Below are 71,052 nucleotides of genomic sequence, written 5' to 3'. Positions count from 1 at the left end.
AAAAAAAAAAAAAAAAAAGAGTCAAGCTTCCAAAAACATCCAATATGAAATCCAAATGCTTGTTTCTCTGCTCTACCTGACAGAGCAGATGATGTTAGCTAATGCAGGAGGCTTAAACAAAAACAAACAACAACAACAATGAGAAACTCCCTGCAAAAAAGGCAATTCTATAAGCTGTTTAAGCTGTCTGGGGCAGTTCAACTTTTTGCTCTCCATACAGGATCAGCTTGCTGCCAGTGGCTGCTACCCAAAATGTCTTTCCTTTGGGCTGACTTTACTGAAGTTATCAAAGTCAGAGCCTGCGTCCTGGCAGTTCTGATTTTAGGTTTGGCCCCCCATCCTCCAGCTCTCCAGAGAACTCCGTCTCTTGTCCCTGGCCTTCGGCTTCACACAACACCCCTACAATCTACCTGTGCCTGTGCCTTTCCACATACAGCTGCTGTTCCTGTCAAGAGATAAAGGCACTGAAGACCCAGTGGGGCCTAAATCACAGCTCTCTTCCCCCATCCCTACCCATTGCAAGTTAAAGCTTGGGCTGCACAGCGAGTTCTCTAGTTTCCAGACCAGGGCAATGGTACAGTGTGGAGGCCAGAGGCTGGGGACTTTGAAAATGAGTGGTGCAGTAAGGGCACAATAGTGGGGAGGGAACTACTGACCCCAGGAAACTCTGATTCCCATGGGGAGGACTTGAGGAGGAGGAAGCCCTGGTCCTCAGGAGAGTGAGAGGAGGAAATGGGTTTCCAAGCTCTTGGCTCCCACACTTGAAAACAAGGAAGGTGAATTTTATTGTGAGCTAGTCAGTAGGGCTCATTTTGATTCCCAAGTGGTCAAATGCTCAGTGTTGCCCCATCCAACAGTGAATGGTCTACAGCTTAGCAGGGGAGAGCCTACTTATCTCTACCAGCAGAACAATGCCACTTTCCACACTTGCAGGCTCTGCTGGTGACTGCCAGGTCTGTGCCTCTAGCAGCCTGCTCTCATTTGTCACCACAGAGGTACTGTAGAGTGGCTCTGATAAGTTCTTGGGGTCTGGTAGAAGACTTATAGAGTGCAGCTCCTCAAAGCCAACATGTGTGGTTTTTTCCCCCAAGGAAAGACGTAGGAAGTGACAATAACAACTAAGACTGCTTTAAAGGGAAGGATCACAGCCTTGATTAGCAAAGTGAACAGAAAATACACAACCACCCAAATCCACAAAATACCAGCTAAATACAGCAACAAAAGGTATGTGCAGAAGTCCAGACCAAGTTCCAGCTAGAAAATCCAACCAAAAATAAAAACAAATGTGACTGAGGGAAGAGCAGGATGTGGTATAGAAGGACTTTTCAGAGGACATAGTGAGTTAGGACAGCCTAAGGGGACACAACTAGTGCTCAGGCACATCAAACAGTAGTGACCATGAAAGAAACACTGCAGGGCATTGTAGGGAGAATTACAGCCATCGCAGAGATCGCTGAAGTGAATTTATTAGCCTAGGAAGGGAGGTACAGTCAGTCCCAGATGTTGCAGGGAGCTGGGGCCAAGGCCATGGGAGAGGACAAACCAAGTCGGCTGAAGAGAAGTCCCAGGTCTTGGAGATCTCAGCCAAAGAACACCAGGAAGAGCTATTTATCTCATGACTACCACAAGGAGGAAGTTACAAGAAGCCTGTTAGTGAAGGAGAGGTATGGGGCAGGCCCACAATGCTGGAGAGTGGGAGGATACTGCTGGCGAGCTGTGTTTTGACAGGGTGCTCCACAGAAGCCAAGTGAGTAATTCCAAAAAGATGCAATGAAATGAAATTAACACAAACTTCCTAAGCTTTGTAGATGTGATATGTTGGCTTGGGACCAGAGAGATGAGAATATGAGAAGTTCACGGATGAGGAGGAGGTGATGGTCGCACCAGCCTTTGAGGGCACTGTAGGCTGACCCAGTAAGGCGAGCTATCATGAAACTTGTTCCTAGGTAGCTCTGGGCATCCCCTGACCCCTGAAACCAAGTGTCAGGTGGCTAGGATGGACAGACACCCTTGCATTAGAGGTACTCATTTCTTTGAAAGCTGGTGATATTTGAAAGGTTATTAGATTTTACGGAAATACTGGTATGGATCTCCTAATGAAATTAGTGTTTGATGGCATTGAGAGTCCATTTGGCAAATACTTGGACACCAAGGTACTAAAGCAGTGGGTATGGAAAAAGCAGCGTCCATCACTCCTGCCCTGAGCGTGAGGAGAGCTATGCCATCCAGTCAGAACTTGATCAGGGCTGTGAGGGTGCCTGGTAGAAAGACCACAACTGCCTGTGGCAGCTGTGCTTTTGAGCGTCACTGTCCTTCCTTCCTTTGGCTGAAAATGACACGGCTGCTTTCTATTGTAGCCAGGTCCTCTCCTAACCATTTCCACTGTGTGTTGGAAGATTTCTTGTTCCACAGCTTTCTGGGACTCATGGGGTTCAAGATTTTTGCAAGTCCTGTGGTGAACAAGCACTTGGGCAAGAATGGATGTTACAGTAACAGGCAGCTCCATCCTCAGGGCTACTTAAGACCTACAGCTTGACAGGGTGGCCACTCACCATGGACCTCACAGAGATTGTGGCCAAAGGGGTGAATGTGGACGCAGCTTGCTCCAGAAGGAAAATTTAAAGTGCCAGGGAGTAGCCATTGGGAGAGATTTTTAAAAGCTTTTTTTCGTTGTATTTTAATTTTATGTGTATATGTTTTGCTTGCACGTATGTTTGTGCACCAAATGCATGCAGTGTCTGTGGAAGCCAGAAGAGGGTGTCAGATCGCAGGATTGGAGTTGGAGATGGTTGTGGGTCACCATGACAGTTGCAGAAACTTAACCCAGGTCCTTTAGAGAACAGCCAGGGCTCTTAACCACAAGCCACCTCCCAGCCATCTTCAGTTTATTCTTGATGTATACTTTATGTTTTGGAGTTATTAGAATAGTGCTCTAGTATCCAAACAAACCAGGCTTAGTAATGCATCTTCAAAGCAAATTAAAGACAAACTTGATAGTGAAAATAGAAAAAGGTTTATTCAATGTGGCCATATTGGGGAATAGGACAAGGAGACGCAATGCCTTTTTGGGTTCATAACTGGTGTCCTGTCATGAGGTTTAGGTATAAATAAAGGGCTAGAATTATACACAGTTAAGCAGTCCTGGCAGAGGTATGGGTCCACTCACCACTGACCATTCATTGTCTTGGCTGGAGTCTCTTTGCAATGCAATCAGATAAGCTGTCAGAATGGTGGGAAATCCCTCTCCTCTTGGTGGATCCAGGCTTCAACCTCTGCTGAGTGAAATTTCTAGGGAAAGTCCAATTTCTTAGAATAGACTGATGATTAAAAGAGGGGCAGCCACTGTGGAAGTCAGTATGGCAATTTCTCAGAAAATGAGGACTCAATCTACCTCAAGATCCTGCAGCACCACTCTTGGGCATATACACAACAAAAGCACACTCACACCACAAGAACATTTGCTCAACTATGTTCATAGCAGCATTAGTTGTAATAGCCAGAACTTGGTAACAACCTAGATGCCCCTCAACCGAAGAGTGGATAAAGAAAAGTGGTACGTTTACAAATGAAGATCTATCTATTCAGCAGTAAGAAACGATGACATCTTGAAATTTGCAGGCAAATGGACAGAACTAGAAAAAACCATTCTGAGTGAGGTAACCCAGACCCAGAAAGACAAATATAGTATACTCACTCATAAGTAGATACCAGACATAAAGCAAAGTGTAACCAGTCTACAGTCCACAACCCCAAAGAAGCTGGATTCCTCTTCCAGAAACAGATGGAAGCAGATGCGGAAATTCATAACTAACCATTGGACCGAGCTCCTGGAGTACAATCAAAGTGAGGGAGGAGTGATAATATGAACAAAGGAATTAAGACTATGATGGGGAAACCCACAGAATCAGCTGACCTGAGCTGATTCTGAGAGATCACTGACTCGGGACTAGGGAACCTGAATAAGACTGAAGTAGGCCCTGTGAATCCAGGTGACAATGGTGTGGCTTGGGCGTATAGAAGCCCACTGGCAGTGGGACCAAGACTTAACTCTAATACATGAGCTGACTTTGTGAATCCCATTCTCTATGGAGTGATAGCTTGCTCGGTCTAGGCTCCGTGGGTGTGGGGGGTGGGGCTGTGGTGGCCCTGTCTCAAGCAGGTGATAGGACAGACTTAGTTGACTTCCCAGGGGAAGCTTTATCTGCTCTGAGAATAGGATGGGAGGTAGGGTGGGAGGGAGGTAGGGGAAGTAGGAGAAGAGGGAGGGGGAACTGGGACTGGAATACAAAAAAAAATTAATTTAAAGAAAAATAAAGGGGACAAAAAGGAGGGCTGCATGTGTTTCTTTAGAGGTTACACCTCAAGAAACATGAAGAAGTCTTTCAAGTGGTGGTGATCTTCTCCCTTACTGCTGCTCTCCAATAATGTGCTGATCTTACCCTTACAAAACCTTTGCAGCCGTGGGTGTGGCTGATTATAAAGTTTTTATGCATTTGTCTGTTTGCTCATCTTGTCATGGTTGATCAGATTTTTTGGGGGAGAATGGGTTGCATCCTGGAGCTCACTAGGTAGACCAGACTGGCTTCTAACTCAGAGACCTGTGACACCACGCCCACTCTTTCACTCTTTTTTTTTTTTTTTTTTTTTTTTTTTGGTTTGTCGAGACAGGGTTTCTCTGTATTGTTTTGGAGGCTGTCCTGGAACTCATCAGAGATCCACCTGCCTTTGCCTCCCGAGTGCTGGGATTAAAGGCGTGTGCCACCAAAGCCGGGCTTTCTTTTTTTTTTTAAATGAGAATATACTCAACATTGTGCTAAGTAGTTCTAAAAGAAATAGCTATGTTTAACTGTGTTCATATGAACTGTTTAAAAATTTTCAAATGACCTAGTTTTATTTTGTATTTGGTTTGTAGTGGTTTGTTACAAATAATGGTTGTATTTTACCCTTAACACTAATTGCAGATTGAAATTTTTAAATTTTTTTGAGATTATAATTACATCATTTCCCCCTTCCATTAAACGCATCATGTATTTCAGAGCAGGTTTAAAACCTTGTTTTTGGGCTGGAGAGATGGCTCAGAGGTTAAGAGCACTGACTGCTCTTCCAAAGGTCCTGAGTTCAATTCCCAGCAACCACATGGTGGCTCACAGCCATCTATAATGAGATCTCGTGCCCTCTTCGGGCCTACAGACATACATGTAGGCAGAATACTGTGTGTATAATAAATAAATAAATCTTAAAAAAAAAAAAAACCTTGTTTTCATGTTTGCTCCTACCCCCATACCTCCCCTTACTTATGGTGCTCCATCTGCTGGCAGAACAGGAGTACAGCTTCAAGATGGTTAGAAAGCAAGATGGTTCAGGATTTGGCAGTTTTGTCAACAAAATCTGAGTGACTATGGAAGTTGCACACTTGCTTCCACAGAGATGTGAGCTAACAGCCTTCATCTTCTTCCTGCAGGAAATGTGTAAGTGGCAACTGCTGCGCATGGCTTAAGAAGAGACCAGGTTGCTACGGACCTACTATGTACACTGGCATTATAGGTGCGAATTGTAAATCCAAATACGTGTGTCCTAACAACAACAACAACAAAACCCTCAAAACAAAAGTCAGGCACTGGTGGCGCACGCCTTTAATCCCAGCACTTGGGAGGCAGAGGCAGGCGGATCTCTGTGAGTTCGAGTCCAGGCTGGTCTACGGAGTGAGTTCCAAGACAGGCTCTAAAGCAATACAGAGAAACCCTGTCTGGAAAAACACAACAAACAAAACCCAAAATATGTGTGTTCTGCTTGGTTAGAATATTTTTACCCTTTTAAGCCGTGGAATCCAAGGTCTTATCTATTAAAAAAAAAAAACTACTAGCAGTACAGAATAATACTTCTGGGTATTTTGCTTTGACTGAGAATGTCTCCTACAGTCTCAGACATTTGAACACTTAGTCCCCAGGCAGCAGTGCTGTTTGGTGAGCGTTAGGAGGAAGTATGTCACTGAAGGTGGGCTTTGGAAATGAAAGACCCCACAAACTTCCAGCCCACTCTCTCTGATTTGTGCTTGTAGCTGAAGGTGTAAGTTCCAGCTTCCTGCTGCTGCTTGGTGCAGTGATTTTCCACCAGGATGGGTTCTCTCCCCATGACAGTGCAAGCCCAAGTAAACTAACCCCATCCTGAAAAGTTGATGTGGTCATGGTTTATCACAGCAACAGAATAGTAACTAATACAGGAATCACAAATAATTCAGTTCCTTAAAAAACAAACAAAACGACCAGCCAACGAAAACAAACAAAACTGAAGGGAAAAAAAAATGTGTTCTTTAAAATGTCAGGAAGTCTCACCACCATATAAATGGACCTTATTTCTAGCTCTCTGCCTGATCATTTCCTAATGGACACTAACTAGGGTATTTCTTGACTTTTGTCTGCAAACTAGTTTTAGGGCTGGGGAGAGGGCTAAGTAGGTGAAAGTGCTTGCTTCACAAGCTTGCTGCTTGTGAAGTGAGTTTAGTCTTTGTCACTCATGTAAAAAGCCAGATGTGGTAGCATACATCTGTAATCCCAGAACTCCTGCAGAGGGAAGGGAGATAGAGACAGGCAAATCTGTAGATAACTTGCTAATGCCATCTTGTCTTCTGGTCCAGCTATTGGCTTGTGTGCTGATGTGACATTTTTTGTTATCCATGTATGTTTCTGTGAGCCACCTTTAGCTGTGATGTTATAGGAAAATAATGTGACCCCCCACCAAAAAGTTTAATTCAAGTTGGCATATAGGTAAGCAAAACATACATGTAAACTCAGTCCAAATTCTTTCCAATTCCTATGACTTAAAAACAAATCTATTTTAAAATTACAAAATAACCCCAATCTTCTGAACTGATAATACAGTGGCTTGTGTTACTATTAGATACTTAAATAATGTCCATGTCTGAGTTTCAAATACCACCACTTCCTGGGTCTTTATTACAGTACTCTGTGCAAATATCAGTAAATGTAATAGAAGACTAGTATAGCTGAACATTGTTACTCCTTGGGTTGTTCCTTGTTGCAATGTCCAGATTGTGTCACAAAGGGTTCAGCAAGACACATCACTGGGCATCAGGGTTCCCTATTACAGGTTGTTAGTCTTGCTGATAAAAGAATTTAAGGTTTAGAATGAAGCTTGAGTACCATTTTACTAGACTTTGAAAGGAAAACCAGAGGACAGGCAAGCCATAATGTCAGTAAAATGGGGCATAGGAAAAAGGGAGCGCAAAGGAGACTTTCTCATCTCATGTGGGCTTAACTCAGGAGTTAGCGTGTCAGAGGATCAGTCACAGAAAGGTCCCCTGGGTCAGTGACTCTGAGTCCTTGTCTGCAACCTGAAATTCATGGTTGCTAGAGGGAGATGTGTGTTCTTACTGTTTTTGAGACAGAATCTCAGTGTGTGACTCTGGTTGGTCTTGACCTTGAACTCACAGAGATCTGCTTGCCTCTGCCTCTGGAATGCTAGCATTAAGGGCACTCTCAGTCAGTGAAGGTTCTCTAAAAGTTATTTTAGAGGCAGTGGCAGGAGGATCTCTGAGTTCAGGCCAGTCTGGTTTACAGAGAGAGAGAGTTCTAGAACAGCCAGGGCTACATGGAGAAACCCTGTCTTGAAAAACTAAAATAAAAAAAATTATATTTATTGTGTACGTGTGCGTGTGTGTGTTTTATTGTGGAAGTCAGAGAACACTTTGAAATATTGGATCTTTCCTTCTACATAATGGTTCCAGGGATCAAACTCAGGTCAGGCTTTCAAGGCAAGTGCCTTTATCCACTGAATCATCTCATTGGCCTACCCAAGTATGAGTTTTAAAAACAGTTTATTATAGAGAGAAGGTTTAAGAAAAGAAGGATTTCAACTTGCTGAAGACAGCAGAGCATAGGACAGTAGCCAAAGCTCTATGGGGGATCCAAGAAAGGGCTGTGGACAAGGTTAGATTGGTTCTAATATGGGAGAAGGCCCCAAGAAGGCAGGGAAAGCCACAGAGCTACATTGCAGTGGCTTTTACAGTACTTAAGGCAGAATCTTGACCCACACCAAGGGAACTGTCTTGAGATTTGTTAACTCTCTGTGCATCAAGTTCAGCCAATGGAGAGCCCACCCACTCTATACATGTTTCTCTGACCCAAACCAAGGAAACGATTATGGGGTAGTCACTGGTTGTTCATGTGTTGCTCACTTGGGGTGGCTGAAGCTCCCTTCTGTCCGTCTTTGACTTCCCTTGTTAGCAGTTGACGTTGGCCTATCTGCTGGCTAGCTTCTCATTAGTTGCTGATCTTAAAGATATTGCTGGTTTTCGGCCTTTGGAGGGTCCACTAGGCATTAATAAAACTGTATCTTTTTGTTCTCACATTTGGGTGCCAAGCTTGAATTTTATTAAAGATATATCATGTACTTAGTGGGAGCTCTTTTTTTTTTTCTTTTTTTCTTTTTGGTCTTTTGAGACAGGGTTTCTCTGTGGCTTTGGAGGCTGTCTTGAAACTAGCTCTTTTAGACCAGGCTGGTCTTGAACTCACAGAAATCCACCTGTTGCTGCCTCCCAAACTCTGGGATTAAAGACATGCTCCACCACCGCCCAGCAAGGTGGAGGTTTTTAGAAGCCATTCTTAGCCATATTAAGACTGCTACAACTGGCAATTTTAGGGTGAAGCTATGTGAAAGGGTAAGGGTGCTTTGCACAGGCTCCTGGGATGGGATTGTGGAGCCCATGGGAGCCATCCCGAGCCTCTCCCCAGAGCGCTGTGCTTCTCTTGTCTGGTTTTAGCCATCTCATACTCAGTTACAAGGCCTTTTATCCTTCATCCCTGGTATTCCCAACGACTTTAATCTTAATATTGATGCCTCATCTTTAAAAAATTATTTTATATGTGTGTGTGTTTTCTATAGAAGGAAAGTCGGGATAGAGGAGTTGTGTCTTTGAGTAGTGTCAGCAATGAAGGTCTGCAAGCAGCAGGACTGGGATAGTCTTCAGAGAAAAGTGAGAAACCTGAGTGTCAGGGCTTGGGATTTTAGGTATCTAATTTCAGTTATCTAGAGATTTAAAAAGGAAAAATTACATTTTTAAGGCTTAGAAAGATGGCAGGTTTAGCTGTGAAGTCTGTCAGCAACTGCCTCAAGAGGGAGGCTCCTGGGATGATTAAGCATATTTTCTCATTAAGGGAACAATTATTCCTCTCATTTTCTTAGCATGTCTTCAGGCACACTGGCTTTCCTGAGTAGTCTCTTGCTCAATGATTGACAGGTCCAGTTGGACTAACTCTTAAGGGAGGAGATGATAGTATTTACTATTCTAATTTCTGAAAAGATTAAACTGTTATGTCTCCAATTAGGGTCAGAGGTCAAAGTCGGATTCCATTCTTTTGACCAGGGGGAGGTAGCTTCCCCTCAATGGGCCTCAAGGAAGCCCTGATCTGTCTACCCTCCCTTCCTTCTCTTTCTTTCTTCTTCTTTCATGTCAGACTGCTTTATTACACCTTGACTAACGAAAGTTTAATATATAGCATCTATCTCATATCTATCTCATATCTAGTCTCCTTTCAGTACACTAACTTTAATATTAAATATAAGAATTGAGGGGAGCCCTGGGAAGAGGCTCAGTGGGTGAGCAACTGCTTGCTGTCAAAGCATGAGGATCCCGAGTTTACAATAGGTGAGAGTTTAAGCCTCCTGCAAGTCTTCTGATCTGCAACTGCTCTGTGCCGTGAATCCCCTCCTCCACCCCGCAAAAAGGAATAAAAAAATCCATCTGGATTTTCTTTTGACATCTATATGTTAGGACTTGGAAGACAATATACATTGAAACATGAATAGAATTCTGTTTTTTATTTGTTTGTTTGTTCTTTTTTGAGACAGGGTTTGTGCTGCCCTGGCTGTCCTGGACCAGGCTGGCTTTGTATTCGGGTAAGTCTGCCTCTGCCTCCAGAGGGCTGGAATTAAATTCGTGGGTCACCACTGCCCAACGAATAGAATGATTTCTATGCAAAGAAGTCAGAACAAAATCTAGTCAAGTAATGGGCACATCTGCACCCCGAAATGCTCTCAGAAGAAACCATGCAGCATACCTACGTTTAAATTCATTTTCTGCACTTTAGGTAGCTCCTGATGTTCACAGGATAATGAGGGCAAACATTTTGGATGAAGGAAAAAAGAACTACAAAGACATACATACTTATTACTACCGGTAATTCTTCTCAACATGTTGGTGCAAAAAAATAACAAAACACGCATAATATATATGGAAAAGAAATTAATGCCAATCTCCCCCGCCCCGAGGGGGAAGGAGGAAGAAAAACTAATAAAGGAAGGCCCACCACTTTAGAAGTCACTGCTCTAAACCAGCATTGCTGTAGAGATTGGCATACACAGCTTTCTCCCAGCAAGCTGTATCTGTAAACCTCACTGGGCTTAGTGCTTAAATGCGGGCTTTGAACACGGAGCCCAAGCTAGGCTCAAACTCTTTATGCAGCTGAGGGTGACCTTGAACCTTTTCCTGGTTCTCTTGGCTTCACCACCCCGTGCTGGGTATTTTTCCGAGAGCCAACACTTCCAAAGATCCAAACAGACAAGGAGTGTGCCCACTACCACGTGGGGATGAGCTCCGCCAAGAGGCGCAGACTCCACACCACACTACACCATACCACACCACACAGGGGATCACAGGACGGTTTACCTAAAACTCGCCTCTTGCTAGGTAACCGAATCGCCTCGGCGACCGGAAGAGGAAGATGCGGGGCTGCCCGGAACCGCGGAAGGCGGGCGCACGCAGTCTCCCTGGGCTCCGCGGAGACGGGGGTACACAGCGTCCCGGTCTCCATGAAAACAGGCCACACCCCGGCTATCCCGGCCCGTGCCTGCCCAGTGCGCAGACGCACATGCCGTTCCGCGCATGAGCAGTGCGGCTTGGAGCCCGCCAGCCCGTATCTCCGGCGCCAGCTACGCCGCTGTGGCTGTCACTATGGCCCATTACAAAGTGAGGGGGGCGCGGCGTGGCTCGGGGCGTGCGGGCGGCGCCGGGTGGGAGTTGGGGCGCGTGCAGGGCTTGGGGGCGGCGGCGGGGCGCACCGTCTTCCTGCTCCGGCCCGGGCTCGGGTCCCTGACCCGCCGTGTCTCCTCAGGCCGCCGACTCGAAGCGCGAGCAGTTCCGGAGGTACTTGGAGAAGTCGGGGGTGCTGGACACGCTGACGAAAGGTGAGCCGGGCGGGCGGCGGCTGCTGGTGCCCGCGCGCTCCCGGCCAGGTGGGGCCCTCACGGGGACCGGCGAGGCCTTGGGGTCTCGGGGGTCGGGCGCACGCCGGCTGCGGGACGTCGCCTCGCCCCCATGGCCGCTCTCAGCCCGGGACAGAAACTCTTGCAGCTGTTGCAAAGTCTCTCCAACTTCCGTTGCCTTCCCTCGAGCAGCCGCAGTGGACACGTTAGCAGGAGACCTTAAGATCCCAATTGCTCCCGCCTTAGAGTGTGCGGGATCTTACACATTTTCCTTTGGACAAAAGGCAACTAAGAAAATTACTGGGTTTGAAAAAGGGTTATTACTAGTCCTTTAAGCTGGGGAATCATAGACAATTTGATTCGTGGCTTTTCAACTCTTTCAGCCTGTAGTAATTCCTACTTTGTGTAGATCTCATAATTAAAGTAGAATTGGATTTTGAAGAGCGTCAGAGCACATAAAAGTGTCTATATTGTTTACCTTAAAAAATTGAAGCTTACTGTTAAGGTATATCCTTTCCTTTCTGGGTGTAAGGTTAGAAAGTATGGTGACCAAAACCAGAGGGACCCTCAGAGTGATGATAAAGCTGAACTAGCCTGACTGACAGTACGGAATGCCTGCTACTTGTTACTCAACTTAACACTGCCTGGTACTTTTAAGGGGTTAGAATGGAATTGCTGGCAGGGATCGAAACCTTGGCCCTTTTAAGAATGGGAAGTGTCTGGGAAATCATTTGTATCTGCTTTTTAGGGAAACAAAGGCTAGGGTAAGTTATGGGAGAATTTAGCAGAAACCGGTGCTTTTAATCCCCTCACATGGATGAGCTGACAAGGTTGGATTACTACCTACTTTCGACTCAGATATTAATTTCCTATATCTTTGCAAGTCAATGTGAGCAAATTTTAAGAACTACTGTGTGAAGGCACTGTACTCTGTGGCCTCGGAAGTGTCACAGATGATTGGAATTCTAGTTAAAAGAAAAAAACCCCATGTTTGTTTCCTTCAGTTAATGATCTTATTCCAGCCCTGTGTTCTGGGCACCACGTGATACAGCAGTGGAAATGTCCTCACTGTCAGGTGCTTGTAGCTTAGTTAGGGACACACATACTAAAACACATTTCCAGCTAGTGGTAAATGTATTAACTTAAACAATTGCAAGGCTAGGGGATAAAGATGTGACACTTTACATTGAGTGGTAGAGGGAAGACCTTTGAACAGAATTGAAAGTACAGCTAAGTATTCTTAAGCTGAAAATTCAATCTGAATTGCTCCAAAGCCTGTAAATTACTGAGCATTGATATGGAAAATCCCATATCTGACTGCATAAGTTATGTCAGTCAATATTCAAGAGCCGAGGAATATATTTGCTTGTGCAAGGTCATGTACTTATTATGTATTTAAGGTCCATATGGAATGTAAATGAATTTCATGTTTAGGCTTGGATCTCATCTCCAAGATATCTCATTATGTATGTATAGATATTCCAAACTCAGATAAACCCTGAAATACTGCTGGTCCCAGGTATTCTGTGTGTGAGGGTGGGTAGGGGTTGGATGCAGCAAGTGGACAGAAAAGTAGTAAAAGGCAGGTGGGGGATACTTGGGGGTAACTGAATACAGAGAAGATGCGTGGCCTTCAGGCTGTGTAAGAGATTGGAAACCTTTGCGTGCTCCTAACCTCAATCTTTTAAAATTCTAGTCTCCTAGATCATATCTGACAGCATAGTATCTATTGATTTAACTTTAGGGGCTGGGGATTTATTTAGCTCAATGGTTGAGTTCTTGCCTAGCAAGCCCAAGGCTCTGGATTTGGTTCTTAGCTCCGGGGTGGGGGGGGATGGGTGAGGTGGGGGGGTGAGGGTATGTCTTCAAAACAAAACAAACCCTTAATTTTAAAGGCTCAAACATAAGCGATTCATACAAATTTACATTTTCCTATCCAGCAAACATTTCAGAGAGGGTTTAAAATAGTTTTTAATGTCAAAACACTGTAAGAAACCTGGCGTGGTGACTGTTTTTAGTGCTCTAGTGAGGGAAGGCAGATCTTTCATTCACTGCTTGTCTGGGGTACATAACAAGACCTGCCTCAAAAAAGATGCAAACTAGAGCTAGGTTGGAGAGATGGCTCAGAGGTTCAGACCACTTGATGCACAACCATAAGGACCAGAGTTGAGATACCAGCACTCATATAGTAAGCCAGACAGGGTCTCTGTGTAATCCCAGTGCTTGGGAGGAGGCAGGGGAACAGGATGGTTTTCAAGGTTTGTTGGCTGCTAGTTTAGCTAAAAGAATGTAAGCTCCAGGTTCAGTGAGAGACCTTGCCCCAAAATATCTAAGGCACATGCAAAGAGCAAGGCATCTTGTCTTATTTCTAATTGTACTTGATAGACTGACGTAGGGCTCCTGCTTGAGTCTGAGGCCAGCCTGGGTTAGAGCGAGACTATATCTTTAAAACAAAAAAAATCAAACCAACCAACAAACAACCCCTTGAGACAGCCGGGCGGTGGTGGCGCATGCCTTTAATCCCAGCACTCGGGAGACAGAGGCAGTTGGATCTCTGTGAGTTTGAGACCAGCCTGGTCTACAAGAGCTAGTTCCAGGACAGCCTCCAAAACCACAGAGAAACCCTGTCTCGAAAAACCAAAAAAAAAAAAAAAAAAAAAATCCTTGAGGCAAAAACATCCATAAATAAAGTGGATGGGTAGCAAATCATTTGGGGCATCATTTTGTTATTTTGAGCAAGATATCAACCCATAAAATACCTGGCTTTAAATAACCTGGCTACTAGGGGCCAGCAAGGCTCAGCAGGTGAAGGTGCTTGCTACCAAGCCAGATGGACCTGAGTTTGATTTCTGGAACTCACATAGAATGTGTTCTGAAATGTGTCCTCAGACCCCTTCTTCCCCATATGTAACTAATAGAAATAAATCTAGCTGCTAAAGCAAAAGGGAATATGATTTGGTTGAATTCTCTTCAGATAAAAAGTACAATTACCTCATAGAAAAGCACAAGAAACTTAACACTTTGCAGCATCAGCCTTGCATGCATCACCAACAGGAATTTGGAAGCTGAAGGAATAATGGAAGGAAAAGACAAGAGCCTTAATAGTCACACCTATAAAAGTTTAGATTCTAGCCGGGTGGTGGTAGCACATGCCTTTAATCTCAACATCTGGAGGCAGAGGCAGGAGGATCTCTTGAGTTCGAGGCCAGCCTGCTCTTCAGAGTGAGCTTCAGGACAGCCAGGGTTACACAGAAAAACCCTGTCTCCAAAACAAAACAAAACAAAACAAAAGTAGATTCTAGCTGGTCTGGTGGTGCATGTCTTTAATCCCACTACTTGGGAGGCAGCAGTCACAGACACAAGCAATTTCTCTTAGTTCAAGACCACCCTAGTTTACATAGTTCCAGGACAGCTAGGACTTCCTAGAGAGATTCGGTCTTTAAAAAAAAAAAAGTAAATACACCGAGCATTGGTGGCACACGCCTTTAATCCCAGCACTCGGGAGGCAGACGTCTGTGATTTCAAGACCAGCCTGGTCTACGGAGCGAGTTCCAGGACAGCCTCCAAAACAATACAGAGAAATCCTGTCTTGGAAAACAAAACAAAACAAAAAAAGTAAATAAAGGTTAAATTTAGTTCGATCAGTGGAAGTAAATGGAAGAAACAGTTTTGAATATGTAATTTAGGAAAAGTAATAGAGAATTGAGTATTGTAACATACTAAGAGATTATTGGCAGATTGTGATGGTATAAATGTGCAAATTTTCTCAAAAACTTGTGTATTTTAGTGTAAGTTAAAAGTACCCGCTTGCTGTTTTTATACTATATTTAAATTAAAACTCTAAAAACCAGGAGGACATGTAAACTGGTTTAGAACAGGACTTCTTAATTTGGACTCTGAAAGTTACACATACTGAACAACTACATTTTTTGCTTTTGTTAAAGTTGGGTGTGGTGACACACACTCATGGGAGAACTGAGGCAGGAGGATTGCCACGAGTTTGAGGTTGGGCTACACAGTGAATTCTAGGCAAGCTTGGGTTCCCTGTCTTAATTACACACAGGTTCAGGTGTCTACACACTCAGGAGATTTTTTTTAAAGGGTCCTTAGCACTAGAACTTGTCATCTCAATATTGAATTCCAGGAGGATTTGTTTAGTAGATGAGTGACATAGTGTTCACATGAGGCACAAACACATTTTTATTTATTTATTTTTTGGCTTTTTGAGACAGGGTTTCTCTGTGGTTTTGGAGGCTGTCCTGGAACTCGATTGGTAGTCCAGGCTGGTCTCGAACTCACAGAGATCCGCCTGCCTCTGCCTCCCGAGTGCTGGGATTAAAGGTGGCACCAACGCCCGGCCACAAATACATTTTTAAATGCCAATCTGAACATATTGATTACTGGTAACATTTTTGGTTGGTGCCTAGCCTGTTATATATAAGACTTAATTCTTGAGTATCTGAATGGAATGCTTCAGTTAATTACCTAACACTTAAATTCCTTTAGTTAGATTACATTAGAATTTTTTTTTTGTTTGTTTGTTTGTTTTTACGAGACAGGGTTTCTCTGTATTGTTTTGGAGGCTATCGGTCCAGCCCAGCCTCGAACTCACAGAGATCCGCCTGCCTCTGCCTCCCGAGTGCTGGGATTAAAGGCGTGCGCCACCACCGCCCGGCAATTTTTTGTTTTTTTAAGACATGGTTCCTTGTATCATAGGCCTGCAGCTCATTGCTTTTCCATGAATGAATGGCCTCAAACTCCTTATCCCTCTGCCTCACCTCCTCAGTACTGAGATTACAGGCGTGGGCCATTACACCCAACTTTCTTAATTGTTCTGCCATTTTCCATGACCCATTTCAGTTAGTTTTGCATACAGCATTCAGGAATGATCTTGCCACCCCCTTGCTTTGAAACTGTTGAAATATGTTTGTAGCCTTTAGGATCAAAGTTCAACTAAGCTTTTCTCAGTTTTCCATTGTCTGACCCTAGACTACCTTTCTGTTTATTACCCACAAAGTATTTGACACATTAGTTCCCATTTTTATCTGAAACACAGCAAGGGCTCTGATGCTAAGTAATTCTCCAGTCTCACTCCAAAACTCAGTAACCACTATTAGAGTTCAATGCTCTCTGCATTCCTTGTCTTTTGCAATGGACTGTAAATTTGTTGCAAGCAAGAACACTGACTTATTCACCACTGTATCTTAGCAATCCGCTTGCCATATAGCAGGCAGATAGTATTTACTGAGTTTCAGAATATTTCAGCCATCTATACTTAAGACTTCATTGCTTTTCTTTCTCTTTGATTTGCAGTGTTGGTAGCCTTATATGAAGAACCAGAGAAGCCCACCAGTGCTCTGGAGTATCCTTTTCATCTCTGAAGTCAAAAAGGCCATATTTTTGACATTAAGTTTTCAAATATATAATAATCTTTAAATGCTGTTGTTTATTGAAAAGTTCTTTTGAATCTTCACATGACCTTGATAACTACTGGTAGTGTGGTGGGTAATTTCCCCCCCAGCCTCATTCTTCTGTGAGTACATTCTTAACACTGATGTTAGTTTTTTAAAGCATCACTTAGGAGCTGCTACCCCGGAAAACCCAGAAATAGAGCTGCTTCGCCTAGAATTGGCAGAAATGAAAGAGAAATATGAAGCTACTGTAGAAGAAAATAAAAAACTGAAAGCAAAGGTAAATTTAAAAAAGAAATTCAAATTAAAAAACAATCTTGTCTCTAATGATTATCTGACTAGATCCTTACTACAGGCCAGGGATACAGCTCAGTGGTAGAGCATTTGTCTGGCATGTGCAAAGGTCCTGGGTTCCATCTGCAACATGATAAAACGAGAGTAAACAACTAAACCCAAAACTTCACTAAATGGGCAGCAGGGAGGGACAGTGAGTGTCAGTCTGGATCAAATGCACAGCAAACTTAGGCCTCATCTAGTAAAATCCCGAGACTGACAATAAATAGGATAAGCAAAGTGTGGTTAAGAAGAGGGAATTGGAAAATCTATATCAATAAAAAGGCGGGAATGCTGGTTAATATTGCTTAAAATAGATGGATAATTGTAAGGTACTTAGGCAGTTTAGGTCAGTCTAGGCCACTGCTTTGTTAAGGGCACCTAGAAAGGGGCAGTGCACAGTCTGCACTATCTCAAGCATACTGGCTTCAGGTTCACAAGGACAGGAGTAAACTGTACTCAATTTTATCTAGAGCTGAGGTTTTCCCTTTGTTCAAACTTCATAAACTTGAACATCAACTCAAAGTCTTTGAGGCTTATCACATTCTGAACTACATGACACACTTTCTAAGTCTGACAGCTAATTGAAAGAAGTCAAATCTGAAGTTTAGTGTTCTTGTAAGGAATCATAAGTTTTTATAAAAGGAAATGCAGTGTCTTAGATTATTAAAGATACTGAGATATACACTTGGTAGTCTCTATGTAGGTCAGGCTGGCTTTTCAAACTCAGATCTGCCTGCCTCTGCCTCCCCAGTGTTGGGATCCCTGCTGGTACTTTTAAGTCAGACAGACATTAGTTACTTTTCATTGGCTGATTCACATAAGACAGCTCCATATTACACTGCATGGCTTTTTGGAAAGATAGACTGTTATGTACCTAGTATTTGAACAGTTCAGTTATGAATTGAAACTAAAGTTTAGTTCCCCAGCAATGCTAAAGGTGTATACAAAAAAGGATTTTGTTATTTTTAATTGTACTCAATTTAAGTAAGCAAATGGTTTAAGATAAGTTCAGGATTGATTACTGACTCAGTAACTTAAGTTGAATGTAGTATCTAATTTCATTGTGTACTAAGTTTTTTACCCAATTTAAATAAAATTCACCTAAATCCTCTGTCTTTGCCCCATAGCTTGCTCAGTATGAGCCACCTCAGGAGGAGAAGCGTGCTGAATAGGATTCTTCTCAGTTGAAAAGACACTGAAAACTGGTTTTGTATCACTTGAATAGCTTGTATAGTATATAATCTTTCCTGAAAAGATGCTATAAACTTTTAATATGTTAAATCGTTAAATCCACTCATCACACTTTAATGTTATAAACACATATACATAGAATCACCAATAAAAACTCAATATAACTTTCTTTGGGTCTTAAAGCAGGAGAATCCAAAGTAAATCTCGAAGAAAAGCTAAAGAGCCACAAAACTTTTCACTTTCAAAAACATTTTATTTATTATCCAATTAGGAATGATGGTACTGGTTGTATTTTAGCTAGGAGATGTAACATGGAGCTATTCCTTGGTTGAGGACTTGAGCACAGTAGGCACACTCATTCTTGACAGTGTATTCCCAGTAGACAGCTGGACAGATCTGTGATGAATGATGCTTCTGCATGGATTCCCATGCGTCTTGCTCCTTTATATAATATGGAACAAAGAACTCTTCTTTGCCACCACTTTGCCTTAGATAACTTGTGTGTGCCAGTGTGAACTCTGACACCACAGTTTCTTTCTATGCAATCATGCCCATCTGATAATGCTGCCTTGCTGTGTGCTTTAGTGTGTCCTGGTTGCACAGTAGTCTGTGTTGTTTTCAGTTTGCTTAATGCTGCAGCTACCCTGATTGTAATTTACATAGCTTCCAACTTGATGATACACTCTTACCCTGCCTTACTTTACTTAGCTCCTTAGTTGAGCACAGAACAGAAGAGATAAATAAAATTTGGGGTTTACACACCAGCTGTGATGGAAAGGGGGATGAACCGTTATGTCATAGATGATTTATTATTTTTTTTGGTTTTTCAAGGCAGGGTTTCTCTGTGACTTCGGAGGCTGTCCTGGAATTAGCTCTTGTAGGCCAGGCTGGCCTCAAACTCACAGAGATCCGTCTGCCTCTGCCTCCCAAGTGCTGGGATTAAAGTCGTGCACTACTACTGCCTGGCTGTCACAGATGATTATAATATGTAATTATATAGTGCTTTTTTCCCCCCTCAAAGGTATTTTTTGATCCTTGAATTAGTTTTATCTTTATTATCCCTGTGAAGTAGGTAGGGCAAGTATGAAAGGAGGTTGGGTGCTGAATTTTTAGGCCAAAGAGTGATATTTATATGAATTTGTTGATAACTGTAGACCCCCTGGGCAGGTCAGTTACAGCGTGGAGATTCACTTTCTTGTCTGTACCATGAGAACTTGTGCTGCCCACCTCACAGGGTTGTTGTGAGGTCAAATGAGAGTGTACATGAAAGATGTGTAAACGGTAAAGTACCACTTGTTTTGTTAGTTCTCTTCTTTCCTTTTGGGTAGGGGACAGTCTCATTTACCCCCAGGCTGGCCTTGAAGTTCTGATCTTCTTGCTCCAACTTCTGAATGCTGGGATTATAGGTATTCACCACCACATCAGGCTCTTTCTCCTTTCTCTGGGAAGACTCAGTCAGATGTATTGTTGACTAATTACTTTCCTCACACAGACATTGGAGTTCTTGCATTTCATGCCTTCTACTCTTGTTGTTAGGGAGCCTGTCTTTAATTTGGATCACAGCACACATCCCAATTAAAGCTGGTTTAACCAGCTGAGGCACTGGCACCTTCTAGAAACTCTGACCAAGCCATTTACAAGGGCATTGTAATCAGTCATGTTGGCACGACTGTGGCAATTGTCTGCATTTCTTCCAGTCACAAGTTTGTTTCTGGAGGGTGGCCAGCTACGACTGAAATTCTTTCAGCTGGACAGATTCTCTTCTTACGAATTTGAGTGCCTCCTGGATGGATAGCACTGGGCTAAGTGCTGGTTTGGTAAAGATTCATTTATTATGAGACACATGTAAACATCTACAAAGTGGGTTAGGGTGTGCTAAGAACTGTAGGAATAGCAAAACAGCCTCATGAGGAATAGGAAGAGAGAGTACTTAGCTTCTTTAGGCTGGTTATATGGCAGCCATTTTGTTGATACAGACAACTACATTTTGTTTTCTGGCAGTCTTTTTCCCCTCTCATGGTATTATTGTTACTTATTTATCCTAAGACAGGGCTCACTCTATGTAGCTGTGACTGGCATGGAACTTACTATGTAGCAGATGGTAGCCTCAAACTCAAGATTCTCCTGCTTCTGCTTCCCAAGGATTAAAAGGTGTGCAACACCATGCCTGGTCTAATGTTACATTATGTCACTTGGTCTGTGACTTTTTGAACCATCCTTTTGCACATTAGATTACCTCTTGTAGGTAGAACTGACCTGGGCCAGCCATTGATATTTAAGAATTCAAGGTCTGGGACTGGAGCAGTGGTTCGGATAAAGAGCACAGGCTGCTCTTCTAGAGGACCTGAGTTCAATTCCCAGCACCCACATGGTAGCTCACAACCATCTATAGTCCTCTTCTGGCATGCAGATGTACACGCAGACAGACTGCTCAAATTTAAAAAAACAAACAAGCCCATAAATAAGTAAATCCTAAAAAAGAAAAAAGATTTGAAGGTCACGGGGCATGTTAAGCCACCTCACATGGACCCTCTCTATCATTTCTATCAAGGACTTAAATGAAAACTGTATACAAGATGATGCTAAAAGGAATAGAAAATATAATTCATCTCTTCAGTTTCTGCTACACTTCAGCTGCTTCATCTATAAAATAAAAATTATAGGCTCAGTGGATAGAGGTGCTAGGACACAGGCCTGAAGAACTCAGTTCAATCCCTGGATCCTACAGGTGACAGAAAAACCCACTCCCAAGAGTTATCCTTCCAGATGTGCACACCAGCATGCACACATTACATATAAAATGAAGTCTGAACAGACTTGATGGGCCATGCCTGTAATCCTAGCACATGGAAGGAAGAGGGTCGGGAATTGTAAAGTCATCTCTGACTACATAATAAGTTAGAGGCTAGCCTTGGCTACATAAGACCTGTTTCAACACCCCCCCCAAGGTGTGTGTGTGTGTGTGTGTGTGTGTGTGTGTGTGTGTGTGTGTGTGTGTGTACTTTTACATCTTACCTACAAGGTTATTGTCAGGATCAGATTAAATACATTGAGTATAAAAGTACCTTGCAAACTGTAAAGGGCTATCTACAGATCAGTTGTAGTAATGCCACATCTCTAAGTATCACAGAATTGGAAAGGTTGACTGGTAGACTACTTTGAAACAGGGTTTAATGTGGTAATCTGGAGTACCTAAACTGCTGGGCACAAAAAAGCTAATAATATCAACTCATATAGCAGTTAAAAATGTAGTTATATAAGTTTAGTGAGTAGGGTTTCTGACAAAATACTAGTTCTGGTGATCACTAATGTGAATCATTTATATTCCCAGGAAACTTAAACGTCCATCTGGGGAATAGAAATGTCCAGGTGCTAAATAAGTGTCTGAAAGCCCTGCTGGTCACTCTGTAGGTACCATGTATCTGAAGGATGCTGACAAGCATGAATGCATTTTAAGGAAGAATGATCAATAAGGAGAAGGGATGTGAAAGTATGGCTGAGTTGTCTAGTGTGGTTGCCACCAGTTACACAGAGCACTTACTCAAAACAAAAACTCAGTTCCTCAATCACACCAGCAGTTTTTCTAGCATTCATTCATGTGGCCAGCAGGTACTATCCCAAACAGTACAGACATAAAAACGTTTCTACCCTCAGCGTCCTACTGGACAGTAATGTGGAAGCAATGATTGAAGCAACTGAGGATAATGGGGAGCAGAGAAGACTTTGGGGGCCTGGGACTCACTTATATCAGGTTGCATGCGAAGACTTGGTGTGTAATGGGGACTATTTGAATAGTAGAAGGGCTGTTGTGAAGAAGGGACTATTTTGTTCCACTTTCGGATTTGAGGACTATGATTGTGGGCTTGAAACTCTTTTTGAAACTGACTGATAACAGAGAATAACCTTGAGCTGCTTTCTGGTCCTCTTGCTTTTGCTTCCTTGGGCTGTGATTACAGACAAGTGCCCAGGCCTGGGTTATTTCATGAAGACTAGGCAAGCTTTCTGCCAACTGAACTACATTCCAAACCCCTTGTATAAGAAACTATAAAAATGGGTTTTTATTTTATGTGTATGAGTGTTTTGGCTGCTTGTATGTATGTGTACCATGTGTGTGCCCTGGCATCCTTGGAGGCCAGAAGAGGGCATTGGAACCCTGACATTGGAGTTGCAGGTGGTTGTGCTGAATATGGTTCCCTTTTAACTACTGAGCCATTTCTCCAGCCTAGATTAAAATTTTGAGCAGGGCAGAGCTTTGGAGATGGCTCAGTGGGTAAAGCACTTGTCACATAAATGTGAGGACTTAAGTTTGAATCCCCAGAATTCACAGAAAATTGAGCAGATCTGAGTAATTTCTGTAATCCCAGTGCTCCTGTAATGAGATGGGAGGTGGACAGGCATCAGCCCAGAGATTTGCAGGCTAGCTAGCTTTGCATATGCAATGCTAAACAACAACAGTGACTTTCACCAAAACTCAAGGTGAGAGGAAGAAGACCTTTATTCCTATACCCTACCCAAAACTTAAAACTTTTACCAGGGCTACCCTTAAGTTTGATTTCCTCTGGCAAACAGTTGGTTCTCTGAATCCATGGATTCAGTCAACTGGCTCGGAAATTTGGGGGGTTTGTGTTGAGCATGTGTAGACTTGATTCTTGCCCATACTCTATGCAATACAGTGTAACCACTTTACATCCCCCCATGACTCCCTTAAAAAAAGGGTCTCTAGCTCAGGCCATCTAGGAACTTGATGTGTAGAGCTGGCTGACTTCGAACTTATTGGGGGAGCCTGCATCTGTATCTAAAGTACTGAGATTTACAGGTGTGTGCTATCTACGTCATGCTTGTAAAGATACCATGCCATTGTATTGGGCATTATAATTAATGCCGAGCCGATATAAAGTATGTGAGGTGTGTGCATAGGTTCACATGCATTCTTCCAGTCTGTTTGTGGGATTTGGGGTGTCCTTTAAGCAGTCTCCCATAGATAGTGAGGGACATGCCTGCCTATTAGATACTATGGAGTTGGAATTTTTTTAGGTGAGGTTGTGATGATATATCCTGCCTTTAACTTCTAGGATCAGGCATAACCAATGTGCCAGGCCAATATGAGCTTACTTTTTTTCTCCACAGTCAAGTCAGTCTCTCTGAATGGGAGATAAGGCTATGTGGTACAATTTGCCTAGCATACACAAAAGACCCCGAATTCCACCCCCGGCCCTGCAAATAACATAGTCACCTTGTGAAACGAAGACCCATACCCCAACTCCTTTTAAATGTACAGAGCCGTTCTTTAAGGTTTGTCAAAATTCCACTTCTGGAGTCCGAGACAAGAAAATTCTCATATGGCTTTCTGAAGCATACTTTGGCAGCAAGCATTGCCTTCATAATCACAAGGAAGTCAAAGATAATTCGGTACTCAGTGGCTGGATGAGACAGTGGAGGAGCACTTTGACCAGGTTGGCACTAAGAAAGCTAGAGTCCGTTGAATATAAGGACAGCAAGATTCTATCAGCAATCTGCTTGCAGCATGCTTGTATTTGTTTTCTTTATCGGCTCCAGCTACCAGCTAGGGCAAGTTATCACTGGGACTCCTAGCTGACTGCCCTCTGGTTGGCTCCTACTTTATACACTTTTCGCACATCCCAAACGCATCGTCGGTCAGGACTGGCTCACACACGACCTCCTGTGGGCTTCCTTACCCAATTCTGGAGCGGTTCGTCTGTGCTCATGGCCTTCTCACATAAAATCTGTTCTGAGTCTACTTAAACAGATGTCCAATCTCTGTTAACCTTCAAGCAACTCGCAGGGACAATTCGGTTTCAGTTTCGAGTGCCTTCCTGGTGGTACCCAGGATCTGGCAGGCATCATACAAATACTGGCTGGGCAGTTGCAACCGGAGGAGGAGGGGGTGCAATGAATTCTTACCCAGACGCCCAGAAGCATCTTCCCTGCGGTGCTCTCGGAGCCCGGAAGGAGGCGGGGAGCGGTGAGCAGCTCGGCGCGCGCAGGGTAGGCCGAGGTGCGTGAGGGATGCGCCCAGGGCGAAGGCCGGGAGCTCGACTAGAGGCGCGGCCGGGCCGGGCCGATCTCCTCGTGACTCCTCCCCCACCCCCATCAGCCGCTTCCAGTCAGGTGATTCCAGGCACGTGATGCACACCACCTACCCTGCTGCTTCGGAGTGGCAGCCCTCTCAGCCAATAAGGAGCCGGTGCTGGGCGGTAGTCCAATCAGGGTCGGGTTTGGGGGCGGGTCCTGCAGCAGCGGCTGCTGCTGGGGGCGGCGGCAACAGCGGCGGCAGGGGGAGGCGGCGGCCTGGCCTGGCCTGGCCTGTCAGGGCGCGGGCGGCGGCGGTCCAGCACCATGTCCCTGCAGTACGGGGCGGAGGAGACGCCCCTGGCCGGCAGTTACGGAGCAGCCGACTCGTTCCCTAAGGACTTCGGCTACGGCGTGGAGGAGGAGGAAGAGGAGGCAGCGGCGGGCGGCGGCGGTGGCGCGGGGGCCGGTGGTGGCTGCGGCCCCGGCGGCGCTGACAGCTCCAAGCCAAGGATCCTACTGATGGGACTGCGGCGCAGCGGCAAGTCCTCCATCCAGAAGGTGAGCGTCCCTCGCCGGGCCTCCCGCCCTGGGTCTCGCTCGGCCCGCGGCGCTCAGGTGGCGGCCCCCGGGAGGCCCGAGAGGGTGGCGGCCTGGCCCTGCGTCGCGGCGCACGGTCCACGCCTGCGAGCGCAGAACTTGGGCGCGATCCGCCCAGGGTACCCGACTGGGCCTCCACGTCCGACTCTGCCGGCCGAGGGGCGAGCGGGGCGAGGAGGTGACGCTGGCCGGAGGGTGGAGGCAGGTGCCGGGCACCGCCCTAGATCACCGCCCTCTGGGTCGTAGCCCCTGTGGCGTTGAGGAAACCGACTTGCCTTTTCCAGTTCTCACGTGGAGAACTTGGTGAGCGTGCTCTCCCGCAGCATCGCACTTAGGTGACCCGAGTTTTCAGGGATCCCCTCCCAAGCTTCGGGCCACAGCAGCGCCAGAAAAAGTTGTAGCAAAGACACTGAGCATCGAAGTAGCCTTTGTTATGAGTCTGTTGAAGACTTCTGTAACGTTTATTTGGGGGAGGGTCCCATTACTGGGTCTGCTTCATTTAGTTCTGGTCGCCCGGTGATTGCAGTTACAGGTGACAGTCCCTTGTAACTGGTCACAAAGATTTTTGGAGAAGTGTTTTGCAGGAATTCGGACATCAGTGCGTTTGTTTTTATCCTGGGTCTGTCAAGATCTCAATAGGCTTTTTATTTTTAGTGAACAGGGAAATAGAGACAGGGTTGACTTTTTAAAAATTTTTTGTTTGTTTTGTTTTTCGAGACAGGGTTTCTCTGTGTAGCCCTGACTGTACTGGCACTCGCTCTGTAGACCAGGCTGGCCTGGAAATCACAGAGATCCACCTGCCTCTGACTCCCGAGTGCTGGGATTAAAAGCATGCGCCACCACTGCTCCGCGTGGCGGGTTTGACTTAACAAGCACCGAACTTCTGATAAAACTTGTGTCACCAACAGCCGGGCTTTCCCTGTTACCACTCTGACACAAAGGGTTACCCAAATCTCTCTGGTATTTTGTAGATGCGGCATTTTAAAAAGTAGCTGTCCTCTCCCTGATTGTGCTGTACTACTGTTTTATTTACCCTATTTCTCTTGTCTGTGGCAAAAGTTGGGGTTTTGGGGGGAAGGGTGCTGGCAGTACTTAGGCTTGAACATTGGGCCTTACTTCCTAGGTAAGCAACTACCACTGCACAACCTGTGAGGACTTTTTCTCTCTTCTTCCAAGTTAACACTGAGAGGCAAGTTTGCTGTTTGTTAGGGTTGTATCAGGCAAGCTTTAAACATCTCCAGCCCTGCTGGTATTGTCTGTCTTTCTCTCTCTCCTCTCTCTCCCTCCTTCCCTCCCTCCCTCCTCATCTCAGGCTGGCCTTGATTGAATGTTTGATTCTGAGTCTTCCTCCCCAGTGCTGAGATTACAGGTGTGAGCCACCATTGCTTGGTGCTTGGGCTTTTATTCCTGATAGACAAGTGCTCTGACCACAGGGAGCTACATCTCTGACTCCCTGCTGTGATGTTTAACAATTCATTGACTTTACCATTTCTTTTCTCATGTATCTGTCTCTGCCCTCCTCCCTCAGGCCTCCTGACTTTTACTTTCTGTTCCAATTGTTGTTTTGTTTTTCGAGATGGGGTTTCTCTGTATAGCTTCAGAGCCTGTCCTGAAATGTAGACCAGGCTGGCCTTGAACTCACAGAGATCCGCCTGTCTCTGCCTCCCCAGTGCTGGGTGGGATTAAAGACGTTCACCGCCACCGCCCAGCTTCTCTTCAGTGAGAGAACAATCCAGTCTATTTTATTTTCTTTCCTGTTCCTTAGAGCCTGAGGCAGGCATTTGTGTTATTTTTGAATGAGCACACTTTTATTTGTAATAGTTTCATGGTCTTAAAGCAGGTTTTGAGAAAGTTTAAATCTTTGACAAAACACAATAGAGCCTGGCAAGATGACATTGTAATTTCTGTACTGGAGGAGGCAAAGGCAACAGGGTTGCATTTTGAGTCTGGGCTACATAGCTAAGACCCTTTTTGAAAACAAAACCCCCTTTCTCCCCGCCCCCCAAATAGAAAACTACAAACACGGAGAATGAAAAGTCAATATATGGAAACAGCATAATCTACTAGTAATGCAGTTAAAATAGTAGTAGAAGGAAACCTTATCTCCAAAGCGGATGAGGGAAACTAGTGTCTTTTGTTAGAAGTAGAAGAATAGTTCCAGTGAATTAGCATCCAATGACTACCTTATTTATTTTGTATCAAAGTCAAAATTTTACTGTTAGTGCCATGGGATTTTTAATATAAATTCTGTAGTCAAATAGTTATGAAATTGTTTCTGTTTTTCTTAACAGGTGGTGTTTCATAAGATGTCACCCAATGAGACTCTCTTTTTGGAAAGTACAAACAAGATTTATAAGGATGACATTTCCAATAGCTCCTTTGTGAACTTCCAGATTTGGGACTTTCCTGGACAGATGGACTTCTTTGATCCGACCTTTGACTACGAAATGATCTTCAGGGGGACAGGAGCGTTGATATATGTCATTGATGCACAGGTAGTTAGGTAGAAAGTTGTGTGCTTCTCTTCTCTGGTGGCAAAAAGATGTAGAAACAGAGGGGGAATTGTCATTTCCTTTGTCATGTGCTTGAAGCTTTTCTCTCTCTAGTAGATCCCCTGACAGTGTAAGACATGCAGCTGCAGAGGGATTTTTGGTAGCAGACCTGTCATTGTACAATCCCAGGAGATGTCATTTACATTTCTTGAGTCCTAATTAATGAGCAGTTACCATTGGCTTTCTACTTTTATTGGTTAATAGTAAATACTGCTTTGTTAACTATTACAATGGTCATCAGGAGCCACAATATAAGGAAGAATATGAGAATCCATTATACTTTTTCTGATTTGTTTAAGTTGAATTTAACCTAGCAAGATATGCTGAGGGCCCACTGTGTTGTAGGCAGTCAGTGGGATGGACTGTATCTCTATCCTTGAGCTTACCTATTATAAGCTGAGCTTACTTACCATTGTAGGGAATGCTTTTGGAATGATGCCAACTCCATGGTGAGTGCTTTCTCATACATGATCTGATTTACAGAGTATTGTATGGGTAGTTATTCCCATTTACACATATTTGACTTGAGGGCAGCGTTTAAGCAACTTGCTTAGAGCCACACACCTGACAAATGGCAGAGCTGGGATTACTTTAACAGTTCTATTTGGAAGAAATGTGCATTTTACCTTGACTTTATAGTAACAGCATTAAAAATTCAGGCATTGACTTTGTATTTGATTTTCTATCTTAAGAAATTGAAGAGCTATTTACTGATTATATGTCAGCATGTCTGAATATTTATAAGTACTTAGGGTAGCCTACTTTCTGTGGTTGGGGAAAGAGGTGGTTTGGCTTTCTTAACTTGTTACTTGTGTTTTATAAGATTTCTTGTTAAAAAATATTTTGTTCTGACTTTCAGGATGACTACATGGAGGCTTTAACACGACTTCACATTACTGTTTCTAAAGCCTACAAGGTTAACCCAGACATGAATTTTGAGGTTTTTATTCACAAAGTTGATGGTCTGTCTGATGATCACAAAATAGAAACACAGAGGGACATTCATCAGAGGGCCAATGATGACCTTGCAGATGCTGGGCTAGAAAAGCTCCATCTTAGGTAACAACATGCGTGTTTGCTATGAGAGCCTGTCAATGTATTCCCATCTCTGTCATTTCACACACCAGCTTTCTGTGACTGGTGGACCCTTCCCCAATTCTGTACTCCTTTTGATCTCTTCTTTGTTGAATTCCAAGCTGTTTTTCAAGCTTTGTGTTGCTGAGAAATTGCTTTCCTCTTTTTCATTTTCCTGATGATTGAAGTCATGTGAAGTGTTTCCATTGGCACTCTTGCAAATTCATCTCAAGGGACTGGAATCAGGCTGTTTCCTCGTGGCATAAGTCTGCTTTGGGACTTCTCCCCTCTTGATTTCTTCACTTTTTAACCCCGGTTGGCTTTATGCAAGAAATCTGTCATAATTTTTGTGAAAGTTGAGTTTGGGTCTTGTTGATGTCTCAGTAGGAAGAGCCTTTCAAAGGTGCACACTTTCAAGTCTGGGCTGGCTCTAGTGTATCTTAGCTTTTAAAGCAGCTTATACTTCTTAGAAACTCAGAGGTTAGGTAGATTTGCTTTTGCATTTACATAGTGCTGCTATTGAGTTTGAAGGACTGCTGGTTTACAGTTAAATATCAAGAACTTACCCTAAAGAACACAAACTAATTTGGATTGGTAGTCATGTATCTTGTTTATTTGTATTCTAAAAGTATATGAGGAATGTATTGTATATCTTTTGTGATAGTGGGAAGAAATGAGTATTTACAAGTACATAAGCGGATGTCCTTGATCATAAAAACAGCTTAAAGGGGAAGCAGAAAAGAGATGAAAGTGTAATTTCCTTACCCCTGCTCTATTATAAAAACTTCCTTCTGTGCTCAAGCCAATTGTTCTGTCCTAAGATTTGTGGGCCTTAGGCTGTAGACTCTTTCAGGTAGTTTCTAGAAAACATTGTAGGGAAAATCTCATTGATGCTCTTAGACTGGTTTAAAACACAGGTAATTCATTCTTAAAAAAAAATAAAGTTGGGTCTATATAAGGGTTGGGCATGGTGTTGTACCTTTGTAATCCCAGCATTTGGGAAGCAGAGGCAGGAGGATCGTTGGAAATTTGAAGTTAGCCAACCAAGGCTACTTAGAGCCTGTCTTGAAAAGCAAAAGTAAATAAATTTTGTAAGAAAATGTAAAAGTGCCATCCTAGACTGGAGAGATGGCTCAGCGGTTAAGAGATTGTTCTTCCAGAGGTGCTGAGTTCAACTGCCAGCAACCACATGGTGGCTCACAGCCATCTATAGTGAGATCTGGTGCCCTCTTCTGTCATGCAGGGGTACATGCAAACAGAACACTATATACAAAATAATTAAATAAATCTAAAAAAAAGTGCCATCCCATAAAACCCTTCAATGAGGACTCTGTTAATTTTTTTTTTCTTTTTTGTGCTAGAATTTAAAGCATGCTTCCTTGTACTGGTGAGGAACCATTATGATTCCCTCTACTCCCTGTCAACTCCTGTTGAGATCTCCAGGACAGGAGAGTCAGCCTTAGAATTTTGCATCAAGCTTTTACTGCGTATGTGTGTTGGGCATTGAATCCAGGACCTCGTGTATTCTCTTTGCAGCACTCTACCCTTGAGCACACCCCAAGCCTCTGTTTATACCAGCCGCTGTATGGATGAGGTGCAGCTTGCTTTCCATCTCTAGGAACTCATCTTATGAAGTGCTCTGTGCCTCACAGATTTTACCTGTCCCGATCGATCTCCAATCCTCACAGGTCCTGAGAACTCTTGACCTTGCTGAAGTTTTGCCTAAAGGAAACATTGAAATGTCCCTTCCTTGCTAGTGTCAGGAGTCACAGGACCTTACCTGCCATGATACCTCACCTCTAGGGTAGAGCCCCTTCTTGATTAGGTTTTTACTTCCTTGAAGTTTTCTTTAAATCATCTGTAAAGTATAAACACGGTTCCTCATTTCTGATGTGGTAATGAGAATATAAAATATGTCAGGGATACAATTAAATGATAAAAATGTCACTCATGAAAAGCAGGTGGAATTGTCCATAGTGTTTAAGGGCCCCCCTTTCTTAAATTTGTGTTGTGTTAAATTTACATGTGACTTCCTCACTGTAGTCCATTTAGAGTCTAGCTCCTGTATAGGTCTCCGTCCTCCTTAGGCTAATTACCTAATCCTAAGGGCCAGTGTAGTCTTTTATTCAGAAGAGGTTGGGTGTTTCAGGGTGTTATGGCTGCAGACTAATTTGTTTACTCAGCAAATCCTCATGAACACTGTTCAGGCAATGAGCTTGCAACTGTGAGGGAGATGACAGCTGCCTTTCTCCTGGGGTTTACAATTGAAAAGGACACAGCTCATAAGAAATGTATGGTGGAGTTTTAAGTACTTACCAATGCTGTGAAGAACAAATTGTGGCAGAAGGATAGCAGGTGGGGTTTACTGTGTGTGTAGGATGGTGATGGGATGGAGAGGAAATAACAGGATCTAACTGTATAGCCCTGAAGCTCTGCTATGTAGACCAGGCTGGCCTCAAACTCACAGAGATCCACTTGCCTCTTTCCAAGTGCTGGGATTATAGGCTTATACTACCATGGCTGTTGGGAAAGAACTTTTTGAGGTGACATTTTAGTAGAAATTCAAATTGTATTATTTAATAAATACCACATTACTCTGCTGGGTGTGGTGACAAAGCCTGTAATCCCAGCTTTACTCAGGGAGGTGGAAGCAGGAAGAGTAGAGATTCAGGGTCATTCTCAGCTATATAGTGAGTTTGAGTCCAGCCTGTCTCCATGCTACTCTGTCTAAAAAAGCCAAGTTAATAAAAACAAATGGCCCTTGTCTCTACCTTCAGTTTTAGTATTGACTTTTGTCTCAGTTTTGTGCTTGGGAAGTAAGCTTTAAGGAATGGCTTACAAAGCTAATGTGACCCTCTGGGTTTCTCTTTTGATGAGCCTTCTTGGGCTCTCCCTCAGTTGCCCTCTGTGTAATGCAGCAATGGGGGTGATTGGTACAGACAGGTTGGGAAATGGTCTTACTATCAAAAATGATGGGGACAGTAGATAGGATATATTTGATTGCTAAGGAACTTGAAATTTAAGGCATTATGATAGTAGTTACTGAACTTATTTTTTGAAATAACCATCTTGTGTTATATTTTTTAGCTTTTATTTGACTAGCATCTATGACCATTCAATATTTGAAGCCTTCAGTAAGGTGGTTCAGAAACTCATTCCACAACTGCCAACTTTGGAAAACCTATTAAATATCTTTATATCAGTAAGTGAACTATTTACTTTGAAATAATTTCTAATTCTGTCATTGTTAAATGTGTTTACATTTAATTCTCCAAAAAAGTGACACTTGAAATAAAGATCAGTGACTCAGCATGTAAGATAAATAATAGCATGAATTATAGTTTGAGTTGTTTTATTCTGAATTTTTTGTCTTTTAGGTAAAGTTCCCTGTACTCCCTTAATTATAAGCGTCTTCATGATGATTGGGATGTAGCTTTTTGGTAGAGCACTGCTTAGCATGTGGGAAGCCATAGGATCAGTTTCTAGCCCACCCCCAAGTAATGATTAATAATGACTTCTTACTGGATGTGGTGTTGCACACCTGTAATCCCATCACACAAGATAGAGGCAGTAAAATTGTAAGGCTCTGTCTAAAGTCTCCCAACCAAACATCGTTTATTTTTGGTGTTTAATTGTATACTTAAAGGCGATATATGAAGGGTTGGGGGGAAGTTCATTGGTAGAACATTTATTGAATCCTGCATTCAGTATCCCAGAACCATTAAAAAAAAGATAAAAACAAAACCATGGGAAATGTTACTTTTAAAATTAAGATTGTTTTTCAGTAATTTAAGGCCTTTGAAAAATTGTAAATTGTGATTCCTAAAGAAAACTGAACACTTACCCAATTTTGTTTTTTCAAGAATTCAGGTATTGAAAAAGCTTTTCTCTTTGATGTTGTCAGTAAAATCTACATTGCAACAGACAGTTCCCCTGTGGATATGCAGTCTTATGAACTTTGCTGTGACATGATTGATGTTGTAATTGATGTGTCTTGTATATATGGGTAAGTGCTTTACACATCTCTGCAAGATCCCAGATAGATGGAACTCTTACCTAATTCCCACCTCTGGCTTACACTGAATGGAATGAGATTTTTAATTTTTTTTATTTTTATTTTTTTTTGGTTTTTCAAGACAGGGTTTCTCTGTGTAGTTTTGGAGGCTGTCCTGGCACTTGCTCTGTAGACCAGGCTGGCCTCGAACTCACAGAGATCTGCCTGCCTCTGCCTCCCGAGTGCTGGCATTAAAGGTGTGCGCCACCACTGCCCGGCAATAAATGTAATTTTAAAAATTAAAAAATCTCACCGGGCGTTGGTAGCACCTGGGACTTGGCAAGGTTTAAACAAAAGAACCCACTAGAGTAATTAAGTTAAAATGGTCTGGGGACCAGTTGTGGAGGCAGAGACAGGCAGATTTACATAGTAAATTGCAGGTTAGCTAGGGCTACAAAGTGAGACCCTGTCTCAAACTCTTCCCAAGATGGTCGGAACAGCCAGAATCTCAGCACTTGGGAGGATCAGAAGTTGAAGGCAGCCTTATCTAACCAAACAGTAGTAAATAAAGCACGCTGATAAATGCCACTTCCTAATGTAAACTCAGGTTTCATGGAATGAGGGACTTTTGTTTGTTTGTTTGTTTTTTTAATTTGAGATGGTTTCAATATGTAGCCCTGGCTGGCCTAGAACTCACTGTGTAGACCAGGCTGACCTTAAACTCACAGAGATCCTCCTATGCCTTCTGAGTTCTGGGACTAAAATCACATACCACCACCTATGTGCATCACCACATAGGTTTTTGTTTTTGTTTTTGTTTTTTGAGACAGGGTTTCTCTGTATTGCTTTGGAGCCTGTCCTGGAAACTCGATTTGGAGACCAGGCTGGCCTCAAACTCACAGAGATTCACCTGTCTCTGCCCACCAAGTGCTGGGATTAAAGGCATGTGACACCAACGCCTGGCTTTGGCTGGGATTCTTAATAGTGTCTTTTAAAAAAATCAGAATTTTAGTTGGGCATGGATATACACCTGTAATCCCAGCACTTGCGAGGCAGAGGTAGTCAGATCACTGAGTTTGAGGCCAGCCTGGTCTACAGAGCAAGTTCTGGAACAACCAGGGCTACATCATCAATGAGACCCTGTCTCAAAAAAGCAAGCAAAAAAGTCAGCATTCTAGTTGTTAGAAGGACTTGCACAGAATTAGAAATGATCTGTGAATGAAAAATATAACTTAGAATTCAAGGTGTTAAAGTTGCCAAGTTAAAGAAAAATTACCATATTAGTTGAATAATATAGATAAAGATCTTTAGATGAGAAAAAAAAGGACTTACGCATAAAATATTTGATGTGATTTCTGAAATAAGCCTCTCAAATACAGGCACTTACATGCAGACATTCCCTAAACTCTATATAGAGACTTATAAAACACAAAAACCAGACGATTTTGTAGACTAGCCTTCTCTCCTCTGGGTGTTAGCATCAGCATGCCAGGGTGCTTTCAGCATGTGTGCTTTCTAAAGCACCCACCCATCCTGTCTGTGTGCCTGGATTGTCAGTGCCTTCCTTCAGCTGCTTTACCTTGTCTACTTCTGTCTGTTCTCACTAATGATATGCTGTCCTTTGTTGTACTACTTTCTGGAATGAGAATGAGGTAGTCTGTTACTCAATAAACTTTTGTGTTTTCCATTCTTAAAAATAGATGATTAGCACATGTTGCTTTAAAAAAAGAAAATGAGTCAATATTTTATAAGCTAGTTTTGCATTTTTCAAACTTTTATTTATTTTGTGTGTTTGTCTTCCATGGTGCTCATGTGAAGATCAGATGACAACTTTTGGGAGTGGGTTCTCACCTTCTGCTTTGTTGAGATCGGGTCTCACTTGTTTCTCATGTGCAGTGGACTCCAGGCTCAATTGGCCCTCCTGTGCTGAACCTCCTGTCTCTACCTTTCTAATTTCTTCATGCAGCTGTGATGTCAGGGTTGTCTTTTACAAGTTGAGACATCTCTCTGGCGCTGTCACCTGGTTTTTGTACCTTTTTCTTTTAAACTATTATCAGTTTCCATATTTTACATCTTTCATTTGCAAGCTATATAGGTATAGATCAATTTGAGGGAAGGTTTGAAGTCTACTATGTTCCATGCATCCCATGTAAGTGTATAAATGGACATGAATGCACGAGACATTGATGGGTCACAGGAGAACTGTATGTGTTTGATAGTTGGCATTGTTTTATCTGAGGATATTTGCTACAATCTTTTCATTGAGAATTTCAGCACTAGCCAGGTTCCCTTTCCTCTCAACTGAACCCCTTTAGGGTGTGTTGCTTCTGAATCTGCTTCCTCTTGGCTGTGACCTTCCTGCTTTTGCTTGGCTGTATTGTGACTAATTCAGATAAGCATACTTGCTCTAAAGTCTTATTTTTTTTTTTTTTGAGACTGATTCTCAAGTAACCTAGGCTAGCCTCAAACTTGATATATTTAGTAGAGGGTGAGCTTGGACTTCTGGTCCTCCCAAGTGCTAGGATTATAGGTATCCATCACCACGCACACCTGCTTTTTGTAGGGGTGGAAGCCAGCTATATTCCCAAAACAAAAACAAACAAATAACCCCATAAGTTTTGACTCTGCTTTTTAAGGTCATTAGTATATTTTATTTAACCTCTGATTAATCATAATCATCAAAATCTGTCTAATCTAGACATGAGTAGCTGTCCAGGTGTCTCTTGTTCTCCCTGCCCGCATACCCATGCATTTGCTAAGCAAGTAAGTGCTTACAAAGCTTGTCCCCAGCCAAGAATGTGCCTTTAACAGTCAAGTAAAAAGATTTGTGTGTGTGTGTGTGTGTACACATGTGTACTGTGGCACACATGGAAGTCAGAGGACAACTTTGGGGAGTCACTTCCTTGTTTTACTTTAATGTGGATTCTAAGAATTCAACTCAGGTCACCAAGCTTGCATGACATAACTTTCTCATGTTAGTGTGTGACTCGAAATCATGTGGCTGTGGGTTCATACACAGATGTCCATGTATGTCTGTATTGCTTGTTTTCAGCTGGTGCCTGCTCTCACTTCCTGTGTGGCACAGAATAGGATCTCCTTGACCTCTGGCTATCAGCTGACAGTTCAGAGCATTTCCTCTTCTTCCATCAGAAGGAAGCAGTTTCCTTTTATACTCTTAAAGCATGTGGCTCAGACTTCCCTACTGCTTTGATATTGGAAACTGCTTGGGATTGAATTAAAACCCTAGGTTTGAGTCCAGACCTTGCCAGATATAGTCTTACTTTTATAAAGTTTTATGACTTTAAAATGGGCATAATTCTCTTATTTGTATTTGGATTACTATGTCGTGTCCCGTTCCCCCATCACCCCCCCGTTCCCCCCATCCGCCTGTCCCCCCCCGTCCCCGATTAAAGTGGCAATAGTAACAATTCTTCTCTGGGTTTTTGTGGGAATTAATGTATGAAAAGGTAAGCTGTAAGAATTTAGAGCAGTTTAAAAAATAAGCCCTCCTTCATGAACACGATACATGAGATGGTAAAGATGAGAAAATAAGAGGAAAACATTGTTTCCTTCCAGATACCTGTTGGTAACATTTCCTTCTTAGTATGTGTCCTTCACTTTTTTTTTTCCAAAACAATTTTCTTGAATTGCTTTTTCTCTCTCTTTGAAACAATCTCACTGGCTTTTGAATTTTCCATCCTCTTCCCTCAGACTCTTGAGTGCTGGTGCCTTTCATCCTCCTTTGGAAAGCAACAGTAGTTTTTTTTAAGATTTTTGTTGTTGTTGTTGTTGTTGTTGTTGTTTTTTTTTTTGGTTTTACAAGACAGGGTTTCTCTGTATTGTTTTGGAGGCTGTCAGTCCAGCCCGGCCTCGAACTCACAGAGATCCACCTGCCTCTGCCTCCCGAGTGCTGGGATTAAAGGATTTGTTTTGTTTATTATGAGCATGTGTCTATGTGCCTGCATGAGTTTTTGTGCACTATGTATGTGATGTGTGCCCCTCGGATGCCAGAGAGCACATCAGGTTGCTGAGACTGGAATGTTGGGATTCTGAGCTGTCTGATGTGTGTGCTGGGAACCAAACCTGCATCTTCTAGAAGAGCAGTAAGTGCTTTAATCAGTGGCCCATCCTTCCAGTCCTCCAACACCTCTACTAAAGAGTCAGTTTTGTCAACTCTTAGTTCTTAGCAGGTGCATGTATGCTATGGTACCACATGTGGAGGTCAGACTTGGGGAAGTCATGTCTGTGTTTCCATTTGCAGATCAACTCCAGTGGTCAGGCTTGGCAGCAGACTCCTTTACTTGATAAGCTACCTCACCAGCCCTCAAACTCCATTTAAAAGTTGTTGATTTTTAAATAATTCCTACTTCTCTTTGGCTTGGGACTGGTCTTCTGTAGACTTTATTAATTTTCTTGATTTTTGGGGGGCGGGGAGTGGTTTAAGGAAACAAAGATGTCTGAGAAAAGGTATGCTGGGATGCTGGGATTGGCATGTAGAATATATCCTACAGTTCCTGGCTGAGGTGGTGGCAGGTCCTGGGTGGTCATGTAGCTTGAGGGAAGTGGGAGAGAAGTCCCTTAGCTGAGCCTGCAGAGCAGTCTGATCAGGAGAGTGGCCAGCATGATGTTGGAAATGTCAGTGGTTCAGAACTACATCATTATCACCTTTGTCTCCAAATGCTTGATTACAGTGGTGACAGAGGAACATACACAGCTTTGCTATTAACAGAAACTACTGGGTTGTGTTAGGAATTTTACCCTAGGTGATGGCTGTCCCAGTGTATTTAAGTCAGTATTGTTCCTTCTCAAAAAACCTTTGGGGATGGGGTGGAAAGGTTTGCTCCTGTACGTAATATCTAGTTGGGAAACTTGTAATTAATGGTGCTTTCTCTTAAAATAGATTAAAGGAAGATGGAAGTGGAAGTGCTTATGACAAAGAATCGATGGCCATTATCAAGCTGAATAATACAACTGTCCTTTATTTAAAGGAAGTCACTAAATTTTTGGCACTGGTTTGCATTCTTAGGGAAGAAAGCTTTGAGCGCAAAGGTAATGAAGCTTTTTTTTTTTTAAAGCTGTTCGTATTTATTATTCATTGTTTAAATTTTGTTCCTTTTTAAAAATTTAATTTTTTCTGTATGTGTGTGTTCAGGTATGGGTGCACATGTGTGACTGAGTGTATGTTTATGTACTGTATATATGCAGTGCCAGTGGAGGCCATAAGACATCGGATCCCCTGAAACTGGAGTTACAGGGTGTTGTGAGTCATTATAAAAAAGAAAGCCTGCAGTAGTGACACACACCTTTAGTTCCAGCACTCAGGAGGCAGAGACAGGCGGATCTCTGTGAGTTCCAGGACAGCCTGGTCTACACAGCAAGTTCCAGGACAGCCAGAGATACACAGAGAAACATTGTCTTAGAAAACAAAACCAGAACAACAACAAAAAAAGGACTTATTTGTTACTTTATATGTATGTATGTATGCCTGAGTGTATGAATGTATGCCACATGGGTGTATGAGCCTGAAGTGGGTAAAAGAGGCTATCAGATCCCCTGGAGCACTAGAGCTATAGGTGGTTTTGAGCCATCATTGGGTGCTGGTAACCAAACTTGGGTCCCCTGCAAGAACAGCAAGTACTCTTAACTGTTAAGCCATTTCTCTAGCCCCCAAAGAGTTGTTTACAGTTTTTAAATTTTATTATTTTGTGTGTGCATTTTGCTTGAATGTATGTCTGTGAACCACTTGTATTCAGTGCCCACAGAGGCCAGAAGAAAGTGTCAGATGGCCTAGAGCTGGAGTTATAGATGGTTGTAGATGGTTGTAGCCACCATGTGTCTACTAGAAATCACATCCTAATCCTCTGGAAGAGAAGCCAGAGCTCTTAACTTCTGAGCCATGTCTCCAGCCTAAAGAGCTGTTCTTTGACTGTTGCTTTGTTTTTGAGACGGTGTCTCTATGATATAGCTCTGGATGTTCTGGAACTTGTTATGTAGACCAGGCCATGCTTGAACTCACAGAAACCCACCTGCCTACTGAATGCTGGTATTAAAAGCATGGGCCACCACACCCAGCTTAAGTTATATTTTTTGTTATGGTTTCTCAGGTTCTTGAAAGAAGTATTGCACCATAATACTAATGGTTATCTTACAAATCAGCTTAAATACTTCTATACCTTCTGTCTACATGTAGCCCAGGCATTCTCTTTCCTTTTATGTTTTTTGTTGTGAGCCTAGCCTTTAAGGGCTGAGCTATCCCTCCAGCCCTCTCTTTCCTTTTAATCTTGTGCTTTAAATCAAGTTTTTTTATCCCATCCATCACCTCTTCCTCTGTAGACTTTTGTTGGCTCTTTTTCCCATCTAAACCAGTTCTCCACTATCTCCTCCTGCTGCATCGGATGGCCTTTCTCGTTCTGCAGGCTCTTAGTCTTCTGTATGACTGCCAATCCTTCCTTGATCACTGCTTTCTTCTCTGGGTCACCTTGTATATTTTTCTGTCTCCTATTTCCTTCTGGCTGGTTTTCTTTGTCCTAATCCCATATTCTTCAGAGTCAAATCTTTCTACTTGCTTCTTACTCATTAGGTCAGCCCCCTCTACTTCTTGGCTTGAGAGTTTGTTCTTGCCTACTTGGACTCTAGGGGTGGAACTTAGGTTGTTAGGCTTTATGGGGAATGCTTTTGTCCATTAAGCCTAGTTCATAACTTGGGCTAATCAGTTTGTGAATGAAAAAAATTATACCTGCAACTTTCTGGATCTCATGTTCTAGTACCATATTTGGACCTATTAGTGAGAAATCTCCATTAGTGAGACATCTCCACTTCAGTATTTGCAGTGTTGTGGCCATTGTGGGCAGTCATCATTGATTGGTGGTGACCCCCACCCCATCTTCTTTTCCCTTCTGACTCTTGCCTACCCTGCTTCTGACACATGTGTTAATCCATTTTTCTTATGTTCAAACTTCAATGACTTGTGATCAGGTAATTGGTGTTTTAAGATCCCTTTGTAGATTGGCCAATAGATGGGTTTCATGGTCTTCCTTTTTCATTCTTCTGCATTGCTCACATTGAATTTTATCCTTTCTCTCTCTGTCTCTCTCTCTGTCTCTCTGTCTCTGTCTCTCTCTCTCTCTGTCTTTTTGTCTTTTTCAAGACAGGGTTTCTTTGTAACCACCCTGGCAGTCCTGGAACTCACTTTGTAGACCAGACCTTGAACTCACAGAGATCTGCCTGCCTCTGCCCCTACCTCCTGAGTACTAGAGTTCCAGAACAGCTAGGACTGTTACATAGAGAAACCCTGTCTCCGGGGAAAAAAAAAGAAAGAAAGAAAACCCCATTCTTCTGCCCAAGCCTTAAAAGAAATATAAAATATTTTCCATATTAAGATATATGTATTTACTTTTGACCTTAAGAACTACTTTGTAGTCTGGAGAGGTAGTTCAGTGGTTAAGATCATCTCCTGCTCTTTCAGATTACCCTAGCTAGGTGGGATGGCTCACAACCACCTGTAACTGTAGCTCCAGGATCTGATGCCTCCTGGCCTCATGGGCACTGCATGCAGGTGCACAAACCCACACATACATATACACATAGTTAAAAGAGCTGGCATGGCATTCAACTGCAGTCTTCTGTATATTTTTCTTGGTCTACATCCTTTTTTTGGTCTGTATATTTTATTTTTACTATGCATAATTTACTTTTTCGTTTCAATATTGTGCAAATGATGCTAAATTGAAGTTTTTGCAGTATGTATATTTTTCTCCTTGTTCAAGGTTATTTTTGAGGTTTCCCACTGTTACATATTGAACTTTGTTTTTGTTGCTAGACATTTAGATTTTTTTTTAACTTGGGTTTCACTGTAACCACTCTGTCTGTCTTGGAACTTACTTTGTAGATAGTTTGGCCTTGAACTCACAGAAATCCACCTGCCTCTGCCTCCCAAGTGCTGGAATTACACATGTGCCACCACTGCTCAGCTCCCATTTAGATTATTTTAAAGATACAACTAATTTTGTGATAAATATCTATGGATAAACCATATATGATGGCTCATATCTTTAGTCTCAGCACTTGAAAGGCAGAAGCAGGATTGTTGTATGTGTGAGGCCAGCTAGAGTCTTAGGGTCTTAAGTTTCTATTGCTATGATCCATGACCATAAACAGCTTTGGGAGGAAAGAATTTATTTCAGCTTAAAGTTACAATCACAGTCCATTGCTGTGGGAAGTCAGGGCAGGAACTTAAACAGGCAGGAACCTGGAGGCAGGAGCCGATGCAGGGGCCATGGAGGGTGCTGCTTACTGGCTTGTTTCCCATGGCTTGCTCAGCCTGCTTTCTTACAGGGATGGCACCACCTACAAAGGCTGGGCCCTACCACTTCAATTATTAATCAAGGAAGTGAGGCAGCATTTTCTTGATGAAATTCCTTCTTTCCACATGACCTACTTGTGTCAAGTTGACATGAAACTAGTCAGAAAACTAGGACTGTAAAACAAGATTCCATCACAAAACAGGCTGAAGATGTAGCGCCATTGTTAGTGTTTGTGTAGCATCTGGGAGACTCTGGGTTCATTCCCTAGCACCATATAAACTCGATATGTTGGTATACAACTATAATCCCAGCACTTGGGAGATGGAGGCAGGGTCAGGAATTTAAGATTATTCTTGTTTATTTAATGGGTTTGAGACCAGCCTGTGCTACATAAAAGACTGCCTCAAAAAATGAATAAACAGCAGTAACAGCAACAAACCCTAAACCAAGGCCATTGCCCATGAACAGATTTGCTTTGCATGTGTGTCATCTGTCTCTAGGGTGAGTATGCAGAATGGAATGGATAGACACAGTAACAGAGGACTCTCCCAGGGGCTTTACCATTTTCACCTCTCAGTACTGTGACAGTGTTTTCATCATGTTTATCTCATTTTTACATTTTTGGTTGCTAACTAGAACAGATATCTTATGGCAAGCACCTTTTCATAGACATTCAGGTTTCTTTGGTAACTTGTTTTTGTTACATTTAATTTATTTGTGTGTATGTGTACACGTGTACAAAAGTAAGAGGACTTACTGAAATCTAGCCAGTATGTCCAAAGTTCAGCCTCATCCATGAAGTTTTCACTGCCAGCTTTGCCCTGCCTGCATTTAGCTCTCCCTTCTGTGGACTTCTTTAGTTGGCAGATTGTTTTGATTTATTGTGTTTTGGCTTTCTGCCCCAGCTAGCATATGCTTGAAAGTGTGGACCTGATGCTGCTTCTCTTGACACATACACCCGCTATCATACAGTCAATAGTGTTCAGACTGTCAATAGTGTTCAGTGACTTATTCAGTCCTCTGTAAATTACTGAAAGCTCACATGATGTCTAGGTAGGCCACACAGTGTCTTTTGGACAAGCGCAGGTGGGATAGTCTTGCTACAGTGGTGGTTATATTGGTGGTTCTAAGAATTAAAGAGCTTGCTGTTCAATTTGGGCATTTCAGGATTTTAATCCAACTGCCTGTATCTAGCTCAGGGGAGGCTGGGAAATGGAGTGTTTTAAGCTCAATGTCAGCTACTTGTTCAGAATTGGGATTCTACATGTAAAGGTGAAGGGGAGAAATGTTGACCTGCCCTTTCTGTCACAGGAGAAACCTTTGTTTACCCAAGCTCTTAAGTGGATGATCAGTTCCTAAAACAGATGGAGAGGACATCTCCCCTCCTGAAGATGGGTGCAGGCTACTGGAGCCCTGCTGAACTTGTGCCTGTGCAGCCTGCCTGCTTCCTGCAGACCTCATTAGCTGCTTTACTGGGCAGTTTGTGGTAGAAAGAATTTTACCCTGACTTCAGATTGCATTAATGCATCCACCTTCCCACTTGATTTTTTTTTCTCTTTTTATGGTTTTTACAGGCAGGGTTTTTCTGTATAACAGCTCTGGCTGTCTGGAACTTGATTTGTAGACCAGGCTGGCTTCAAACAGAGATCCGCCTGCCTCTGCCTCCTGAGTGCTGGGATTAAAGGTGTGCGCCACCACCATTGGCCCCGCTTGATTGTTAGATTATCAGCCCTCCCTGTCCACTCCTGTCTTAAAGGAAATAGTGTTAGCAGCTGAGCTCCTGCTTTACCCTGATTGCAATGTGGAGAATTTCAGATGGTAGAGAGCTTCATAGTTGACATAAGTAGACAAGCTCTTTTTCTCTCTTGCAGGTTTGATAGACTACAACTTCCACTGTTTCCGAAAAGCTATCCATGAGGTGTTTGAGGTGGGTGTGACTTCTCACAGGAGCTGCAGTCACCAGACCAGTGCCCCGAGCCTGAAAGCATTGGCACACAATGGCACACCGAGGAATGCCATCTAGTGTGAATCTCAGCAGTCGAGGCCCCGTGCCAGCTCACTCCTCACTCCAGGGTCAGATGCCATGTGCTGCAGGACACGGGAGCTGCTGCCTGTGGGAGTCTGGAAACGATGGTGGAGTTTCTTGCTTAGATGAAAGCTCTTCGGCCAGCTCTGTGCACCTGAAGCTACTCTTTAAACTATGGCACAAAAGAATTACAGAGACCTCAGAACTCAGTGTGTCTTTCTTCTCTTTGGGTCCTACCTTAAATAGTTGAAGTAATTTGGACCTGGAGATGATACCAGTTATCCATCTTTACCAGTGAATGTCGCTGTCAATTCCAGCCTAAAACAATAGGAAAACCAAGTTTTATACACTTCCTTTAGGCTTTCACTTGAGTAGTGTCTAAAGACCTTGCTTTGCTTACATTCTAACACTGCCTCTTGGAGCTCAGATCTCACTGTACCTCTCAGACTGTGGAAGTGCACTAGCTTGCTGCCTCAGAAGACGCAGCAAAGGATATTTCTGTGTTTATCCTGAAGAAAAGAGGAGGTGTGTGCACGGCATCGGGGAGAGAGAGCCAGACTCAGCAAGGGCTGCATCAATTCCCTGGATGTGTTGAGGAAAAAACTGAAATGGGAGAATTTCCACACCTGTGTTTTGGGTGGCACATGACGCCCTCTCTTCATTTGATCATGATCATGCACAATGTAACAAAGGGAATTTGATTAGACAGAAAGGTTCTCCCCACAGTCCCCAATAGTGAGGGGGCAAAATCATTATGTCACTGAAGTACTTAGCTCACTTTAATTTCGATGCCATGCCTTTTATTCTATGCTGTGTAGGCTCTTTAAGAATTGTTTTTGACCACAGATGACCCTAAGACTGGTGGACTGCCCACTGTGGGTTGGAGGAGGCATTCAGTGGGACAGCATATGTTATTTTACATATCCTGTCTCTGGTACTCTGACACCAAGTGTCACCTGTGGTACTTTTCCTTCGCCTGGGACATGAATTCATAATTGTTTCTCTTGTTCATGACTGATACCTTTCCCATTGATTTTGACTTACTCATTTTTGTTACTGCACATGCCCAGTAGTCACATTCCAAAGCCACTGGGCCATTTGAGCGCATCAGTGCCGCTGTTGAGTAGCGTGTACTCAGGTCTGTAACCTAGCAGAGAGACTTGGAGCGCTTCCTGCAGATGACTGACTGTTGAGTATTTACATGGACCATGGTGATATCCAAAGGAAAAATGCTTTTATATTTATAGATTATTTCATTGAACTATATGTAAAATGGGTATCAATAAATGTATTTACTCCAAAAAAACAAAGTTTTCCTGTGTGAAGTATGAGAGTGCTTAGTGGACAGACATGGCGGCTCTTCTCTCGTCAGTTCTTGTCCTTTGCTGCCAGGTATGGGTATCGTTCCTTCTGTTTCAGCACTTCAGGGTCTGTCGTGATGTCATTTCCATGGCTCATTTCTGCTATGGGGTAGGAGGTGTGAGAACACGTTAGAATTTGGGGTTTATGTCAGCAGTGCTGGGCGTGTTCAGACTCTGGCATGGCTTATACATTCCATCCAAGCTGAGGGCAAGGAGACTACAAGGTAGAGCAGGAGTAGATGTTGAGTGCGATGGCTCAGATGGTGAAACCAAGCCTGATGACCAAAGTTCAATCCCTAGGATCCACATGGTGGAAGGCAAGAACACACTCATGCGAGTTGTCTTTTGACCTCTGCACATACACTGTAGTGTATGTATGCCTTTATTCCCTAACAATAAATGTAAGAGAACCCCTAAAACCATGGTACCAAGTCTCCTAGGTACTCATTATTGACCTCTGCATGCCAATGTTTACATAAAAGCCTGGTTAGGTGAGTCTTAAGTCGATTGAAGAAATATTCATTAACTAGAAGAGAGTATTGTTTGAAGGGTGTTTAAGTTCATAATTAGACTAATTTAGATGTTAAGTTTTGAAACTTCAAAATGCAAGTTGCAAGTTGTCTGGAAAGAAAAATATTAAATCTATCTAATTTCCTGCTAGCAGTGGAAACAGGTCAGGAGAGCCTTGTCGAGAGCTGTGGATAGGATGGTGTGTGCCTTAAACTTTAAACTCCAAGCCAGGGCCGGCCTTCCTCATGTCTAAGCCACAGCTGTAAAGCAGTGCTGGGGTAAACCCAGGTAGCCAAACATCATAGATGCAACTGGTGGCAGAATAGAACATGCACTCCAACCTAGCACCTGGACTTACTTGTCTCCTGCTTCCTGCCCAGGGTTGCAGACACTGCTTCAGGATTTGCATAGCACAACTGTTACGACATGCACATGTGACCTTAGCTACTCAGGGTCAGAAGCGCCCACCTCCCTGCCCCTGCAACTGAGATGACTTAAAAAACAAGCATAATGCCGGGCATTGGTGGCGCACACCTTTAATCCCAGCACTCGGGAGGCAGAGGCAGGCGGATCTCTATGTGTTTGAGACCAGCCTGGTCTACAAGAGCTAGTTCCAGGACAGCCTCCAAAGCCACAGAGAAACCCTGTCTGGAAAAACCAAAATAAATAAATAAATAAATAAACAAACCAAGTGTAATTTAAAGTTCTGAGGCAGGAAAATCCACAAGTTTGAAGCAGCTTGTTGTACACAGTTCTTGGTCAGCCTGAGTTACACAGTAGAGACCCGATCTTAAAAAAACAAACTACTTAGGGGCCCAATAAATTACTTTTTTCTACCTTGACAAAATTACAAGTATAGGGGTGGTTAAGAAAGGAAAAAGAAGCGAAAATGGTTTTTAAAAAATGGATGTGGAAAGGAAAATATTCAGGAAGGTTTACCTGAAATGTGTGGGTCCCAGTGGCTGTTTACCTACCGCTGCCTCAGAGCTGGATGGAGTTAAAGGTTGGTCCAGTACCTTTAATGTCCTCTGCTTGCCTGTCCTCTGAAGAGCTGGGATTAAAGCAGTGCTTTTCACTTAACCAAAATGACTTCACTGAATGACCTTACCAGAGAGAGTTTCCAAGACACCTAAGAACTTAAGGGAGTAGCAACTACTGCCAATCACTATAGGTGGTTTACATTGCAGTCTTCATAATGTGAGGTAGCTACTCCATTCCTGTTGTATAAATGGGAAAACTAAGGCACAGAGAAAGCAAACTGAAACGCTGAGTTAGAAATGGAACTCTGTTTACAGAGTCTCCATCCTTACACTAATGCTTGACCTTGCTGGCTTAGCAGAGGGGTTTGTTCCTGTATGTCGGGCAGGAAAAGGATTCTACAGCTCACTCTGGAAGCATGCATTGTGCCATCTCTTCTGGGAGATGGACTTGTACAGTCATTATACAGGCACTGCAGGATCTGACGAGATCTGCGATAAATGAGCCTGCTTACCTTGGCACATAGTTCATATGCATAGGATTGCAATTCAGCTTTTATTTTTGGTGCCAGGGTGAGGGTGAGAGTAACATACTCAGGGAGGCAAATGCTTGCTCTCTGCCTTTGTGCACATTCCCAACCTGGGACTGAGTTTTTAATACCATTTTCCAAGCTGGTTTCTTCTTGGCTGACTGGTTGTGCACCAATACTTTGTAGGCAATGAAGGGACAGGCTTATTTGACTAGCTTTTTCTCAACATGCCAAGACTGAGGAAAAGTCTTTGCACGTGTGAACTGCCTCACACCCAGGCTTTGCTATGAAGACAAGGGCTCTGTCTTGGTCTGGCCATGCCTAGGTTTTTTTGTTTTCTTGTCCGGTGCCTCAGCATCTGGCCTCTAGGTGGCGGTGTTGTACTATGTTGGCGCATCGTTTCTTGGCTTTACCTATTTGCTCAGATTTTGAAAGTCACTGCCTATACTAACTCAAGGGCTTGTCTAACTTAGAGACCCAAAGGTTTTCTGAAGTAATCCCTTTGGGGAGATATTCAACACTTATATGAGGAATGTTATTGGCAGTGGAGCAGTTTGCAACTTTCTCTTTTCTACAAGGGTTAGCTAGGATGAAGGTACACTATCCACGAGTATTGAGTTACATGGAGGGATGCTCTCTCAGCTGGGGGAGGGCCTAGGCCCTGCCCCAGATGATATGACAGACTTTAGAGATTCCTCCATGGAGGGCCTCACCCTCCCTGGGGAGCAGAGGGGAGGTGAGGAGGGGGGGCTGTGGGGGGAGGGGAGCTGGGATTGACAAGTGACGCAAGCTTGTTTCTAATTAAAAACAAAAAACAAAAACATAGCTCTATCTGAATTCCCCTAGGGTCCAGGACCTGCTGCACTCTTTGCTGTTTGTTGGAGGTGTGCTGTGAGCGCCCTTAAAGACTCCCATGGGAGGAAGTGACGCACGTTTAAATTAAAATGCCAGCTTTCATCCCTTTCCTTTACCTGAAATGAGGTTTATAGAAATTGTTTCACACTTGAACTTGAGAGATAAAAGTTCCACAAAGCATAAGGCCAACATCACATGACCCTCCAGTACCTGCTCGTCTTCCTGGGCAGCCATCGATCCAAAACCTGTTCTGTGACTTTGTTCTGTGCAGACAAACCTCAGTGGAAAAGGAAAGAGACACATCAGTGCACTCCAGATCTATTTAATTATACCTAAGGATGTTGCATATGCAACAACCCCAGTTAGCCCGATGGGAGGGGAGAGAGACGAGAAGATAATGGGTAAACATGAACAAAGTACATTTTATATATGTACATATGCATATTTAAAATGTATTTTGCTCATATATGTGCATATATATACATATGAAGTTGCCAAAATTAATTAGAAACAATTACAAAGGACAGAATGAGGAACTAAATGATAGGAAACCATTTTCACACACACACACACACACACACACACACACACACACTCGCGACGTCAAAGCAAGCTCTCAAGGCATCACAACATTCTCCAGAAGTTTCTTTCACTTTAAAAGGCATCATCTGAGCTACCTCAATCAAACATCGAGGCATCTAGGAGATGATTGGTTGGGTTTGTTTAACCACCTACATAATGGACAGAAGCATGGACTGTGAAAGCAGAGTGTTAATATTCTGCAATACTCTTTTTCTGTTTCTTTTAAAATTATTAACGTGGCTTTATGTGTGTACCTGAGTGTATGTATGTGCACCATATGCATCCAAGGAGAGCAGGAGAGGTGTAGGATCCCCCGGGACTGGAGTTATAGATGGTTGAGAGGCACAATGTGGGAGCTGGGAACCAACACCTTGGTCTCTGGAAGAGCAGTAAGTGTTCTTAATTGCTGAAGCATCTCTTCAGCTCCCTGTGTTCCTTTCAAAATCAGGCCATTTAGGTAAGCTGTGCACGTCTCTTTCAGTGTCCATTCCTGCCACCATCCAAATCGCCACACTGCATTCCAGGTAATGAGGCAACTCAAAGGGAATGGTAATTTATTTGAGCAAACCAGGTCTATATTATTCCAAAAATGCAGTGCTGGAATGCTCTGTATAGAGGCTTTGTTCCAGAAAGGGCCCTGGCTTGGCAGCTTTGGGAGATGGACAGAGAATCAGCCCAGAGTTCTAACAATCCTTTCTCTAATGCCTGTCTTGCCTTTGGAAATGAAGCAGTTTGTAAGTTCCAAGTGCGGAGGCTGCCTTTGTGCTCCAGTGTTACTCTTTTTGGTCTAATGTTTAAGACAGAGCTCTTGGAGTCTGTGTCCCTACAGAATGGGATAATTGAGAAAGGCATTATGTTTGACAAAAGGAGCTCATGTGGGGTTTGAATTGCTAGGTTGCAATAGAAATGCCCTCTGACTGGCTGCTTGGGAAGAGACTGGCCAGCACCACACTGAGAACTGTCTAGACTTAGACTGTGTCAGCAGAAGAGAAGATGCTACCAGGCAGGAAACACGTTATAGCCTCACCTTAAATTCTTTCTTACTGGGCAGTGCTGGTGCACTCCTTTAATCCCAGCACTTGGGAGGCAGAGGCAGGTGGATCTCTGTGAGTTTGAGACTAGCCTGGTCTACAAAGCGATGTCCCAGGACAGCCAGAGCTGTTACACACAGCTCAACCTGTCTCAAACAACAACAATGACAACAACAGAAAGAAAGAAAAAAAGAGAAAAAATGTTCTCTGGCAACCAGAGTGCTAGTGATGGGGAGAAGGCTCTGTCTGAGGGTGGGCTGTCTCACTGAGCAAAGCAGAGCACAGGCAGGGTGGGCCTAGGTCAACTGGTGGAGGGAGAATGGCTGGGATGGCGGTTAGGATGCTCTTGGCAGATGTGAGGGAAGCCAGATGGCTGGGAAGGGTTGCTTCCCACCAAGGTTCAGCATACAAACCTGGGGACTGAGAACAAACAACAGGCCCTAATTTTGCCTAGGGATATTAGTGACCTCAAAAGTCCTTCAAGTTAGAGACCTGGGCTACCATGTGTACCAGAGTGTATGTATGTATGTGTGCCTCTGGATCTCTGATTCTCCTCTTCCCAGGAGTTATTTGTTTTTGACTTTTTTTTCAGGTCCAAGATAATGGTCAGAAAAATACTTGTTGAGCTAGTATTCTCAGTCTAACCACAAAGTTCCTTTCTGTAGATTATTTTCTTTTATTTGAAAGTTCAGAGTTGGGTTAGAGAAATAGCTCAGTTGGTAGAGCCCTTGCCTAGCATGCACGAGGCCCTGAATTCTGCTCTTAGCATTACATAAGACTGGGCTTGGTGATGTACATCAGCAAGCTCACCATGGGGGAAGCAGAGGCAGGTGGATCTCTGTTTGAGGTCAGGCTGGTCTACACTGTGAATTCCAGGTTGGCCAGGGCTACATGGTGAGATCCTGTCTCGAAGGGAAAAGTACAGGCTAGGTTCTAATGACAGTCACACTATTTTTATTATTATAAGCAATATTTCTGAGGGCTCTATTCACACCTCTCCTTTACTGCATCCGGGTGAAACCACTGTTAGGGTCTGCACTACAGATGAGGGATCAGATGCTACTAGAGGAGGAACTTGGAAGAATGTGTGTGTGTGTGTGTGTGTGTGTGTGTGTGTGTGTATTTGAAGTGTGAGCTCATGTATCTCATCTTAGTGCTGAGATTAAAGATGCATGCCACCACAACCAGCTCCATATTGTTAGACTTTTCTTTTCTTTTTTCCATATTTGTTAATTTTATTGACAGAGATTGGACTTGAAGGCTCATCTGTCCAATGCCAGAGCAAAGCCCTGCCTTTTTAGTGACAGAAGGGCTACATACGGACTTGGAACAATGCATCTTAGAACTCTTTGAGATAGTTGCACCACCCAAGGCAGAGGCCCAGTGTCTGATCAACAGACAAGCTCTTTCTTCTTGGTCACAAGGAGAAACCTGTGACCAAGTTAGGTGTTCTCAACCTCTGTTGTAAGTAGGGGTTGTTGTGCAAGTTCTAGCAACACAGGAGGGATGAAGCAGTTCAAACTGCTTCAAGGTCCAGCCCCAAGTCCTGATCCCTCTGCCTAGAGTGTTATAGATAAGCAAAAAATGCTAAAACGTTAGTCTCTATGTAGAAGGACCCTAGAGATCTGGATTTACTGTGGAAGGCTCATCCCACACCCTCACATTGGATGGATATGTTTGCAGGGCAGATTTCTCTGGTGGTGAGCTTTCAAGATCAAGGGCTTTGTTACAGCAGCTGGTCTTTGCCTGACAGATAAATTTGCACACTGTATCATCTGTATGGGTTATGATGCTTGGTTAGGAACCCAGGCCCATAGTTGATGGGAAAGGAAATAATCAGGGCCAAGAACCAGGCACAATGGTGCCTGTAATCTCAGTACTCAGGAGGTGGAGGCAGGGGGCTTGTGAGTTCAAGGCCAACTTACATTTTACAGACCCTGTCCCCTCAATTTTTTTGTTTTTATTTTTATTTACTTATGTTGCAAAGAAATGAACTTGAAAGATTCAGTTTTTGTGTCAAGTTTAAAAAAATCCGAGGGCGGTTGGTGGCGCACGCCTTTAATCCCAGCACTTGGGAGGCAGAGGCAGGCGGATCCCTGTGAGTTCGAGGCCAGGCTGGACCAACAGCCTCCAAAACAATACAGAGAAAGCCTGTCTCGTAAAACAAAAAAATAAAAAAATAAAAAAATTCAACAACGATGTAACTCCTTGGCCAGAACCAGTTTCTCAGATCACAGAATTTGAAGTCTGAGGTCAGAGAAATGCTCTTTAGGATAAAATTCTAGTGCAGGGACTCACCACGTGAGTACAGGGATCCGTGGATGGGGCATGGGGCTTCTGAAGCCCCTGAACTTGTGTGCAACATTCTGTGGACAGGCTAGCCAGAGCCTGTCTCACCCCCTCTATTCAAAAGGATGAAGTGTTAGCTCTTTGTCTACGTGTGAGCCGTTTGGGAGGTTCCTCTAGACCAGAAATACAAAATCAGATTTGGCTGCACGTTCAGGATTTTACATTTTTTTTTTCCACAAAGTTTCCAATTCTGCCCTATCTATGTAAATAACCTATAAAAGGAGGGTTTCTCTTGAAACTGATACATTAGCACTTGGCACCAAGGTCGTTGAACAAGTGCAGTAGTCTGGGGGAAGGAAGTCAGGAGTCTGAAACCAACTGACCTGTGGTCAAGTAAAACAGTAAGCTGATAGTCTTAGAGGCCTAAGCAAGAGTCATTGCTTTACCTCTTGGCCAACAGCCTCTTCCTCTCTGGACCTTTGAGGTTCTTTGTCAGTTTGTTCAGGTCCCTAGCTGGGCAATCCCTCCTTAGACTCTGCTTTCCCTTCCCTTTTCTCTTCTTACGAAGTCTCCTGGGTTACATCTCTCTTTCCCTTCCCCCCCCCTTCTCCTCCCCCTCGCTTTCTCTCTCCCTCTGTGTTTGTGTAGGCCAGATGTTGCTGTCTTTCTCCTCATTCTTTGAGACTAAGACTCACTGGACCTGGAGCTCACAGATTCAGCTAGACCAGTGCAACCTTCCTCATGCTGCACGGCTTTAACACAGTTCTTCATGTGTGGTGACCCCCAACCATAAAATTATTTTCGTTGCTACTTCGTATCTGTAGTTTTGCTACTGTTATGAATCGTAATGTAAATACCTGTGTTTTCTGATGGTCTTAGGTGACCCCTGTGAAAGGGTCATTTGACCTTTAAAGGGTTGCAACCCACAGATTGAAAGCCACTGAGCTAAACTATCTGGCCAGCAACCCCAGGGATCTATCTGCTTCTACTTCCCCAGTACTGAGGTTACAGGTACATGCTGCCACATCTGACTTTTTTTATAAGGGTGTTGAGAAGCCAAATTTAGATCTTCATGCTTGCAAAGCAAGCACTTTACCCATTGAGTCTTTTTCCTAGTCTCTATTAGGTAGCCCAAGCTTGCTTGGGCCTACAGTCTTTGGGACTTAGCCTCCCAAGTGCTAGGATTACAGGTGTACACTACCGTGTCTGGCTCAGTCCCTCTTTTGATGGTATTGATGTTTTCAAATTTTTATTAACATATGCTAATTATGCACAATAATAGGTTTCATTATGACATTTTCATACACGCAAGTAATGTATTTTGATCATATTCACCATTGTCTTCCCATTTCCACTCATCCCCTTCTCCTTCCCAATCAGATCACTTTCTAGTTTGTCTTCCCTCTCCCTCTCTCTCTCCCTCTCCCTCTCTCTTCTTTTTTCAGTTTTTTGAGACAGGGTTCCTTTGTGTAGCCTTGGCTGCCCTGAAGCTTGCTCTGTAGACCAAGCTGTCTGCTTCTGCCTCTGAAGGAGTGCTGGAATTAAAAACATGCACCACCACTACCCAGCTAGTCTATGTCTTTTGGTGTGTGTGTGTAAATCCATGAATTTAATCAGTTGTTTACAGGAGCTTGGTGAGGACTGTTTATGGGAGCGTGTGCACCTAACCAGTGGCTACACCACTGAAGAAAGCATCTTTTCCTCCCAGAGGAACCACTATGGGAGAGGTGGGTCTTCACAAGCCCACCCTCTTCCAGGACAGAATGTTGATGGAATCTTGTGCAGGTAAAAACAAACAACTGTGGAGAGTCATACCACACTCAGATGCCTGTGTCCTACAACATGCCACCCCTTCCTCTGGCTCTTATGTTCCTTCTGTCCCATATCCCCAGTGTTTCATGAGCATGGAAGACGGTGATCAGAGTGTCCCACTCAATGGTCTCTTGTGGAGTTCTGGTGCTGTGTGCCTAATGAAGTCCTGGAACAGTTAGCTCTAGGCGGAAAGGCAGGGCCCGGGCACCAGTTCCCCTCTGTGCTGCTCTCATAGTTGGTCTCACATTGTGCATTCCGTCCAGACTTCACTTTCCCGAGCTCGGGGATGATGGGACCTTTGTAAACAGTACTGCCAGAGGTGGCTCCTGCGTCATAGAAGACTGCTTAGGAGTGGTGACTTCTGGGCTCTGCTGTGGATGACAGTCAGGCTCAGTCACAAGTACTGATTGTCTGCTGTGGGCTGGGTAGAGCCAGATAATTATTCACACATCCATGTATTTATGGAGTGCCTACTGGTTGCAGGGCTCTGTTCTGGGCTCTGGAGATATATCAGTGAGCAATATATATATATGTATGTACACACACACACAGACACCCATATATATATATCAGTGTTGATTGAATTTCATCGTGACAAAAGCTAGGACACAGAGGGGAAAGACAGTGACTCTGGAGAAGTGACGTGACTCCCCCTAAACCACACAGCTGTTGAATGAATGTGATCTGATTCTGAGCTGCTCAGGCTCACCAACCGACCAAGAGTGGCAGGGGAAGTGAGCTGGAGAGTGGGGAAGCAAGCTAGGAGAGGGACTGAGGAACTGTGTTGATTGTGTGTTTGTGTTTCTGTAAGAACGAAAGCTTCTTTCTGTCAGGATGTACCATAAACAAAACAAGGAAAACTAGGGGGAATGTTTGCCACGCATAATAGACAAAGTTAATATTTTTATACTTTCACAAATCAGTAAGAATTACATGCCAAAAATAAAACAGGGGAGGGTATTAGTATGTGACATGCATGGATAAAGTAGAAGAGACCAAAAATACGAAGAACTATAAACTCACTAGTGATAGAAGAAATGCTAATTAAGATAATGAGTGTGCCTTCCCCTTTATCAAATGGGCACTTTTTCAAAGGACAGGGCGCCTTGCTGATGGGAGCATAGAACAGGATCTTTCAGACAAGCCTCAGCAACCAATTTTAGGATGTTCTTAAATAGCTTGATTCTTCTACTTTTTTTAAAGTAACATAGATTTGAAAAGCTTTATAACTTTTGGTTTTTTTAACCATATTAACAGCGTCTTCCAGTTTTTCTGGAGTAAATGAATATGTATCCTTTTTATAATTAACAATATACATATATTCATTTTTTAAAAAGACTACAAAAATAGAAAAGAAAATGAAGAGATGTTTATTGGTTTTACACGTATCAGAATAAGGTTCTCAACTCAGTAGGGGGCAGAGTTTATTGTCTGCCATTTCCAAGTGTCTCACTTCCTTTGTGTGCCCTTGTCTGTCTGTCCCTCTGTGGCTGTTTTTCTTTTAGCTCCTGATTGGAGCCTAGTCATCAGTGCCTGGAGTCCTGTGCCTGGGCGATGCAGAGCTCATCCCGTCATTGTTCATGTCTTTGATAATGATATGACTCCCCAGTCTTTTGGGGTCACTAAGATATAGTGATACCAGGCCCATCCCCCTCCAGCCAAGCAAGGCTGCTGCCATGTGACAACACATTGCCATTTAGTGTTGAGGACTTCTGACCTCAGACTGCGTCTCGTCAGTTTTCTGTGCCCAGGCCTCAGTGGTGGGACAGAATATAAGCTTGTCGAAATAAGTAGGTTTGGTCTCCCAGCACTTCAAGGACAAAGGATGGATGTGTGTGTGTGTGTGTGTGTGTGTGTGTGTGTGTGAGACTCCAAGTGCCAAACCGATACACATGAGATGTCAGATGTGTACCTGCTAATCAGTACATGGCTGTTTTCTTCTAAATTCCTGGGTTATGACAGCTCAAAGTGCCAGGAGTTAGTACAAGGGTTATAGTGAGAATTTCAAAGCAAGATGAATTTTGACTCACTTAATTGAACCAAGAAATATGTTACATGGCACCATATTGACAGGAGCAATAATTGTCCATCAAGGGCAGTGAACTTCCTCATCGCTGGCACTGTGTAGGTAGCCAATAAATGCAGGGTGAATGCATGCATGAGAAGCCGGGAGCCAGGGCATCTCTCACTTCCTACTTGTGTCTTATTAGACTCTCTGTCCCCTTCAGCCACTTCAATGCCAGTTGGCATCACTCAGGTTTCAGTTGGGACATAGTTGAATGTCACTGTTTTGGGGGGATGTTGTACCCAAGCGACTGGCAAACACTAAGTAATTTTCAAAGTAAACCAACTTGTGGGCTGAGACATTATTCAAGAATGTTCATTAAAGAACCTGGGTCTGTGTAGAAGGACTGTCACTGTCGTTTTCTCCCAGTGTTGTGTGTTCTGTCTGTCTGTCTGTCTATCTATCTTGCACTCTCTCTCTCTCTCTCTCTCTCTCTCTCTCTCTCTCTCTCTCTCTCTCTCTCTCTCTCTCGGACAGGGTCTCATGTATTCTAGGCTGGTCTCAAACTCCAATGTAGTTATGCAGTTAAGGATGACCTTGGATTTTTAATTCTTCTGCCTCTACATTAGAGTTACAGGTTATAGGCCCCACACCCACATTATGTAGTGCTGGTGATCAGCCTATGGCTTCCTGCATTCCAGGCAAACACCCTGCTGACTGAGCCCCATTCCCAGCTTCTCCTAGTGGTTGTTTAATTGTTTGCGTGCCAGCTTTTACTTCCATGCAACACTCCTCCCCCTTTCCTTTCTCCTCTAACTGAGGACCCGGAGACACAGGTGGGAGCCCTATAACTCCTATGCTTGCATCTGCTCTGTAGGCAGGAATGGGAGTGTGAAAGCAAATGCCACTGCCACAGCCATAATTTAAGACGTCCTTTAAAAAAAATCCAATTTCATCATTTCACAGAAGAATAGATCAATATTTCTACAGTTAAGAGTTTAGTTAAAAACCCTGCTGTGCAATGAAATAATGCATCTGCTATTGGCGTAGAGCGACTGGGATGTTAATTCCTTGGTTTTGTGTCAGTTAAGGGCAAATTAGCCTTCCAGCACTAGTCATGACTCATTATGTCATTATGTAGAAGGCACTTACTGTACCTCCACTACTATGCAATTTAGATCCAATAAAAATTGTGACAGCGTTTTTATCCACTTCATTAAGCTACTAATTTCTTGTAAAAAAATGTACATTAATCTTTTTATAGCTTCATGCAGAGTGGCATATTTTTAGACTCTAACATTGATTAGGTCCTGGTTAAGAATAATTTTCACAGTACTTTTAAGAAATGTAAATAAAGTTACAATAATTTAATTTTTCAACATAGTTATGACAGTATTGATCTTCAAATGAACATGTTGGCTGAATTAAATGTGGAGCCCAAATGAAATACAGACTGAATATTTAAGCACGCAACCAATTACAAAGCTGGGCTGAACAAAGCCCTGCAAACAGAATGAAGGGAGAAAGCGTGAACCTCCACAGAAAATATTAATTGCTCACATTTTAAAAGATGTAAATGGGGACTTTCTTCTTTGACATCTGACTTTTCTTACCCAAACGTTTAAAAAATACAGTGAAGACAGTCTTCCCTCTTTGATTTTTCATTCTTGTGAAGTATTAATGGTGCTCTTGTCACTGCAGTAAGGACAGTAACTGGGTTCAGGGGAGAAGGCGTCCAGGGTGCTCAGTGGGCACCGCAGGTGGTCAAGTGGTCAAAGGCGGGGTGTGCCCTTGGTGGCAGAGCTGTTTCTCTTTGCTCCAAGGACAAACCCTCCCCAGTGTCTGCACATTGCTGACACAGCCGTGAGTCACGTCCTCCCTGCTGGAAAGGTGAGTTCCAGTGGGTGGGTGGGTGGTGCAGGAGCTGCATCTGATGAGCTCACTTCTCAGATCTGGATCAGCCTCTCTCTGCCTATAACCTTGCTCTCACTGTGAACTGGGCTCTCTCTGGCTTTGCTCCCTTCACAAGGCAAGGGAAATCTGACTCTGACTTGCTCTAGGCAGCACAAGTCCGCTGTGTTTTTCCAAAGGCCGTGCAAGATGGCTGCTTAGACTCTACAGTGGGAGACAAATACCATCTGAATAGTTTCATATTGAATTCAAAGACCCAGAGTCCCAGAGTAGAGTATCCACTTCCTCAGTCTGTTGCTGTCTTCTATAGGAGGCTTTATGCTGGGCCACAACCAAGGGTCACTTTAGAATCTAGTTCTAGGCTCTAAGACCTGTTGTCTTCCTGGAGGGATGCCTAAGAGTCTCTGCCTCTAATACTGCAAAGCTCACTTCTTTTAATTTTCTGAGCCCTGTGTGTTTTCAGAAAAGGTGCTTTGTTTTGTTTTTGTTTGTTTGGTTGGTTTGGTTTTCCAAGATTCTGAGCAGCCCTGGCTGTCCTAGAACTTACTCTGTAGACCAGGCTGGTCTTGAACTCACAGAGATCCTCCTGCCTCTGCCTCCCGAGTGCTGCCTCTGCCTGGCAAGAGAGGGTGTAAGGCGAGGGTAAAAAGCATTTCCTGCCTCATAGCATCACTTCTGATGACCCAGCTCAAGTCTCATCTCCATGTGAAAGATGTTGCAACAGCTGCTGCTGACAATCCTGTGTCCTCTGATCAGATACCTGGTTCTAGAGGCGTGGCTTATTTAGGGGCCTTCCCTCAAGCTTTTCTTTGGCCCCTGCGTATCCTCTTGAAAGTTTGTTGGACTGGCAATGAATGCCCTGCTTTTGGTTTTGCCTCAGAGCCTTGCTTACAGAGCCTCTTTCCCTGGCATTATTGAAAGCCACCCCCTTTTGCTACCACCCCAACTGTCCCCCAGCTGTTCATAGCTGTGCCATGTTCCCAGGTGTGAAGCCAGATACCACTGGTGTTTTCTTTTGTAAAGCTTGCCTTTTTTTTTTTTTTTTTTTAGAGGCAGTCTCATGTAGCTCAGGCTGGCCTCAGACTCTCTGTGTAGCCAAAGATGACCTTGAAGCTCGTGGTCTTCCTGCTTCGTTCTAGTGCTGGGATTGGCATGAGCCACTTGGTTTATGCAGTCTTTGAGATTGAACCCAGGTTTCTATGCATGTTAGTTGAGCCCTTAGTCACCTGAGCTACAGCCCGTGTCCTCATCTGTATAGTTTTTTTCCTGTAAGGAGGCACAGGCTATCTCAGGCTGTCTCAGCCTTCATTGCAGAAGAGTATCCTCACTGCTGAGAGGCAGAGGTGACCCGGAGAGACAAAACAATCGAAGTTACGCTGGTAGAGCATGGCAGAGCCAGATGCCAGGGTCTTGTGCTCCAGACATCAGAGCTTACAAAATGCTTTTGTGTGGGACAGAAAAATGGCTCAGTGCTCAGACCTTGAGTTCAGTAGGTGAAGTCGCAAACTCCACCTCTCTCCCTCCCTCCCATGTTACCTGGTTTCTCAGAACCTCTCCTTCGTCTTTTTTAAAAAATGGGAATAACTACCTTTTAGTCTCCTATGATTATGAGGACTAAGCAGAAAAATGTGAGTTGATCTTGTGTGTAGAGCAAGGTAATTATGATTACTTTCATCATCATCATCATCATCATCATCATCACTGCTTATTTGTCAGCATCTCCCTGTACCATGCTGCAGGTACTCATGTGTTTCCTGATGATCATGATAGCTAACATCCGCAGGGGGCAAGATGAGGCTGGGCAATGCTTAGTGGGATCTCCTCGAAGCCTGCTCCTGAGTTGCTTCTTGCCTATGCCCAGCAGCATTTTGCCAAGATCCCAGCCTTCTTCCTTCCCTGCAGGAGCCCAGGCTTAGAGATGCTGGGTCTCATGGCTGGTTGCTTGCTCTCCTGGTCTCAAGGGTAACCTGATGCAGTGGCTGAGGAATCAGTTCCAGTCTACAATAGGAGCCTAGTAGTGCCTGCCCTAGGCACCTAACCTCTCCTCCAGGAAGAGCTGGTGTCTGGGTCACAAAATTACTCCCCATAGAGTTCTTTCTGCCTTAAGTATATGTGCTGTTGTCATCGAGGGAGCCTGGGGACTGGCAGGAGGTTAAGTTCTGTTTCTTTGCAAAGCAATAACTCCTCTGAGGTTTCTATAAACCATCAGTTCCCTATTATGACAACACGAAGGAGTAGTTGGTTCCATCTTCATAATAATTAAGACTTGAAGAGAAGTCAACGACAATGAAAAACACTATACTTCTGTGATTTTCACTCTCCTGCAACCGCCTTTACCTTGCATCCTGTGGTCCTCTCCCCGGGGGCACAGCTGTTAGCCTGGACCCAGGGCTCTCAGGCAGGCCTGGGCCCTTGTGCCCTGAGCATCAGTGGAGGGAGGAGGAAGCTGTGGGCTGCCCCTCCCCACTAAGCTGGGAAGTCCCAGAGAAGGAGAGGTTTCAGTTTGTGGGTTCCTTTGCCAGATGGCATTTGATACGGATATTGATGTTAATGGCGTTTGGATAATGACACTGTCTGTGGCAAGGGCTTTATCACCGTTATGAGCCCAACAGTCCTGAGGGGAGCCATTCCGTTTAGTTACCTTTGTGTGAGTGTTGCAAATGTTTAACAATTACCAGGAGGCTGTGTTCTAGGGGCTTTGGGTGACTGCTGGCTTCTCAGGCAGGTCCTGAAGCCAGCTCATATGCTGGAGCTGAGGTGCCTTGGAGGGGACTGATGGCTGAGGTTACCCACTTTTCTCTCGTGCACACAGGGGCCACCCAAACTTTCCCCAGCATTTCCACTCTTGGAGAGTGAACTCTGTTGCAACCTCTCTCCATAACCAGGTACATCAAAACCCTGCCTTTTATACTTCCGGGGATGGGGGGCCAGAGATTCTTCCTATTAAAAATGAATAATAAAATCCTCCGCTTTCATCTTAATGGGGTTAGTAGGAGGTGCTTAGCTTTTTATAGCTACCTAGATGATCGAAAAAGGCAGACGAAGCCATCACAAAATTAAGGAAGAGGTCATTGTTAGAAGAGCAGAGACTGGAGTCTTTTAAAAGCATTTCTGGTCTTAATTCAAAGCGCCTCTCTGGAGTGCTTTGGGAAGCAGACCCGTGGCTTTCTTTGCTGAACTGAAGCTTTGGCAAGGTGGGGACCACGTAGCAGGCTCCACTTGGAGTCCTGTGGAAGGATTCGTCCCTTTGGAGCAGAGATGACACTTCCAAGACAGATCATCTGGCCGATGGTTAGGCCTAGTTTTCCTACATCCTGTAAAAGCTTGACCCTTGTGAGAAATGGATGAACGAATGAATGGGACCTCAGGTGTTTTTGGAGCCTTGTCAAATGGCTTCAGAGACGAAGCCGGTGGTTGCTATGGACCGAATGCTCCGGGGATCTTAGCTATCCCGAGACATGGGAAATCAGGAGGCCGGGCAGAACTTGTGGAAATAGCTTTGAAATGGATTGTTGTGTGAGCTCCTGCGGTGGATGGCCTGGGTCTGAATCAGAATACAAAACAGACGGGATGCTCTTTTACTCCTTCCAGACTAATGATTTTGTCCTTTTTCCCTCTCCTCCTCACTTTATTTCTTCATCTATAACATCTGCAAGAGGGCAGCCAGACTAATAAAACAGTGCTAAGCCTGACTAATGCCAGCCATTGATCCGAGGGTGGGACCCGATTAATCAATGGGATTTTAGCCGTGTGTGCTTCCCCAGGGGACAGGAGGCCCAAAGACAGCTCTTGTGCCTGCAGAAGGGAGGATCTGTGAGTGTCCATCTGTGCGCTCTGGGAAGAGGGAAGATGTGGGTGCCTGCCCCCCAGGAGCAGTTTTTGTGACCTTTTCAGAGATGCTCCCAGGGTGTTGGGTGTGTTTGGGGTACTCACTTGCTCTGGCTATGTGATGCTACTGAATAATTTGCTGGGTTCTGGGGACAGGTGTCTAGAATAGGGAAAACCTCACTAGACACACAAACAATTATAGAAAGTTTAGGCTGAGTATGGATACCCAGATTGAAGAATTCAATTTAAGACGGTTCAATTTTTTTTTAATTGACTGAGCTGGGTGTGGTGGATCATACCTTTAATCCTAGTACTTGGGAGAAAGAGGCAGGTAGATGTTTGTGAGTTCAAGACCAGTCTGGTCTACATAATGAGTTACATAGGAGAAACAGAGCTACAAAGTGAGACCCTGTCTCAGATAGGTAGGTAGGCACATAGACAGACAGACAGACTAGAGGGAATGTTCACAAGATGGCTCAGTATGTAGCCTGACAACCTGAGTTTAATTCCCAGGATCCATACGATGAAAGGAGAGAACTGACGTAAGTTGTACTCTGACCTCCACACACATGCTATAGCATGCTTGCATGCACATACAGGTACAAACAAAACAAGACCAAATAAAAAAAAGACTGGACATTTCTTTTACTCCTTTCATATATATGTAATAAATACAACATATATAATACAATTCCTCACATTATATATTATATGTTTAATAAAAATATAAAGTTTCCATTAAGTTTATGCAGAGATAGGAGCCATTGGGCATGATAGCAAATGCCTGTAATTACAGCACTCTGGGAATAGGGGCAGAGAATTCAAGGCTCAAGGTCATCTTCAGCTATATATTGAGTTCTAGGTCAGCCTGTTTCCCTGAGAGTTTGTCTCCAAACAATGAAAAAAATAAAATGGGGGAGGAGCTGAAGAGATGGCTCAGCTGTTTAGAGTACTTGCTGCTTGTTGAGAACCAGGGTTAGTTCCCAGCACCCACATGGCACCCATAACTGTAACTCCAGATCCCGAGAATCTAACACCCTCTTCTGGCCTCCTTAGATACTGCACACACATGATGCACATGCATACATGTAGGCAAAGGTTCAAACACATAAAATAAAAACGAATAGATCTTTTTTAAATTGAGCTTCATTCTGTGTGTGATGGTGCACACCTTTAATCCCAGCACTTGGGAGGCAGAGGCAGTCAGATCTTTGTGAGTTAGAGGCCAGCCTGGTCTAAAGAGCAAGTTCTGTGTAGTCAGAGCTACATAGTAAGACCCTATCTCAAACAAACAAACAAACAAACAAACAAACAAACAAAAAAATTGAGCATTTCCAGCCTTACCAAAGCCTAGGTGTGAGCTAAACCTTGATGTTGGTGGCTTTTTGGTGTTTGTTGTTTTGTTTTGTGGTGGTGCTGGGGACAGAACCCAGGGCCTCTGCCAGTGCTAGTAAAGGGAGCAGACAAAAGCACCTTGGCCTAAACCCTGCCAGTCAGACTCCATTTTACCTGTAGGGTGAAATAAAATTCAGATTCCCAAGCCCTAGGGGAGCTGAAAACCTTCCAATAGCTGACCAACCTCCTTGAAAACCAAAGAAATAATCATTATACATCTTTAGTTCTCTGGAAACATTATGACTGTTCCTAACTATAGAAAGAACAAATGAGTCTGATTGGTTGGAATAAAGGCTTGCATGGTATGTCGGTTGACAATGATGGAACACACAAGGAAAGCCCTTAATCGCTAAATCCTGATTGGTGAAAACTGTAACTGTAACTTGACAATAAATATTTATGATTTTTGTGTTTATAAACCCCACAATGTGTCCCTGCTTGGGGCTGTTGGGAGACACGAGGCTCCTGAGTCATTGTCCTGCAGCCCTGATCAATCAGAGACCCACTTATGTGGTGATTTATTAAAATCTTTGGAACCCAAAAATGTATCTCTGTCCTTCTTAGTGGTATACAACAGGCCAGGCGTGACACTAGGCAATGACTCCATCTTTGAACTATATCCCAACTCGAGCGATGACTATTTCTTTGCTTGTCTTCATAATTTTACACCCAAATAGCTTCTTGTTTCTTGTGTTTAAACTTTATTTAAGTGGAACCACACTGTATATGCAATTTTATGTTTTGTTTCTTTGATTCAAAGTGCAGAGACCATCCATTCTGTAGTGAGTAGAATTTAATTCATTTTCCTTGCTATTATATTTTTCCTTTTTCTTTGCATAGAACTTTTTAATCTTTTGTGTTTGTGTGTGAGTACAGTGCATGCACACCACAAAGTATGTGGCATTCTGAGTACAACTTTGGGTACTGGTCCTCACTGTCCACTTTGTATGAAGCAGGGTCTCCTGTTTCTTGCTGTCTATACCAGGTAGCTAGCCCACAGACTTCCAGGCATTCTCCTGTCTCTGACTCCTGTCTTTCAAGTGGAACACTGGGGTGACAAATGTTCGACTGTGTCTGGCTGTGCATGGGTTCTGGATCTGAACTCAAAGTCTCACCTACTGAGTCGTGTCCTCAACCCATAAAAATTATTATGAAAAATTGACCAGAATTCTGCCACATGAACTGAAGTATGTTCTTTGAGATGGTTCAGCTTATTGGGTGGGTATTGAATGTCAAAGAGTTTTTGTTTGTTTGTTTCTTTTTTAAACTTGTGATCCTGACTTTTCATTTTATTTTAAACTTCAGAGACCTCAAAACACCTACCAGTTTCAGGAACACATGATTGTGCTAGGAGGACAAGGACAGGTAAATAACAGAATTCCTGGAGGTTTAACCTAGGCTATGAGTTCTCTATGGACGGCAACTGTTTTATCTATCTGATGATATCCCCAAGGCTCAGAATCCAGTCAGTACATAGATCAATATGCTTGCCTATGACAGAGGAGGAAAGCTTTCAGTCCAGGCCTCTGTAGGATACACACGTCTCCCTAGTAGTGTGATATACAGATCTACCAGCAGCCATGAACTGCTTCCTTTGCTGCCTTGGTAATGTGGAGGGTCGTCACATATGTGTGGTGGAGCATGCCTGCAGTCTTGGCACTTCAAAGCTCCCACAGGGGGATCATAAGTGGGTTTCAGGCCAGCCTGGGCTGCATCTTCTTGATGCATCCAGGGTCTTGACCACCCTTGTGTCACTTATATCTTGCATCCAGAAACATCGTAGAAGAAATGTCCGTGTTAGCCAGAGACTCACCATGTTTCCAGAAATCATATAAAGGGAGTCTGGTGAAGAGAAGTCTTCTAAAGCAAGTGAAGTCATTGGTGTGCTTCTATGGGCAGTACCTTAGCCTTTGATTGAGGGTTTACGGCCATCTAGGCCTCTGAAGATGGCTCTGAGCCTGTGTCTGTCTGTAATGAGTCTTTTTCTGTCTTGCCAGCCCCAGATAATTACACAGAGCCATCTTATTAATTGTGAAAGCCCGGCCTACAACTTAGGCTTGTTCCTAACTAGCTGTTATAACTGAAATTAACCCATTTCTATTAGTCTATGTTCCATCACGTGGCGTTACCTCTCTTCCAGCTTGTACCTCCTGTTTCCTATCTGTGTCTCCTGGTCTCTCCTGTGATTCCTCTTCCTCTTTCTCTCTCTCCCTGGAAGTCCCTCCTGCCTAGCTATTGGCCGCTCAGCTTTTTATTGCACCAGTCACCGCAATGGATCTTCACACAGTGTATAAATACTCAACCCCAGCTGCCGGGCTCTCTGGAGTGCCCTCTGCTGGATGGGGAGGAGAAGTGGAGCCATCTTTGTCAGCTAGGCTGGCTGGGCTGTAGTCTTCTGGGCTGTTTCTTTACCCCCTGGCCCCCAGCTTATCTAGCACACAAGCATCCAGCAGCCCTGTGGTCATCCCAGATGTAAACATGTGCTCCTTGGATGGCTTTGAAGCATTTACTTACTTTTTTTTTTTTTTTTTTTTTTGGTTTTTCGAGACAGGGTTTCCCTGTGGCTTTGGAGGCTGTCCTGGAACTCACTTGGTAGACCAGGCTGGTCTCGAACTCACAGTGATCCGCCTGCCTCTGCCTCCCGAGTGCTGGGATTAAAGGTGTGCGCCACCAACGCCCGGCTTACTTACTTATTTTAAAGCTCACCATTTAGAGAAATACATAAACACAGGCAGGACAGTAAAGGCTTACAGAGAAGTCTATGCCGGTTCCCACAATCCTCATGGAATTCATGCCCGAAGGAAGTCAAAGACGGGTGTATATTCCCCCTCTTTTTTGAGGGGATGGGCAGGATTTTGTGTGTCAGGATTGCCTCAAACTTCCTATGTAGGATGACCCTGAACTTTGGATCCCCCTGTCTCTACCTCCAGGGTGTTGGGATTCCTGCTGTGTTCCACCATGCTGTTTATACAGTACTGGGAATGAAACCCAGGGCTTTGAGAGAAAGAGAGAGAGAGAGAGAGAGAGAGAGAGAGAGAGAGAGAGAGAGAGAGAGAGAGAGAGAGAGAGAGAGAGAGAGAGAGAGAGAGAGAGAGAGAGAGAGAGAGAGAGAGAGAGAGAGAGAGAGAGAGAGAGAGAGAGAGAGAGAGGAGAGGGGGTGTGGAAATCAGTGGACAAATTGCTGGAGTTGATTTGGTTTTTCCACTCGGTGGGTGGTCTTGAACCCATGCTGTCATGGTTGGTGACTGGCGTCTTTAACTGCTGAGCCATCTTGTCAATCTGATGTAATTTTTAAGTATGTATTTATTTGTGAGGTTCTTCATTTAATCAAGCTTCCCTGAAAAATGTGAATCCTAAGACTATTGTGATACCAAGGTCGTTGGTGAGTGGAGGCTGGGAGAGTTCTGGGGAGTTGCTGGCTGGAGGAAAAGACTAGTTTGCCTGGCCTGGTCCAGGTCTCAGTACAGAACCGGTTCCAAGGTCTCCAAGGACACCACAGACTTCCCCAGCCCGGCCCACAACAAGTGGGGAAGCCCTCGTAGAGCTTAAGGAGGCGCCGCAGGGAGGCCCGCCTTCCTGGAAAGCCACGCTTGGAATTGTCTTCAAAAGCTGCAACGCAGCCCCCGGAGTTTGAGCACGAATAAATCATTAGCATTTTATTTACAGTTCTGGGTTTACAATTCCTAGAAAATGATCCTGCTGTTCAGAGCGGATCTGCTTTGCGGGCTTGCACAGCGCCTCCTTCCATCTCCCCTGTCTCGGGCACAAGATTGGCTGTTTGCTTGGGCAGGGAAAGAGTGTGGGGCTGTGGTCTGGAGAAGGAGGATGCGACCGCCCTGAGTTCCGAATTTTCCGACGACCCGAATGAAGGAGTCGTGCCCCCTTGGTTTACGGGAAAAGGAGGTTTGACCCAGAGTGGACTGGGGGATTAGATCACACAGCTCGAGTTGACTCTGAACCCGAGAGTCCTGGCTTCCAAACCAGCCAAGAAAAGTGCAGACGGGGGATCATTTGACTCTGGGGCGGACTCGAGTCCCCGACGGCACCCGCCATATCCGCTAGATGGCAGCCTCGGTCTCCGCCGGAGACCAGCGGGTCGCGCTAGCCAGTCTGGAGGCCCCGAGGGTGGCTCCATAGGAAAGCGACTTTGGTACCCAAGACCCCCACTTGCAGGATGGCCTTGCAGAATGGCCGAGAGAAGAGAGGGGCTGGGAACTGCCTCACAGTTGGGATAGAGCGTCGACTTGGAAAGCTGTAATGGCCCTTGCCACCTGCCCTGCTTGGGCAGTGACAGATGTGAGACCAGGGCGCGAAGGCGCCTTGGATCCACACTGCCAGATTGGGAACCTATGGCGCGACCCTTCCATGGTAGAGACTTCTCGGTTGTTGTCAACTCTTTCCAGACTTGAGTGTTTTGTGTCTCACACTATCCTGACCCTCATCTGAGCCTAAAAGATGCCCCTCTCACACCCAGGATCCACAATGCCCAGCCCACAGTCACTTTTTTTTTTTTTTTGTTTTGTTTTGTTTTTTTTTTGTTTTTTTTTGTTTTTCGAGACAGGGTTTCTCTGTATTGTTTTGGAGGCTGTCCTGGAACTGGCTTTGTAGACCAGGCTGGCCTCTGTCTCCTGAGTGCTGGCATTAAAGCTGTGTGCCACCAACGCCCGGCTTACTGTCACATCTTTTGATAGGCAGAGATTGGAGCATCTCTGAGACCAGTGAGACTTGGGGTCCTGGGCCCAGCTACAAAGACAGGGCATGCAAAAAACTGCTTTTCCTAAAAAGGGAGTGGGACCTAGGGAGTAAGTTCTGTCCCTGGAGTGTGTGAATTCATGAGTTTATTGATTTCTTTCTGTTAGTTCAAAGTCTGAGATCTCTAGCTTCAGGGGCATTGCTGTTTCAGATTGGCCTCCCGGGCAGATGAGGTTAGGGTATGCCCCCTTGCTTTCTCTCCAGCTTAGTTCCTTGGCAGGATGCAACCTCTCTCCCCTCTAAGAGGAAACTTCGGCCTGCCCTGGCCTGCCCTACTTGCCATCTGTCACCGCATCTTGGGTGGCAACAATAGAACTGTGATTCAGGTTCTGAGAAACTGGGCTGTGTACCTAACCTTGGATGTGGGGATGTTCAGGCCTGGGGGCGGGGCTTGCTTTTGCTACAGTGGTTGGAATCTTTCTGTTCTCCCCCTCCGGAACTCCAGCTGCCTTGGAGCCTTGGAAAAAGACTTTCCCACTTTAATTAAAAATCCTGCATTATCTGTTTATTTTGTGTGTGCAAGCACATGTGTCCTCAGGTCGCCTCACCTGCTTCCCACTCACTGGCTTCCCCACCTAGTTTGAGAGTCACCTGAGGTTTTGACCCTGGAGGGTGCATAGACCATTAGGCATCAGGAGTGGAGTTGGGTGTCTGGGAGCATGGGTCAAGCTGGAAGAAGAAAGCTGGGACATGGAACCAGGAATGCTCCCTGACCTACCCAGTCACCCAAAGGAGATCTGCCCTGCTAGCCAGCGCAGGCAAGTGCGGGGGAATTGCTACCCAGCACATGGTCCTCAGTTAACATCACAATTTCCACGACAGAGCTGCTCCCTAATGGAGCCTGTCAACTCAGCTTAGGCCACAATGGCTCAGAGCACACCGCCTGCAGCCCTGGGGTGTGGGTTCCCAGGCATTAACCCTGCCCAGTGCACTGAGGATGCAGAGCCTGCAGAATGTGATTTCGAAGGGGACCCAGCACCTATCAGGCTCACCATCAAATTATTCTGTAATCACTTCACACTGACCTGCAATCACCAAGCAGGCAGTGGTGTGGGTGGGGTGGGGTGGGGTGGAAGTGAGTCTCCCCAGGGGTCCCAACATGTTACTGTCCCCTCTACTTACCAAAAGACCCCTTTAACAGCACTCAAGGGCATAGAGCAGGCATCCTTATTGGCAAAGGGACAGGCTGTTTGGGGAAATGGAGAAACATGTGTCTATGGTATCATTCCTGAAAAGGGGGTGGGGTAGTCAAACAGTTTGAAGCTCGAATTGTTTCTTGCTCTGCTCCACTTGCCTGGGCTTCTCCGAACCTGCAGGGGAGGGACGAAGGAGGAAAGGGGGGTGACAGAGTTCACATCCCTACCACGGCCTCTCCAGGAGTGATGGATGGCTGTCTGCTCACAGAGGGGGAGCATCTGCCTGAACAGTTCCCTCTGTGGAAACTCAGCCTCCCACATCTGAGCTGGGGCTTTTGCAAACAAAGAGCCCTAGTGCCAGGGAGTGTGACTCTGGACCAGTTCCCTCTGTCTGTCATTGGAGTTAACGAGACCATCCCTTTGGATTTCATGAGACTCTGTGCCAGCCTTCACTCATGTCTATCTCTGGCCGTGGGTCCACCTTGATTACTTTTGGTTTCATTGTCCAGATTGGCTTTGAACCCAGGACGATTCTGCGTCAACCTCTCAAGTGGTGGAATTACAGGTATACTTCCAGTTCTAACGCCAAGGAGTCTTTTGTCTTCCATTCATTGAGGCACAGGAGAAACCAGGACTCACCTGAGTTTCCTTAGGCTTCACTGGGATAAGGAGCAGTCTACCCTGGGAGGAGACCAGGATGGAGGTTGGTACTGGGCTGGGTTTTCCCTTAAGGGGAGTGTGTTTTAAAGTTCCATTAATTGAGGGTCCTAGTTAATTAGCTAATTGCAGGAATTAGATTCTGTTTTGTCTGTCTTTTCTCTCTAAAACATTCTTAGTGAGTTTTTCATAGCTGGGAATTCTGAAATCAAAGTGTAGGGGTAGGGCCTGAGGGTCGAGGGGGCTGATTTGGGAAGAGCAGCGCCTCCTTTGGGGAGTTTTGTAGCATGACTCCTGTCAAGTCTCGGCTTAAAGTTCCAGGGCCAGACTTGTGGGTTGCTACCAATGCTGGGGATCAGCTGCCTAACCATGATCTCACCAACAATAACGATGATGAAGATAATAAAACACAAGGCTAGAGTGATGGCTCAGAGGTTAAGAGCACTTGTGACTCTTACAGAGGACCAGGGTTCGATTCCTAGCACCCATAGTGTAGCTCACAGTCATCTATAAGCCCAGGGGTTCTAACAGGCACTTGTGGTGCATATACATGCACGCAGGCAAAACATTCGTATGCATAAAGTAAAACTAATAAACATAATTAAAAGATAATAGAACATGCCACTTGCATTTCTTGGGCCTCTACCACATGCCAGAGGCTGTGTATTTTATGTCAGTTCCCTCCCTCTGTCTTCAGAGCACGTTTATGGCACAGGTGTTGTTGGTGTTCCCATTTCACAGAGGTGGAAACTGAGGGCCAGACAGGTTACTTAGCATGGGTAAAGTGATACAACTGGACAGGCACAGAGGCAGAAATTAGCCCAAGACTTCTGACTTCAAAGCCTTGGATCTCCCTGCTCGGCTCTCGCTACAGGAACCTGTTGTTGTGGCAAAAGCATGTGTATGTGTTTGCAAGAGTTTCACAAATATTTGGTTTTGCCATCTCCATTCCCCCAAAACATAGAAAAACGAGAACAACAATGCGACAACAACAATGCGAGCCTCCCACTGCCCCGGAGGTCAGGCAGATCTGAGAGGGAGGAACCTGTGGTTTCTATTGCTGGCTTCTGGAGGGAGATGGTGTCTAAGGAGGCCTTGCTTCCCTGTGAACATTTGATGTGCTCCTCATGAAGTCACATGGGTATCTCCCGTGTGCTATCTCATCTGTTCTCAGTGTGTCCCCAAGCATAGCAGGGGCTGGACAAACCTGAAACCTTCCTTCAGCACCCCCAACTGTTTGCCTTTCATCTCTGGAAGGATAGAGAAAGTACCTTGGTGACAGAGCCCTGTGTGGGCTGCTCAGCTGAGCTGGCTGGGAGTTGGCCCAGAGCCATGGAGTGTGAGAAACTTTCAAATTTCAAAACCGCCCTGGGCCAATTTAATAAACTTCTGCCACCTCCATCCTCTCCACAGTTTTGAATTCTCAAATATTCACACCCCCCCATCTAAGATGTGCACAGGAACGGAAGAATTTTGGAATGTTAATAATGCAGAATTTTACAGCATTGCAAGGTGAATTCTCAAGGGGTAATGGTTAACATCTGCTTTCTCTCTTTCCAAGATAACAATGAAGAAACCGATCCACACAGCAAGCAGGAGTGCGAGAGATGAGCCACCAGCCCCTCTGAAAAGGGGTAAGTTGTCCCCAGATCCAGCACTAGGCACAATAACCAAAACACTCAAATGCAGTAAGATTGACAGTACAGGGGATGGGGGCAGGGCACAAACCAAAGGCAGTTTCTCAGGGGGCACCTTCTAGGCTGTAAACAAGACCCTTTTTCTTCCAGGGGGTCTGAAAGATGGCAAGAAACTATCTACTTCCTCCCAGTGGGACAATTCTTAGCAACCAACATCAGAGCTGTGGTCCTGAAACATCCTCTGGGAGCAGCAGGATGCGTAGCATCAGGAGGCGCAAAGCTAGAGCTCCTGCTTCTGCTCTAGATGTGGGCTCTGGAGCACCCTGGGCTTTGAGCATGCTCTCTTTTGCAGGTTTCTGTGCTTCCACTGTTACAAGTGAACATATAAACCTGGGTCAAGTTCCAGATCTAGGGACCCCAATGCTGGGAACACGAAGTAGCTGGAGTGTAGCCAGAGAAATGCATTGGTGGTTAAGAGTATCCAAATTGGGATCCCCGAACCCGCATCTGGCAACTCACAACTTCCTGTGTAGCTGGAGTTTCTTTTCAGTCTGGTCCCATAGCCACTTTGCACCAAATAAGCACACAGACGCTATATTAATTATAAGACTGTTGGCCAATGGCTAGGGCTTCTTACTGGTTGACTCTCTCTTAATTATTATCCCTCAACTACTTATCTATGTATTTCTACGTGGCCTTATCTTACCATAGAATGCCTGGTGTGTCCTATCTTCCTGGTCTCTACATGTGTCTCTCGAGAGGCCTCTCTCTCTGTCTTCCCTTTCCCAGCATTCTCCTCATCTCCTCACACCGCCTGTCTTCCTGCCTCTATTGGCCAAACGGTGTTTTATTCATAAACCAATAAGAGAAATATATACAAAAGGACATCCCCCATCACTCCTGTAACTTCAGATCCAGGCTCTCTGACATTCTCTTCTAGCTTCTGTAGCATAGACAGATAAATACAAATAAACACTAAAATTGAAATTCAAACAAGCAGCTAGAGCCCACACTTGCTTTCTGACATCTGTTTTACCCCCTCCCCAT

General features: G+C 44.2%; 2 protein-coding genes across 2 annotated transcripts; both read left to right on the top strand.

Annotated features, from left to right (window-relative positions):
- The first annotated feature begins 10,843 nt into the window (after nucleotides 1-10,843).
- On the top strand, nucleotides 10,844-19,447 carry LOC101830285 (MYC binding protein). Its single transcript, XM_005084350.4, has 5 exons — nucleotides 10,844-10,984; nucleotides 11,130-11,202; nucleotides 16,534-16,582; nucleotides 16,782-16,911; nucleotides 18,095-19,447. The coding sequence occupies exons 1-5, from the start codon at nucleotides 10,901-10,903 to the stop codon at nucleotides 18,137-18,139; spliced, it is 381 nt and encodes a 126-aa protein (XP_005084407.1). The 5' UTR covers nucleotides 10,844-10,900; the 3' UTR covers nucleotides 18,140-19,447.
- Nucleotides 19,448-24,442: 4,995 nt separating this feature from the next.
- Rragc (Ras related GTP binding C) lies at nucleotides 24,443-44,047 on the top strand. The gene is made up of 7 exons (XM_005084351.4): nucleotides 24,443-24,749; nucleotides 27,080-27,283; nucleotides 28,200-28,399; nucleotides 31,502-31,616; nucleotides 32,278-32,420; nucleotides 37,309-37,457; nucleotides 42,583-44,047. Exons 1-7 carry the CDS (start codon nucleotides 24,516-24,518, stop codon nucleotides 42,732-42,734), a joined length of 1,197 nt encoding a protein of 398 aa, XP_005084408.1. The 5' UTR covers nucleotides 24,443-24,515; the 3' UTR covers nucleotides 42,735-44,047.
- The last annotated feature ends 27,005 nt before the right edge of the window (nucleotides 44,048-71,052 follow it).

Source organism: Mesocricetus auratus, unplaced genomic scaffold, assembly GCF_017639785.1.
Source record: "Mesocricetus auratus isolate SY011 unplaced genomic scaffold, BCM_Maur_2.0 Super-Scaffold_100014, whole genome shotgun sequence".
Classification (NCBI taxonomy): domain Eukaryota; kingdom Metazoa; phylum Chordata; class Mammalia; order Rodentia; family Cricetidae; genus Mesocricetus; species Mesocricetus auratus.
This window is presented reverse-complemented; position numbering and strand designations above follow the sequence as displayed.

What these genes read in the sequence shown, in the direction of transcription:
- LOC101830285 (XM_005084350.4), top strand. Translation starts at nt 10,901, where the DNA reads ATGAGCAGTGCGGCTTGGAGCCCGCCAGCCCGTATCTCCGGCGCCAGC. An exon ending in GCTGGACACGCTGACGAAAG is followed by an intron (nt 11,203 to 16,533) that starts GTGAGCCGGGCG and finishes TTTGATTTGCAG; the next exon opens with TGTTGGTAGCCTTATATGAA. An exon ending in AAGCCCACCAGTGCTCTGGA is followed by an intron (nt 16,583 to 16,781) that starts GTATCCTTTTCA and finishes CACTGATGTTAG; the next exon opens with TTTTTTAAAGCATCACTTAG.
- Rragc (XM_005084351.4), top strand. Translation starts at nt 24,516, where the DNA reads ATGTCCCTGCAGTACGGGGCGGAGGAGACGCCCCTGGCCGGCAGTTAC. An exon ending in TATATGTCATTGATGCACAG is followed by an intron (nt 27,284 to 28,199) that starts GTAGTTAGGTAG and finishes TCTGACTTTCAG; the next exon opens with GATGACTACATGGAGGCTTT. An exon ending in TATTAAATATCTTTATATCA is followed by an intron (nt 31,617 to 32,277) that starts GTAAGTGAACTA and finishes TGTTTTTTCAAG; the next exon opens with AATTCAGGTATTGAAAAAGC.